Here is a 60,948-nt window from a genome sequence, read left to right as displayed (position 1 = left end):
ACAGAGATCTGTGTTGTTTTTTTGTTTTTGTTTTTGAGACAAAGTTTCACTCTGTCGCCCAGGCTAGAGTGCAGTGGTGCAATCTTGGCTCACTGCAACCTCTACCTCCCGTTTTCAAGTGACTCATGCATCAGCCTCCCAAGTAGCTGGCATTACAGACGTGCACCACCATGCCCAGCTAATTTTTATATTTTTGTAGAGTCGGGGTTTCGTCATGTTGACTAGACTCATCTTAAATTCCTGATCTCAGGTGATCCGCTTGCCTCGGCCTCCCAAAGTGCTGGGATTACAGGCGTGAGCCACCACACCTGGCCATGTGTTTGGTTTTGTTTTTACATAAAGACGGGTCTTGAACTCCTGAGCTCAAGTGATCCTCCTGCCTCAGTTACTGAAGTGCTGGGATTAGACACAAGTGCCATTGTGCTCAGCTCCCATCTCTACTTTTAAATAACAAACATGTATATGTATAACTTTCCTCTTCCTCTCTCTCTCTTCTCTCTCTTTCTTTCTTTCTTTCTTGACAAGGTCTTGCTCTGTCTCCCAGGCTGGAGTGCAGTGGTGCCATCATTGCTCACTGTAGCCTCAACCTCCTGGGCTCAAGTGATCCTCTTGCCTCAGTTTCCCAAGTAGCTGGGACTACAGGCGCACGGCCGACACATCCTAATTTTTGTATTTTTCATAGAGATGAGGTTTTACCATGTTGCTCAGGCTGGTCTCAAACTCCTGGGCTCAAGGGCCTGCCTCGGCCTGAGTGACGAAGGGACTTCGGGGTTTTACCGTGTTGCCCAGGCTGGTCTCAAGCTCCTGCCTCAGGAAATCCGCCCACCTGGGCCTCCCAAAGTGTTAGGATTACAGGCGTGGGCCACCACACCCAGCCACATATACTAAAACATTATACAGAGGTCAGCATGGCCCCTTAGCAAGGATGACATGCAAATTCGTGAAGCTTTCCATATTTTTGTGATTATTATACGTTGCATGACTGTATCAAAATATCTTGTAACACATAAATATATACACTTACTACGTACCCAGAAAAATTAAAAATGAATTTTTTTCTTTTTTGAGACAGAGTCTGGCTCTGTCGCCCAGGCTGGAGTGCAATACCGCAATCCTGGCTCACTGCAACCTCCACCTCCCAGGTTCAAGTGATTCTCCTGCCTCAGCCTCCTGAGTAGCTGGGATTACAGGTGTGCGCCACCACACCTGGCTAAGGTTTTTTTTTTTTTTTTTTTTTTTTTTTTTGAGATGGAGTCTCTCACTCTTGCCCAGGCTAGAGTGCAGTGGCGCCATCTCGGCTCACTGCAAGCTCCACCTCCCGGGTTCACGCCATTCTCCTGCCTCAGCCTCCCGAGTAGCTGGGACTACAGGAGCACCCGCCACCATGCCCGGCTAATTTTTTGTATTTTTAGTAGAGACGGGGTTTCACTGTGTTAGCCAGGATGGTCTTGATCTCCTGACCTTGTGATCCGCCTGCCTTGGCCTCCCAAAGTGTTGGGATTACAGGCGTGAGCCACCGCGCCTAGCAATTTTTGTATTTTTATAATAGAGACAGGGTTTCATCATGTTGCCCAGGCTGGTCTCGAACTCCTGACCTCAGGTGATCTGCCTACTTCAGCCTCTCAAAGTGTTGAGATTACAGGCAGAGACACCACGCCCGGCCCTTGGAATTCTTTGTCATTAGCTTCTGTAATTGTCCTCTTTCATAGTCCAATGTAAGCTCCAGGATGGCTGGGGTTTGTTTTGTGTACCTCTGTATCCCCAGCCACTAAGTGCAGTGCCTGACACTGTGGATGAAGTCAACAGTGGTTGAAAGAATCAAAGGCAGCTCAGAAACTGCATCAAGTGAGGGAAGAGGGAGGTTTCTGACTTGAGTGCTGATGACACAGAGATGGAAACCTTGGGGGAAGTGGGGCATCAGATCTCGAAGATGACTTAATTTGGGATATCTGAGGTGCTTGGGGAGAGATCTAGGAGAGGTGGGATAGGCATGTCTAGAAAATATTTAACTCTACTGGGCACGGTGGCTCAGCCTGTAATCCCGGCATTTTGGGAGGCTGAGGCAGGCGGATCACCTGAGGTCAGGAGTTCGAGACGAGGCTGGCCAACATTTAGTGTGACCCCTGTCTCTACTAAAAATACAAAAAATTAGCCAGGCATGGTGGTGCATGCCTGTAATCCCAGCTACTTACTTGCAAGGCTGAGACAGGAGAATCGCTTGAATCCGGGAGGCGCAGGTTGCAGTGACCTGAGATTGTGCCATTGCACTCCAGCCTGGACAACAGAGCAAGACTCTGTCTTAAAAAAGAGAGAGAGAGAGAGAAAGAAAATATTTCACTGAGAGTCACTCTGAAATGCCTATAGGGGCCAGAGAGGTAGCCTGAATCGTGACTGTGGTCTACTCCAAGACAACAGAGTGGAGGGGACAGTGGCAATCTGGTGAGATTATGCCCTATTTCAAAGGAAACCCTTGGGGGTAATTACGCAGGTCTAGTGACCACAGATTTTTGGATTTTTCAAGAGAAGCTGAAAACAAGAACTTCCATGTGAAATCTTGTCTGCAAGCCAACTTTCACCTTCTGGTCACCTGTTTCTGATTTCTGTGGGAGCAATCTAGACTTGAGCCTTCCCTAGACGTCCTGGATATGTGTGGTGGTGGCAGGGAATGTTGGCTGCATCTTTCCTAAGGCAACAGGTACATTTATGGGCCAGGCACAGTGGCTCATGCCTGTAATTCCAGTGCTTTCAGAAGTTGAGGCAGGAGGATTGCTTGGGACCAGGAATTTGAGACCAGCTTGGACAACAAGACAAGAACCCTGTCTCTACAAAAATTTAAAACTAGCCAAATGTGGTGGCACAGGCTTGTAGTTCCAGCTACTCAGGAGGCTGAGGCAAGAGGATCACTTGGGAATAGGAGTTCGAGGCTGAAGTGATCTGTGATTGATTGCACCACTGTACTCTAGCCGGGGCAACAGACCAGCTGTTGTTTTGCTCAAAAGCAAAACAAGTCTGGGTGTGGTGGCTCACACCTGTAATCCCAGGACTTTGGGAGGCCGAGGGGGTAGATGGCTTGAGTCCAGGAGTTTGAGACCAGCCTGGGCAACATGGCAAAATCCTGTTTCTACAAAAAATACAAAAATTAGCTGGGCATGGTGGTGCATGCCTATAGTCCCAGCTACTCAGGAGGCTGAGGCGGGAGGACTGCTTGAGCCCAGGAGGTGGAGGTTGCAGTGAGCTGAAATCATACTACCACACTCTAGCCTGGGTGACAGAGTGAGACCCTGTCTCAAAAAAGAAAAAAAGCAGGCATACTTAGAATAAGGCCACTCAGTTAATTCTATAGGAGCTCAGGTAGGCACCAGCCCTGGCAGCCCAGTTTAGTAGTGACTTGCTTTTTTTTTTTTTTAGACAGAGTCTCGCCCTGTCACCCAGGCTGGAGTGCAGTGGCACGATCTCAGCTCACTGCAACCTCCACCTCCCGGATTCAAGTGATTCTCCCGCCTCAGCCTCCTGAGTAGCTGGGACTACAGGAGTCAGCCACCATGCCCAGCTTTTTGTGTTCTGTAGTAGAGACGGGGTTTCACCATGTTGACCAGGCTGATCTTGAACTCCTGACCTCAGGGATGTACCCATCTTGGCTTCCCAAAGTTCTGGGATTACAGGCGTGAACCACCACGCCTGGCCTTCGTGTTTGTGTCACATTTTGTTAATTCTCACATTATCTCAAACTTTTCCATTATTGTATCTGTTATAGTGATCTGTGATCTTTGATGTTACTATTGTAATTGCTTTGGGGTGCCACAAACAGTGCCCATGTAAGAGGGCGAACTCAATCAATAAATGTGCGTTAACTGTTCTCTCTCTCTGCTTGGGCCTCCCTCTTCCCAGAGACAATATTCAAACTAGGCCAATTAATAACACCCTACAATGGCCTCTAAGTGTTCAAGTGAAAGGAAGAGGCAATCGAGGCAAAATTCCTTGTTGTCAAGAAACTGGCGTCATCCCAGCCTTCAGCGACCACCACCTCAGTCAGTTAGCAGCCATCACCAATGAGGCAAGACCTTCCACCAGCAAAAAGACTACGACTTGCAAAAGCTCAGATGACTCTTAGCATTTCAAAAATTAAGGGATGTACCCTGTTTTCATAGACATAACACTATTGCTCACTTAGACTGCAGTATTGTGGAACAGTAACTTTTTTTTTTTTTTTTTTTGGAAACAGAGTCTCACTCTGTCGCCCAGGCTGGAGTGCAGTGGCGTTCTCAGCTCACCGCAATCTCCACCTCCTGGGTTCAAGCAATTCTCCTGCTTCAGCCCCGAGTAGCTGGGACCACAGGCGCACACTATCATGCTTGGCTAATTTTTGTATTTTTAGTGGAGACGGGGTTTCACCATGTTGGCCAGGATGGTCTACGATCTTCTGACCTCGTGATCCATCCGCCTCAGCCTCCCAAAGTGCTGGGATTACAGGGGTGAGCCACCACGCCCAGCCAGAACCATAACATTTATATGCACCAGGAAATGAAAAAATTCATGTGCCTCGCTTTGTTGCAGTGACCTGTAGTAGCTAGAAAAATAACTGGAGGAATTTCCCCGACAATTAACAGTGGTTGCCAGGTGCGGTGGCTCACGCCTGTAATCCCAGCACTTTGTGAGGCCGAGGCAGGCAGATCACCTGAGGTTGGGAGTTCGAGACCAGACGGACCAACATAGAGAAACCCCCGTCTCTATTAAAAAAAAAAAAAAAAAAAACAAAATTAGCCAGGCGTGGTGGCGCATGCCTGTAATCCCAGCTACTCGGGAGGCTGAGGCAGGAGAATTGCTTGAACCCGGGAGGCAGAGGTTGCAGTGAGCCGAGATCGCGCCATTGCACTCCAGCCTGGGCAACAAGAGTGAAACTCCGTCTCAAAAAAACAAAACAAAACAAAACAAAAACTGGTTATCCTCAAGAGGTGGGATGATGGGGCACTTTCCTTCCGTGTTCTGTATTTGTGTGTTTGAATGGTTTTATAATGACTGTATTACTCAACAAAAAACAGAAAAATTTTAAATTATAGATCTTTTTAAACATACTCTGCCTGTGCAGACATGTGTGGGAACACATAAAAAAGACCTGAAGAATATACACCTAATGATTTACAGCGGTTACCTGGGGGAAGGGGATGGGGCTTGGGAAGGCTGGCAGGTGAAGGAGAAATTTAATGTTTTGCTCAGTGTCTTGCTGGGTTGCTGGAATCCTACATACTATGTATTCCTGGGTTATAGAAAAACAATGTGAAAAACTTCAGTGCCCAACCCTCGAACCCATCCCTCCAGAAGTGGCAGACCAACTCGCCCAGTGGATGGCAGGGAGGAAAACCTTGGTGGGATATGGACAGTACTGTCCTCATCCCTCCCTTACCCCAGGACCCACACACCCTACCCTGGTCCAACCCACCCCACACACACTCAAAGAGAAGCCGGGGGTCTCATTGTAACACTCATTTTTATATAAATATTCGCAAGTCATGTTACAGAATAAGCCCCACCGGGGAAAAAAGTCAACGTTAGGGTTTTGTTAGATTGACCCCTGCCTTCTAGGTTGGGCCCCAGCCTGGAGGCGCCTGCTGCTTTGGGAAGGCTGGGGTTGCTGCCGTGAGGCTGCCGAAGAAGCTGCCTGTGTCGCCCACCCCTGGGCCGACCCCCTTCTTTGGTGTGTGGTACATGGTGACCTTCTCTGGCCACCCTTAGCCTGGGGCAGGGTTTTGGAGAACAGGGTTCAGGGAAGCAGGGCCCAGGAGTCCTGGGGGCACTTGGAAATGGGGTGAGGGGGACTGAGCCATTAAGAGGTGGTGGAGTCTGAGATTTAGAGGCTGAGCCTTTGGGGGTGGGGGCAGAGTGAACGGGAACATGTTGGGGGAACCGGGGCTGTCAGCCAAGCAGGAAGCTTCTGCCCTTCCCTCCAGCCCAGGTCCCCAGGTCCCGCCCCCTGTTGGTCATCTCCTGCTGGCCCCACCTTCCCAGGGAGAAGCCTGACTGTCCCTTCCCAGCTCTTCCTCCTGTAGTCCCCTTCCCCCACAGAGAGGCCAGAGGCTAGGAACACAGCACCAGTCTGAGGGTTTAATTAACCAGGAAGGGGACTGTTGGGAGGGGCACCCCTGTAAAAATGTACAAAAGGTCTTGGGGCTATGTGAAAGGGGTGATAAATATGTACATGGAACCCCCCTTCCTTGAGCCCCTCCTCCCCCAGCCCTCGGAGGGCATGAGGACTTGGGTGGTAGGTGAAGGGGAGGGGGCACTTTGGCCTCTGGCTTAGTGAGCCCTTGGGGAGGCAGGCCCAGGGCCTAGAGGCCCTCAGAGGGGCAAAGGTGTACCTCAGTAGGCCCCATGGCCCCCAAGATGAGCCACACTCCCATGCACACGCCCCTCTCCCTCTCTAGAGGCTGTGAGCTCTGCTCTCCCAGTGACCCTATACTCCATGTGATGCTTGGTCTCATGGGGGTTGAGGCTTCTGTTCCCAGGTTCCATGACCTCAGAGGTGGCTGGTGAGGTTATGACCTTTGCCCTCCAGCCCTGGCTTAAAACCTCAGCCCTAGGACCTGGTTAAAGGAAGGGGAGATGGAGCTTTGCCCCGACCCCCCCACCTTCCCCTCACCTGTCAGCCCGAGCTGGGCCAGGACCCCTAGGTGGGGAACTGGGCCGGGGGGCGGGCACAAGCGGAGGTGGTGCCCCCAAAAGGGCTCCCGGTGGGGTCTTGCTGAGAAGGTGAGGGGTTCCCGGGGCCGCAGCAGGTGGTGGTGGAGGAGCCAAGCGGCTGTAGAGCAAGGGGTGAGCAGGTTCCAGACCGTAGAGGCGGGCAGCGGCCACGGCCCCGGGTCCAGTTAGCTCCTCACCCGCCTCATAGAAGCGGGGTGGCCTTGCCAGGCGTGGGGGTGCTGCCAACCAGGTTGGCTCCAGGAAGCCAGCACAGCGATCTGGTGGGCTAGGGCCCAGAAACGGGGGCGGCCGGGGCCTCTCAAACAGCAGGTGAAGGCCCTGGGGCCCAGTGGCTGCTGCGGCGGCGGCAGCAGCAGCAGCGGCAGCAGCAGCAGCAGCGGCGGCGGCAGCCTCCTCCTTCCGCTCTTCCTTTACCCGCACGGATTCCTTGGTTGGCCGAGGCCCCTCCTCACCAGCCCGGGCCTTGGGAGTAGCAGGAGAAACTCGGAGCTGGGGCCGTGAGAAGGGGAGGTCCCTGGAGGGCAGGTGTGGGCAGAGAATGAAGTTCTCCAGGGACAGCAGGGGCTGAGAGTGGGGCAGAGGTGGGGTGGGCGGGAAGCACACCTGTCCTTCTCCTCCTTGGTGATGGAGGGCTCCCTCCGCTCCACAGGCCGCTCCTTGTCTGAGCCTGGAGTCCGGGCGGCCTCAGGGGGCCGGACCCAGGCAGGAAAGGTCAGAGGACTGCGGTGCAGGCGGCCCCATGGGTCCGGTGGGGAGGCGAAGGCTGGTGGGGCCCCTGGGCTTTCTTTCTGGGCAAAGACGGCGCCGGAGTCTGGGCAGAGGGTGAAGCAGAGAGTGACAGGGGCCAGGAGTGGGAGGCCCCGTTCAGGCCTCCTCCCAGACCCCCGCCTGAGCTCTCACCCCGTGGCCGCAGCGCCCCCACCCCACCGCACCCGCACTCACTGAATGTGGGGCTGCCCAGGCCTCCAAAGGCCCCGTTGGAGAGGGCAGCCAAAGAGGCGAAGCTTGTGGGACGCCCAAAGGGATCTGTAGGAGGAAACGGGGGTGGTCAGAGCACTGGGCAGCCGGTGCTGAGCAGGCACCAGGCCTGGCTGGGCAGAGGCAGGACCGGCGCCTGGAATCCTCAGCTGCCTGCTTTCAGCAGCCATGTGCTGAGCACTTCCTTGGGCCAGGAAGGTGTTGAGCTTTGACAAGCACCCTGTCGGTTAACCTCACAAAAAGCCCAAGAGGTGGTTAGGATCATGCCCACTTGAAGATGATGAAACAGGCTCAGAGAGGTGAAATGACTTGCCAGTGGTCATCTAGCCAGGGAGCGGTACCAACCCAGGGCTTCCTTGACATGAAGTCACGCTCTTCTCCCCAACTCCCCAACACCAGCCGCCCGGACCCATCACAGCAGATCTCCGCTCCGCAGCAAGCCTGAAGACCTTGTTGGCTTCCCCCCACCTGACATGCAGGGCACTTCCCGACCTGACCCTAACTTCATGCATGCGTCACACAGCCAGACAAAACAACTAACCTATCCCGCCACTGGAATGTCACCATGTCCCCAGCCAGGAACACCTTTCTCCAAGCCACCAGGCTGAACTCCTCCTTGTCCACCCAAACCCAGGTGAAACCTCCCCAAGAAGCCTGCCAAGATCCTAGGAGTCAGTGGCCATGCTCTCCCCTGGGCCAGCATGGCCTCCCCACCTTCCCCTTCTAGGTGGCATACTGCCCCTGCCACTGGCTACTGGGAGACAGGGCTCCAGCTGGCAGAGACTGAAGTAGCCCTGCCTTTCCCTACTCATTTTACAGATGAGGAAATCAAGGCTCAGAGAGGGTAGAGTAACCTGCCCAAGGTCACTAAGCAAGTGGAACCAGGTCTATCCTGCATTCCAGCTGCCTGCTGGGTCTGATTTCCATCTCCTGGAAGTCAGGGACAAAGCCTGGGTTGCCCAACACGCCCTTGGCTCTTACCAATGTGGGTGCTGGGGCTCAGGAAGGGTCCGTGGGCCCCGGGAGCTGCCGTGAAAGGGTTGGCTGCAGCGTGGACGGCACCTGGGGCAGAGAGGTGGGAGATTCTGATGAGGCTGAGTGGGCACAAGCTGGGCCTCAGGCTATAGACAGGGAACCTCAGGCCCGAGGGGGCTGGCCAGACTCACCAGTCGCAGTGAAGAGGGAGGCCGGGTGGGAGAGCTCCTGCCCAGGGGGCAGGGCCCCATAGGGCCCCGGAAGGCAGGGCAGGAGGTCGTTCCGAAAGTCAAGCTTGTGGGAGTCACCCTGTGTGGGACACAGGGAGAGGGGCAGTACATGAGGAGCCGGTCTGGTCTCCCTCTTGTTCTCTCACCCGTGGTTCCCCTCCAAAGGCTGGCTGGCACCCAGATGGGGCCTGGATGCCTATCTTCTGCCTCTCTCGGAGCCTTCTCTGAGCAGCCCCCTAATGAGCCAGAGAACTAAGGTGCCAGCCATAGAACTGTTCAGCAGTGATGGCGGACAGGAGACAATGTTTCTGGCCAAGATTCTGCTGAGCTCTGTTGAGAGCCAATGCCCAGAGCTCAGTCCTCCCCTGACTCTGAGACCCACTCTCCCCAGCCCTCCGGCCCCAGTACCTTCATTTTCTCCTGGTGTCTCAGGATCATGTAAGCCACACGCACGTGCATGGCACACCACTTCCCTGGTTTCTGCCGCCCCAGAAGGATGACCAAAGGGAAAGGGAAGGAAAGAACGTTCACTCATCATCCACTCCAAGCCTGGCTCTGGGCCCAGCCTCGCCACAAAATATCCCTACTCATCATTCCTACAACCAAGGGATGACTAGGTTCATTTTACAGCCTAGGAAACTGAGGCTCAGAGAGATCAACTGCCTTGCCCAAGGTCCCATGGCCAGTTCCATCCGAGCCCAGGTCTGCAACTTGAAAGCCCTCACTCTCTGCTGTTCCACATCTGGCTGCCTCCATGTTCTGGGCTTCTCACTTATTCCCAAGCAAAACCCCCCTTAGCCAAACACGCTAACACCAGCCCCCAGCCTCATGCAGCCTGAGGTCCTCACACAACTCACCCTCAAAGGTGGCCGGAAATGGTCGGGGATCTGGGGATGGCAAAGGAGAGATGGGAGGCGACTCAGACCCGAGTCCTGGGCCAGGCGCCTCGCATCTCCACAGCATCCACTCACCCCCAACATGCCTGAGACACTAGGACTCCCTCAAACCCTTCCTGCTCAGGCCCAAACTCCTTTCCCCATCTCTCCCAGTCTAGGCATCTCTCCTCCAGCACAAGGTTTCTGAACCAAGCCCCAGGGAGGTGCCCTGCTGGAAGGCTGCGGGTGGTGAGGGGGCAGGCAGGACAGGTTTCTCAGAGAAGCTATCCTATTACCAACTTTAGAGTATAGCGGTCTGTTTAAGATTTCTTTAGGAAAAATGCCTTTGAAGGAAGTTGGAAAACCTCTGGCCTAGTCTTCCCTGTAGGAAACTGGTCCTGTGCGTTTCACAATGTTCCCGCAGCCCTGGGGTCTACGCTGCCGCAAGTGCTAAGGGGAGGGAGGCTCTGGCTCTCCTCACTTCACCAAGGGGCAGCTTATCTTTTGTTTTCCGAACAGGGCTTCCTGGTATGATGTCATTTGGAAAAAAAGTGTTTTGTAACTTTATTAAAAAGTTTGAAAACCACTACAAAAATCACTGTGCTAATCATCTTATTCCTGGGACAAGCTCATGAAACTCTCATTCCTCATGCCTGGGAAAGCCAGCTATTTACAGAAATTCCCTCTATTAGACACCCAGGAACACCCGATTGTGAATTCAAGGGAGGAATCAGCAGTTCACTCTCCTCAAGTCAGTTCTGTTCTCCCCGCAACACACCTTCCAGCTCCCCCAGGACCTGCCCTGGCCCCCTCACCTGTGTCCCCTTCTGGGAGAGCCCGCTCGGCACCGGCCCCAGTCGTGGTGGCAGCTCAGGGTTCGTGCTCTGGGAAAGGGGAGTGGAGGGATCAGACAGGAGAGCTGGCACCAAGCACAAAGGGGTCCAGAACCAAGCTGGGACACTGGGCAGGGAGGGATCATGGCTTTGGAGAAAACTGGGTGCAGCAGGGCAGGGCAGGAGGATAGGCAGGACTTTGGGGAATGGGAGGAGGGTGCTCGGACCCAGCGTGTCTGGGTTTGTCAAGATGGTAGGCGGTGGTGGTGTCTGGATTGGGAGCTCACCTTGGGCTGGAAGGCCCCCTGCAGGGAGCCAAAGGAGACAGCCGGCGGGAGGCCTGGAGGCAGCCCGGGCACTGCGGGAGGGAAGGCCGTGTACGGCTGTGGAGAGAAGGGGGACTAGTCCAGGTGGGGGTGGAGGCGCAGCCCAAGTCCAGCCTGCCCGTCAGTCCACGGGCCTCCACCCTAAAGCCCCCCAGGGAGCTGTCCCAGGCTCAAGGCTCTTGCTTTTGTGCTGAAGACTGGACCCCAGCAGTCAGGGTCACACGCATGGACGCAACCACGCCCACACCACACACCCCACACGCACACACACACACACTCACATTATGTCGGAAAAGGCCTTCCATCTTTCCTGGATATTTCTCAAACTAGGGAAGAGAAGGGAAGAGTAAGCTGCCAGCCAGGGACCCGGGCCTTCCCCCGGAAGCCATGCCCTCCCCTGAGGCCTCCGAGCCTCATCGCCAGCCCAATGAGGAGCTCACCATGTGGGGGCCGTGGGGTGGCAGCAGGCCCGGGGGATAAGGGGTGAAGTGCTGGTGGGTGTGCTGGTGGGTGTGCTGGTGCTGGTGGTTGTGCTGGTGGAACTGGAAGGCCAGGGGCCGGGCCGAGCCCCCTGTCCCCACCACCTCAGGGCCACCCTGGGCATTCAGGTAGCGAGAGTTCAGGTCCTGGCCGATCAGGTCCTGCTCTGTGGGAGGGGACGGGAGAAGGCTTTAATGCTGTCGCCACATCAGCCTCCTTAGGCCCAGGTGACTGCCTTCCCTCTGGCCTCGAGCCACTCCCTCCTCAAGCCCTGCTGTCTGCTGAGGCCCAGGTGCCCCAAAGCCAACTGGGCCCGAGCCTGGGGTGATGGCCCCCCACCCCCCGGCCAGGACCCCAAACTCACCAGAAAGGGCGTTAGCGGCTGAGGCCCCAGGGTGCCCTGGCACCTGCAGCAGGGGTGGGGGTGGGGGCAGGGTGGGGCCAGGGGAGAACAAGGAGGGGTGGTGGGGTGGTGGGGGGGGCCGCAGCCCGGGAGGGGGAAAGCTGTGGGTGGACAAAGGCAGGGGCAGTGAGGGCGTCGGGGGCCGGTGGGTGAGCTGCGCGGACGAGGAGGAGGCAGATGAGGAGGAGGAGGACGAAGAGGATGATGAGGGGGGAGGCTGAGCCACGGGAGGGGCCGGGGCCTTGGGGGGCGGCCGTGAAGAGCTGGGGAGAGAAGTGGGGAGATGAGTGAGGGGTTGGGAGGTGCCAGCTCTGACGGGAGGGGGTCAGAAGCCTGGGTGATATCGTGACCCTGGTTCTCCAACACGGGAGGTGGCAGAACCCGGCCCCAGGACTGCCCCCCACAAGGGAATCCGTTCTCAGACTGAGGTGCCTCCCACACCCAGCAACCCCCACTTCTCCCTAAGTCTCTGCATCCACACAGCTGCCTCTGCCATCTCTGGCCAGATGACTTTCCCTTTCTGACTCAACCACAGCACAGAACAGATCATTCATGTTGACGCTTAATTAGAACAAGCCACCTGGGGTCCCACCCTACAACAGTGGAAGCAGCACCACACTGGCCTGGCCTGGGAGTCAGGAGACCTGAATTCTAGGCCCATCTTGCCATGAATGCCCGGGGTGACCTTGAGCAAGTCACTGCCCCTCTCTGAGCCTTAGTTTTCTCAATAATAACAATGACAATGACGGTGACAAAAGAGAGCATCAATAGTAAGTGTCAATAGTTCTTACCCTGTGGCGAGCACCTGCTGTAGGCCAAGTGCTGGCACCTGCTTTAAAAGCTAATCCAAGTCTCCAACACTCCACGCCACCTTCCCCACTGCTGCCCAGCAGAGTAACCGTCTGAACTGCATTAATGGCTTCTTTTAAGAACTCAACTCAATTTCCTTTTTTTTTTTTTTAACTTAGCCTCCCCCTAAGCAATCGCGTGTGAAATCAAGGGGCCGAGGCATGACACTCAGCTTTCTAAAGCTCACAAAAGCTAACTCAGGACTATTTTTTAAAGTGTACTCACGTAAGACCTGAAATCATCCCATATATCACTGATGCTGAATGTACACACTTTGGGAAACACTGCATTCACTCGTAGTTAATCCTCATAACAGCTTTAAGATGAAAGTACTATGATTATTCCATTTGACAAAAAGAGGAAATCAAGGCTCAGAGGGGTTAAGTGACTTGTCAAAAATCACACAGCCAGGAAGCGTCAGAGCAAGAATTTAAATCTGGGTCTGACACCAAAGCCAGCGCTCTTAACCATCATGTCAGCATTTCCCAAAGTATGTTCCAAAGAACACTATTCCGAGCAGACTTGCCTGCCTGAAAAAGCCTTCTCACCAGCAAATACAACTGGGAAACAGCACAGCCTGGATTCCCCTGCACGGGAATGTGTAACGGACTAAATAAGTCCTGCAGTCATCTCTTTCCATTTGTTTTCCTCAAACTTTTCAGCCTCAGAATCCTTCTTTAAGTCATACCCCACAGGTACCATCCTGTGTCTCCGCCACCAAATTGACCAGGCCCTTCCGGACCGCATCAACCCCCTAGACCACTCACCTGCCAGTGCTGAGGTCCAGGCTGCTGCCATATGGAGAAGTGCGGAGGCCGAAGGGTGAGACCCGAAGCTGCAGCTGGGGCTGGGGTGGGGGTGGCAGACTGGGAGTGGCCGGCAGGGGTGCAGGGGGTGAGACAGGAGGCCGAGGGACCGGTGGAGGCGGTGGTTCCTTTGGGGGGAAAGGCACTAGCAGCGGGTCGGGCCCCGGGGGCTGTTCTTGGCTCCGCTCCAGGCCCGACACTTTAGGGACCACGGAGAGTTTTGCTTCACAGTTCCCATTGAAGGCGCCGTGGGGGCCCGAGGCTGTGGGGCAGGATGGCAGACATGCTCAGTTGAAGCTCATGCTCACCCCACTGCCCTCCCGTGCCTCCAGCCCCAGACCTTGGGACCAACCTTTGCTGGTTGAGACAGTAAAGGATGGGTCGAGGTCATCATCGGAGACCTGGGGAAGAAGGGCAAGGGATAGAGTTAGGTTGTGGGTGGGCCAGGCCTCCATCCAGGAAGGCCAAATAGCCTCTGGAGGCTGCTAGGAACTGGTGGTAGTGGCAAGTCTGTTCCTTCAGTTTAGCTGAGATCCATCAAAGACTGGGCTCTAGGGGGTTGAGCTTGGAGAAAAAGCAGAGTGGAGCAGCTGACCCCAAGAATCCGATAGGCCAGGAGGACTAAATGGAGGCAGCGTTGAAGCAGCAGAGAAGCAGGCAAACCAAACCAAAACGTCCGAGGTCACTAGCTGCTGGCCCACAGGCCTCCCTGGCTTACAGATTTATTTGGTCCACCAGCGTTGGTAAAAGTTTTAAACCAACTGCAGATATTTAAGAATCCGGAGATTCCTCATTAAAACTCAGGCTTGCAGATTGCCTCAAGAATGGGCCCCCTGTTCTCGTAGCAACAATCAGCCTAGACAGATAGAGATGGATGAAGGAAATGGACAAGAACCCTCTGGTTCACCACAGTCCTATCCAGCCAACTTTTGAAACAAAAACAAGACACACATCAGGGAGTGCAAATTGACTTACTTACATGGGCCCAATGGGTAGAGCATTAACTTCTAGGACATACTATCTCACAACAAGCAAATCGCCTCTAAGAATAAACTCAAATACACCTTTATGGGCTGAGTCCCTACACTGACTATAATGATTTAGCGTCCTCACTACTCTATCTGTGGTCTCTGCTCAGACCTGAATCTAGATCTTCATTCTAAGATGGGCAGAAGGCCCATCTCAGTGCCACAGCCACTCTGGGTTTCCGTGGAGAACCAGAAGTAGCTCAAGGGCTTTGGAAAGGATAGTATGCCAAAGCACGGACCGTCCATTCCTTGGTCAGCTAACCCTAGTCACCAAAAGAAAAAATGACGCCATTTACCCTCGCAATCCACCCCCGTTCCTCCCAAAAACCTAATCCTGACTCAACCTAAGCCATGTTTCTCACTCAAGGGAAGGCTGTCTGCTGCACGTAGAAGGTCTTTATGCTGCAGTCCCTTTTACAAGCAGTGACACTGCCCACCCAAGCTCTAGCCCCACTCACCCTCTCGTCCAGATCACTTTCCGCGTCACACTGGGGAGAAGGAAAGACAGAGGTGTCACGAGAGGGAAGAGGCCCAGGGTGGAGCGGGGAGGGGCCAGGACAGGTGGATAGCACTTACTATGTATCCAGCTTCCAGAGAGTGACGGGAGGACGCCTGAGGAAGACCAGAGTCCAGAGGTGAGGGAGGCGGCTGCTGAGGCGGCTGGGAAAGTCACAGCTCCCAGCAGGGCGCTCACGGGCCTCCAGGATCTACTCTCAGCCTCTCCTCCCAGCTGCTTCTCCCGCCACTGCCCACCCGGGTCCCAGTGCTCTCACCATTCCCTAAATACGCCAGGTCCTCACGTCTTCGTGCTCTTGCTCAAAACAACTTTTCCCCGTGTCTTTTCTTAGCAAACTTCTGACTATACTTCAGGACCTGACTAAGACATCCTAGGGGGCTTTCCCCAACCACAACTCTCCTCCCATCCCCCAGGCAGCACAAGCGGCTTCCTCATGTGGGTTTCTGTAGCATCTCTCCCCATCTTTGTCTTCTGTAGCTTCTCAAATTAAGGTCTAGGTGTTTGCTTGCTATTTCTTTGCTGCTGGACTGCCACCACCTCGAGGAAGGGCAGGGACCACAATTAATTTATGACCCAACTAAGTTCCTTTGACGCCTCTCTGAATTACCAAAACGTTAGAAGTAGACACAAAATCAGGCAAAACTAGGTGCACCTGACTGTAGACAGGCCTTCGTCAGACCCAGATGAGTGAGAGCTCAAATTTACCCTACTTGCCTCTTTGCCCTTAGAGACTGGGGTCTCTGTTTACAAGGGGCAGTGGCGTTGCTGATGAAAAACGGGGCTGCGGGAAATACATTCTGCCTAAAGAGTTTTAAAGGACAAGCTCACCTCTTTTCTTCTCCGCTTATTGGGCCATTTTCGGGCCCGATCCCCAGGGGGCCGGCCAGGCTCTCGATCAGAGCTGTCCCCTGGCTCCCCGGTGGCCCCACTGGAGCCCCCCCTCTTCCGCTTCCCAGAATGCTTCAGCCGATGTTCCAGTCGCTCTGGGGGCTGAAGAGATGCATCCTTCTGTGGAGGAGGAGGTGGGGCTGAGGTGGATGGAAAAGGGCAAGCTCCCGATCCCTCTAGGGGTGACCAGGCTGCCGAAGTACCCCTCGGGCCGGGAAACCGGGTCCCCAGAGACGAGCTCTATCTCCTCCCACCCCAGGGCGGGGCAGAGGCCTGGCCAGAGGAGCCGGTTGCTCTGGTTTGGGGTGCCAGCATTCCCCCTTCAACTTCACCCACTAGGGGCACTGCACCCTCCTTGCTGCCCCTCGGAAACCCCCAAAGCCCCCCAGCCCCAGTAGGCCCCACCTGCAAGGCCTCGAGGGTGGCGAAGCTAGCGATGGCGAAGCCATCGATCAAGTCCTCCTCCTCCTCTTCCTCCTCCTCAGGCTCCTCCTCGGCTTCCCCGTCGTCTGCGCCCCCCTCCTCCTCCTCCTCCTCCTCTTCCTCCCCGCGGCTGCCCGAGCCGGCAGGCCGCTTCCGAGCTCGGGGTCGCGGGGGTCGAGGTCTCGGACGGGGCCGCCGGCGTCTCGGGCCCCCAGGCCGCTCTCCAGACGAAGCTGACGACCAAGGCCTGGCGGGCGGCGGCGGCGACGACGAGGACGAGGAGCCGCGCGGGGCGGCCAACAGGGCCCGGGGCGCGTCGCCGCCTGGACCTCGGCGGCGCCGCTGCTCCCGGTCTCGGTCTCGGCGCGAGCAGCGCCGCCGTCGGCGCTCCCCCTCTGCTGCCCAGCCCGGGCCCGGGGCCGCGGCCGCTGCCGTCTCCATGGCGACCGCCCTCAGCGCCGCATCCGGAGGCGGCGGGGCCCGAAGCGGCCTGTCCGCAGGCCCGGGGTCGCAGGCGCGGCGCTGGCGGCTGCACAGGGACGAGAGGGCCACGGCTTCCCCTTTAAAGCCGGATCTGCTGGCCCCGAGCTTGCCCCAAGGCCACGGCCCGGGGAGCCGGCGCCGCCCCCGGGGCGACAAGCCCGAGGGCCCCCCTTGCGGGCTCGGCGGGGCCGCGACGGCGAAAACGGGGCGGCCGTCCCTTTAAGGCGAGGCCCCAAGTTGTCCAGCTCCCGGCCCCTTTAAGACGACCCGACAGCGTCCGGCGGCCTAGTGCGGTGACCGCCCCCTGCCAGGGGTCGAGGCAAGTCTCCCCGAGGAAGAGGAAGGGCCACCCCTTTAAAAGGGGCCGAAAGCTCGCCCCGAAACGCAGACCGCCCCTTTAAAAGTGTCTCAAGTCCTCCGGCTCAAAGAGGCCACCCCTTTAAGGAGTCCACGGTCCTTCTAACAGCAAACCGTCCCTTTAAGGGCTCGGAGTTAATTTGTAGTCCTCCACAAGCGGCCACTTCCCCTTTAAGTTGAATTTAAAAGACTTCTTGTGTGTGGGAGAGGAGGACGTAAAGAAAAACCCCACTCCCCCAGTTCTCCCAACGGCACAGTTCTCAATTTGTCAGCGTCTGTTCGGCGGCTTCCCCTTTAAGGCTGGCGTTGGAGTCCGCCAAGTTCAGTGGCCACCCCTTTAAGGAGATTTAAAGGGGCCTCCTCCAGGCCCAGCTCCTCCAGCCTCCGCCTCCGGTCGCCATGAAAGGCGCGAGGCGGGGCGGGGCCGCGAGGCCAGCCCTCCAAAGCCCCGGATGTGAGGCAACGGTGACGGGTACAGCTCCTCTGTCCGCCGACATAAAAGTCTCTTCCTCCTTTCCTCCGTCTCTGTCCGACTTGGGCCTTAGGGGATCCGGAACGGCCGATGGGCAGCGGGGGAGCTCCAGCGCAAACTCCTGTTGTCTCCTTTGGAGTCTTAAGGCGCTTCTCCGCCAGGACTTCCCTGCCCCTCCTCCCTCTTCCTCCTCAGCCTACGCCTCCTTCCTCTCTCGGCCTCCTCCCACTCTCCGCCCCCTTCCCCTCACCCCCCCCCACGAGCGCAGTCGCTGATAGGCTGGGAGGGCTACGTCAAGACGAGGGGCGGAGCCAAACCCGAGGGAGTGGGTGCATGTAACCGCCTTCAAATCTTGGATTGGGTTACGTCAGATTGGCTCCGCCCTTCCCCCAGTCTTGTGACTCGACTGGTTAGAAGTAGGTGTTTGGGGCGGTTCCCGCAGGGCCCCGCCTCTTCCTGCTGTTTGTTTATTGGCCGGTCTCCTGATGGCGTCGAGGCGAGGGGCGGAGACGCGGGGCCTGAGGCGTTGGGGGCGGTTGGCCGCTGGGGGGCGCGCGGCTGCGAGAGCTTCCATTCTACAGCCAGTTAGGTCATCGCCTCCTTTCCGCCGCTCAGCGCGGCCCACAGACAGCCTGGCGTCTCGCGCACGCGCGTGGCGGCGCTGCCGTCAGGCTGGCTGCTTGCGGGTCGTTCCGCGGCCCGGGGTGGCCCGAGCGGCCGCGTGTTATGCCTGCGCCGGCCGCACTAACTGGCAGCCGCGTCCCTTCCAGGCGCGGCTGCTGGCAGCGGTCCCAAGTGCTAGCAATTCGAAAATGCCTTGCACCTGCATGAGCGCTTCTCCGCGTTTGTGACTGCGTTTGGTAATAATTCCACGAGGGAGATGCTGTCAGACCCATTTTACTGGGACGGAAAGGAATGCGCGCACAGACGGGCTGGTAGTCTCCTAGCCACGTCTATGTCAGCCACTGCCCTGTGATGCCTCTCAGTTATGAAAGATGCACCCCACTGCTCAATGTGACTGGCTTAAAAAAAAAAAAGAGAAAGCCATTTCTGGCCTTCGGTTGCCCGGGTTACCGTTTTAAAAGTGGACAGCGTGCTGAGATGCCTGCTTTGCTTTCTCGTCCATAAAATGACTAATTCCCTGTCGCAGGGACATGTGCAGGTCAAGCGCCTATGACAGTCGTCGTGAGTGCTTCATTATGGCCCATTACTCTTAGCTCTTTGTTTTGTTTTGCTTTTTTGGGGGGACAGAGTCTGGCTGTGTCCCCTAAGCTGGAGTGCAGTGGTGCGATCTCAGCTCATTACAACCTCTGCCTCTCGGGTTCAAGTAATTCTCCTGGCTCAGCCTCCTGAGTAGCTGGGATTACAGGTACACACCAAGACACCCAGCTAATTTTTGTATTTTTAGTGGAGACGGGGTTTCACCATGTTGGCCAAGCTGGTCTCGAACTCCTAGCCTCCTGTGATCCACCTGCCTCGGCCTCCCAAAGTGCTGGGATTACAGGCGTGAGCCACCGCACCTGGCCTAGCCGTAGCTCTTGAATCCAGCAGCAGGTCCTGGCCTGCATGTTAGCAGGAATTCAGGGCCATCTTGATCTTCAAGGCCTTGACCCACTATAGGCCTTTCAGTCTCCTTGATATAAATGAATTGGGAGAACCCAGACCAGGGTCTAGGGTCACAGTATCATCTGGCACTGATTCAGAAGTGTCCCTCCACACAGGAGAATCCTCTAATCAAGAGAGTATCTCTAGGCCGGGCATGGTGGCTCATGCCTGTAATCCCAGCACTTAGGGAGGCCAAAGCAGGCAGATCACCTGAGGTCAGAAGTTCAAGACCAGCCTGGCCAACATGGTGAAGCCCAGTTTCTACTAAAAATCCAAAAATTAGCGGGTGTGGTGGTGCACGCCTATAGTCCCAGATACTTGGGAAGCTGAGGCAGGAGAATCGCTTGAATACGGGAGACAGAGGTTGCAGTGAGCCAAGATCGTGCCATTGTACTCCAGCCTGAGTGACATGAGTGGAACTATCTATCTATCTATCTATCTATCTATCTATCTATCTATCTATCTCAAGTGACCACTTCACCCCCTCCCTGTACTCTGTACCCAACCCCTGTCACCATCTCTGGCACCAGCCCCAGTTCCCAGACCTTTAGGGGTCAATGTAGAAACATCGGCCAAATCAATCTTAAACTCAGCTAGAGAGACAAAAGAATCAGAAACATATCGAAAACTTTACTAGAAATATATAGAAAAAAAAAATAACTGCCTGGGAGGTTTCCCGTCCCTTCAGGATGGATAACCAGCAGATGGGGCACCTAGGTCCAGTGGGGCTGCTCCCGATCTACTGTTTCTTCCTCCAGGAGCAAGGCATCTAGCTCCTCCAGCCGCTGCTGGAGCAGAGGGCCCACATCAGGGCTGGGGGCCACATTGGGAGGAACAGTCCTGCCCCCTGCAGCCCGGACCCCACGGGACGGCCTTCGTGATCGAGGAAGGCTGCTGTCCCGAAATTCCACAGCCCGCCGGAGCTTCCTTGAGCTGGTGAAAATCAGAGTCCCATTGCGCTCCCGGGGTTCCTCGAAGATGGTCTCAAAGGTCCTGGACAAGGCAGGGAGAGGAGCTGGTTATCAGGGTGCCCCACAGCTCCAGATTTCCCTCTGCCACCCTCTAGCCTTCCAAGTGTCTCACCTCCTGGTTGTGGGTGATTGGTAATTCTTGTTGGTGTAAATTTCTTCCAAGCTGAACTCCTTCTTGTTCAACCTGTGAGCAAAGAGCAGAGGCCACTGAGAAACCTTGGGCCAGTGGGGCCTGAAGGGACAGGTAAGGCCTGGTCTGTATTTCAGTTTCTCGGACATGTCAGGGCCAGGAGTGCTACATAAGGCAGACAGGCAATTTTGAGTACAAACCATCCCCACACCGAATTGAATCCTCCAGGCTGGACTGTGCTCCCTGAGGGGAGACAAAGCTATACTTCAGGGGACATAAGCCTGCATCTGTTTGGCCAAGACAGCTCAATGCCCAGTGAGCCCCTCACCTGATTGGTCGAGGCAGTCCCATTGGTGTAAGGTTTAGCTGAGGACGGGCTGGTGTTCTGCGTATTCTAAATCGAGAAACCTTTCCCATGGTCTGCAAAAATGGGGCAGAGGGTGAAAGGGTGACATGGGCTCAGGCCCCCACTAGTCTCTTCTACCCGATCTGAATGCCTACCTTGGTCTCAGGGTCTGAAAGCACCTGGTCCTTTGAGGCTCTTGGCTCCTTCCCTTTGGTTGAACCCAACCTGCCAAGAAGGTCAAGGCTCAGGGACAAACAGGATTCACTGCATTATCCCCCGTCTCCTGCCCACTGGATACTCAGGGAAGCAGGCTTGGACCAGGCTGCGGCCAGGCTTCAAGGGGGTTTTTTGAGAGCACTACCTGGGTTCTGCTGGTTCGGAGAAGGAGGAAGTGGATGCCGTGGACGAGCAAGATGTGGCGAGAGAAGGGGAGGCTCCCACTCCTCCGAGAGGGAAGACCTCTTTCCGGAGACAGGGCCGAGGGGGTGGCGGGGCTCGGGCCATTTCCCCACCACCCACAGTGTGCCGCCGCGGCCGTGGCCGGCTTGGTTGGGGTGGAGCAGGTGGCCAGGTGCAGGTACCTGGGCCAGGGGGCCTCAGATCAGGGCAGGAGTAGCTTCGGCCCAGAGAGGGCTTAGGGAGAGGTGCTGGGGTATTGTGGTCCTGAGTCCGCCACTGGCGGATTGGGGGCCGGGGGCTGACAGACGCAGTGCCCTCAGCAGCCCCAGACTGCTCGGCCTCTGAGATGGCGATCTTCAACTCCAGCTTCATTGGGGGGGACGGGGGTGGGGGCTGTGGGGTTTTGTTGGGCGTGAGGAAGATGTCAGCAAAGCTCTCCAGCTTGGAGCGGACGGAACGGAAGAGCGGGGCCAAGCCCCAGGGACTGAGGCGGGGGCGTAAAAGGCTGGACGGTGGTGGGGTGGATGGGAGCTCCAGAGCAGGATCTGGGGCTGAGGAAAGGAGAGGGTCACAGGTGGATATTCCTTGGCTGCAGTGTCTCAGCCCCTCCCCACATGCTCCACTTTGTGCACAGGGGAATTAGCCCACCCTTAAAACACTAAGTTCTGCATTTAAGAATTGAACTTCAAGCCTCTGACATTGATATCCCATCTTCATATACCAAGCCCTGCCCTGGGAGGTGGTTTAAGCCCTATCCCCACCTCTGTACCTGACACTTCCAAGCTCAACTAGGATGTCCCAGACCCCCAAGTCTCATCCGATCTCTACCCAAGTCCTTACCTGGTGGTGGGCTCTCCAGAGGATCTGCAGGCAGAGCAGATGGCTGGAATGGGGGTTCTAGGTCCCCGGGTGGAGGCGTTGGCTGGCGAACTATCCTCGTGGGCTCAGCTCTGGGGTGAAGGGAAGGTAAAGGCTAGGGGAACTTCCAGGTATCCCACCTGAGCCAGCAACTCCCCTATCCCTTAAGGCTTCTTCTGTTTTTTTTTTTTTTTTTTTGAGACAGAGCCTTGCTCTGTGGCCCAGGCTGGAGTGCAGGGGCACAATCTCAGCTCACTGCAGCCTTGAACTCCCGGGCTCAGGCAGTCCTCCCACCTCAGCCTCCCAAGTGGCTAGAACTACATGCATGGACCACCACATCCAACTAATTTAAAACAATATCTTGTCTGAGCGTGGTGGCTCTCGCCGGTAATCCCAGCACTTTGGGAGGCCGAGGCGGGTGGATCACCTGAGGTCAGGAGTTCAAGAGCCTGGCCAACATGGTGAAACCTCTTCTCTACTAAAAATACAAAAATTAGCCAGGCATGGTGGCAGATGCCTGTAATCCCAGCTACTTGGGAGGCTGAGGCAGGAGAATCACTTGAACCCAGGATGCAGAGGTTGCAGTGAGCCGAGATCACACCATTGCACTCCAGCCTGAGCGACAGAGCAAAAACTCCGTCTCAAAAACAAACAAATAACACAACGTTTTGTAGAGATATGGTCACAGTGATGTGGTTGCCCAGGCTGGCCTCAAACTCCTGGGCTCAAGCAATACTCCTGCCTTGGCCTCCTAAAGTGCTGGCATTAGGCATGAGCGTGCCCTGCCCCTTAAGGCTTTTTAAGATGCCACAAGGAAGGATTGGATCAATCAGTCCCGATGCCCCTAGCTCTGGCTACCTGGATGATGGCTGTTGCCTGGATCCTTTGATAATCCCTACTCCAGCCCTCTCACCTTTGTGCTGGGATGATGAAGTTGGGGGTCTCATCAATGAAGCCCTGGATAAAAATAGGGGATGTTTGTGGGGAGGCAGGGAAGCCTCCTTAGTGCCCCACATCCTGACTCTTTCAGTTCCCGGATACCTGCTTGGGTTCACGCCAAAGATGTTTTTATATAGTCTTTGCTCAGGCAGTGTCTGCCACCTAAAATGCCATCCTCCTCACCCCAAGAAAAACCCACCTAAGACTCAGGCCTCCTACCCTTCTTCTATCCCTGCTGGAACCCAGCAGAACCCTTGACATCCGTACCCTCAGTTCCCATACCTCAGCTGGGGGTCTAGGACTGGCGATGTCTTCTAGCATCACCACCAGGGTGGGCTGGGGGGCCCGGTCCACCTTTTGTGAAGGGCCCTCCTCTGGGCCAGGGGTTGTCCTTGATCGCCGCCTCAGGGTGGAAGAGGTCCGGTGGATGCGGCTCAAGGGCTCGCGACACAAACACAGAGGGTCGGGAGGCCTAGCAAGGGAACAGCAAGATTAAAATGGCTCAGCTGGGCCCTCGGCTTGCCCCCATCCTGCCATGCTCACCTGGCCTGCAAGGACCACCCGGCCTGCAGGGGTGGCGAGGCAGGCGGCTGCCTGTGGACAGGATCCTGATGGTAGCTGTGGTGCCGTGGGATGGAGGTCTCCTTTGAGGGCACCACGGGGACCTGGAAGAGAAAGAGGTGTCAAGAGCAAGGTGATAGAATGAAGCTGGACAGGACAAGGTCTCCCTGTGCCTAACAGTGCCCTGAGCCACAAACATAACAGAGATTGGGGCTAGAATTCACTTGGATCCGAAGAGATGAAGTGGACTGAATTAGGGGCCAGATATTAAGAGTCCTAAACTGCAGGTGTGTGGGACCTGGGTCATCTCATCCACGCTGTTTAGAGAAATGAAAAAGACAGGGTGAGCTAGGGTGAGTCACTGCCTTTTTTGGGCCACAGTTTTTCTTATCTGTGCAGTGGAGTCAAAGACCTCAGCCTGCTTCCTAAGGAGGCTGGGCTGGGAAGGAAGCAGAAGAGTTTCGGCCCGGCGCTGTGGCTCACGCCTGTAATCCCAATACTTTGGGAGGCAGAGATGGGAAGATCGCTTGATGCCAGTTTGAGACCAGCTTGTGCAACATAGCAAGACCCTGTCTCTAAAAAAAAAAAAAAAAAAACAGATAGAAAAAAAAAAAAAAAGCAGAAGAGTTTCTCAGAGTTACAGGGATGTGGTTCCAGCCCAAAATCTTTGGTGGGGGGAATGGGCATTGCGCAATTCTAGGTTGGAGTAAGTGGGAGCCAAGCAGGACTCTAGCATGAGGGAGGCTGCCTGAGGGCTCAGTACAATGATGGATTTGGACTTAAGTTATCCTCAGTAGGGATCTGGCCCGAGTTTGGTAGTGAGGAATGTCATGGGGGAATAGAGGGTCTCTTGGTTCAGGGGACTCACCATGTGAACAGCCATGACATCTTCTAGCACCACGGCCAGGACCCGCCGAGAGGCCTTTTCCAGGGGAGAAGGGGCCCCCGGGAGCTGCAGCCTCGGCCGTTTCGGGCTCCTGGCTCCCCATAATGCTCGAGTCAGAGGCTGGCGGCACAGACGCGGCTGGCCAGGCGGGCTGGAGGATGAAAGAAGCAGAGGACGGTCGCCCGAACCTGTCGCTGGGTCTGTAGTTTCCCGGCACGGTCGCCAGGATCCCCATCTCCCGGGGTCAAGACAGGCGGGCCGGGTGCGCTCTCACCTGGAGTCCCCGGGCAAGTCCATGGGAGACGCAGCGGCTCCGGGGGGTCCCTGGGGAATCCCAGGCTGCGGCCTGGGGTAAGGGGGGAGCGGGGGAGCGGGGGGTGAGGGCTGGCCCCTTCCCTGGGGCTCCGCCCTTCATGGTCCGCCCGCAGCTCCCCGTAGCCCAGCGGCCGCAGCCCTGGGGCGCGAAAGGGCGCCCCCGGCCGGTCGCCCGGAGCGGGTGTCCTCCCGCTGCCACCGCCTCGATCAGCGGATCACTCGCGCCCTGCCTGGCACCTGCCGCCAGAACCCAGAATGCAGCGGCCCCAGTTCTCCCGCGGCCCGAGCCTCCCGAGGCCTTTGTCCCTGCAGATTATGCCCCGAGATCCCCCGGGATCCACGGGGATCCCGGTCCTGGGAGGCTATTTCCGCTGGATCCCTCTGCGATCCTCCTCCTCTCCCAGCGAGTGGCCGAGGACTCCAAAGCAATACTCCACACATCGACGACCCTCCATCCCACCAGATCCCCTAGACTGGATCCCTGAGGAAAGAATCCTACAGCGCGGTTCCACCAATCAGACGCCGGGCGAGGCTTCTCCTTCCCCTGTAAGCTTCAGCGCCGCAAAGCTCCGCTCAGACAGGGGCGGCCCGAGCTGGAGCATCTCCGAACTCAGCGTAGATCCCCAGGGATCCACTGTCAAGCAGATACCCACTTCACTCCAATCCCGGGAGGTCCCGCCCACAGACGCCCCCTCCCTCCTCGCGTCCCCGCCCAGCGGTCTCCCCCGGCCCGGGACCAGATGGTTCAGAAGTTTCCCTCCCCGCCCCCACTCCCGCCCTCTCTCCAGCCACTCCTTGCCCTCCCCCAAGCGCTGCTCACCGCCGCCTCCCGTGGATCCCGGGTCTTCCGCAGCTCCCACCTCCGGCTCCTTTAAAACCAAGCTTACCCAACGCTGCCCAACCGCGGATGGCCTTCTTCTCGGAGCCTCTGGACACCGCCCAATCGCCGGTCCCCGTCTTCCGGGGTGGTGAGAAACTAAGTGAAGCCACCTGGCGGCCATCATCCCTAGGGGCAGGAAGCCAAACTGAGTGGCGCCGCCATGATGGTTGAGGGCAGATGTCTTAGTCCTCGTTGAACCGTGGTGGACCGGGTGGCGTCATCTTTTGAGGGCCATATACAATGCCAGGTTTCTTGAGATGTTGAGACAACCGATTGAAGCTAGAGTGCCGCCACGTTTTTTAAGGGCATCTTCCGGTTCTTTCGTTCTTAGGCCAATAAACGTCGACTGAGTGCTAACGATATGTGAAATTCCCAATTTCCTAGAGTGGCCTCGTTTGAGGAAGGTTCCGGCATCTTCCTGGGTTCATTAATTGGGTTCCCACGGCCCAGGGTCCGAGTTTAGGAGGGGGTGGCGGAGGCCCTGAGTCCGAACACCCGGGATCAAAGACGGGCTGGTGCGGCCTGTGGCTTGGTTGCTGGCGCCTTGTCCTGGAGAGATGGGGCCGAGCTGAAGTGGGGAGGAGACTGGGGGCGCTGAGCTTGACTTCCTCTGAGTGTTGCCTACCTACTTCTTCCTGGAGAAGTGGGGGTGCCCGCTATCCGCGCAGAGGTCTATAGGACAGGGGCATCTTTGCAGGAAGCCAAGAATATACCTTGGTTTGCTCGTGGGGCCCGGCTCTCAGGAACCACTCTCTCAAGTGGGGCCTGCATGATGGGGGAGGTGTAAATAGTCCTGAGGAGTAAGGGATCAGGGTGGGACGCTGCTGCTTGGAGGAGCTGCGTCATGGACCCTTTACCGGGAGCTGGGCTATTGGTGGGGAGGAAGTGGGCATGTAGTGGCTTCTTGCAGCACTATGAAGGTGCCCTGACCGCTTAACCAAAGCCCATGTCTGCACTAGTTCTCCTTCCCCAGATTCCCTGGTCCAAACCAGTCCTTCTTTTCTTTTTTAATTTTTTTTTTTTTTTTAATTTGAGGCAGGATCTCGCTATGTTGCCCAGGCTGATCTTGAACACCTGGGCTCAAGTAGTCCTCCCGTCTCAGCGTCCCAAAGTGCTGGGATTACAGGCGTGAGCGCCCAGCACCAGTCGTTATTTTGTTTTCTTAACAGAACGAGAGACCCTGAAGCCTAGAATCCTGGGTCCGAGATAAGGAGCAGAGGTGCTTCCTGGTTTACGTGTCATAATTCTTTCTCAGGGGATTGAGTGATGAAAGTGATAAAACAGGGCCGGGTGTGGTGGCTCACACCTGTTATCCCAGCGCTTTGGGAGGCAGAAGATAGCGGATCACTTGAGGCCAGGAGTTCAAGACCAGCCTGGCCAACATTGGCAAGACCCCATCTCTAAAAAAAAAAAAATACAAAAAAATGAGCCGAGCATGGTGGCGCACGCCTGTAGTCCCAGCTACTCAGGAGGCTCAGGTGGGAGGCTCTCTTGAGCCTGGGAGGTCGCAGCTGCAGTGAGCTATGATCACACCACTGCACTGTAGCCTGGGCGACAGAGACCCTGTCTCAAAACAGACAAACAAACAAGGGATGATATGGAAAGAGCATAATCGGGAAGAGCTTATGTGGGAAATGGAGGCTCCCCAGCTCCGTCTCTAAGGACTCATGCAGGGGGACGTTCTTCCAGGACTACAGCATCTCTGTAACAGGAGGTCCGCTGGGTCCTCTGGAAACCCGTTCAGACTTCTGGTGGGAGCAGGCCGCCGTGGTTCTTCCACGTAGAGGTGTTCTCTCTCCCTCTGGATTAGGACTGGCAGTATGGGTGCCTGAGGAGGTACAGTGATGTTTCATCCAGCTGTGAGTGCTTGGAGATTCTTCCAACCTTGCCAAATTAAGAGCTAAACCCCACAGGTGCTTTTCAGGCCCCAGGGCAGGAAAAACCTTCAAAAGCAGAGCAGGCCTAACCTGAGTTTTTAGGTATTTTTTGTTTGTTTGTTTTTTGTTTTTGAGACGCTCTGTCGCCCAGGCTGGAGTGCAGTGGCGCCATCTCAGCTCACTGCAACCTCCACCTCCTGGGTTCAAGTGATTCTCGTGCCTTAGCCTCCCAAGTATCTGGGACGACAGGTGCTCACCACCACGGCCGGCTAGTTTTTTGTATTTTTAGTAGAGATGGGGTTTCGCCATGTTGGCCAAGCTGGTCTCAAACTCCTGGCCTCAAGTGATCCGCCTGCCTCGGCCTCCCAAAGTGCTGGGATTATAGGCATGAGCCACCACACCCGGCCCTAATCTGAGTTTTGATTCTCCAGGTCTCTTGAAGTCAATGACACCAAGGGTAAAAGATGTAGTCCAAAGAAAAGTCCTGGACCTGAGTATTTGGTAGGAAGAGCCCACCCGTGTGACACTAACTTGGGGTGCTAGAGTTCATCAAATGGAAGTCTAAGGTAGACTGTGGCAGTCTTGGCCCTTAGCCCAGGCCAGCAAATGTGAGCCCTCATGATCTTGCGGTCTTACCTCTGCTCTTTTTGTGACTTCCCATTTCAACAACTTTACTTTGCCCACTGCCTTACACAGGTGGTGGACACACTGGGGTGTACCCCAGTGTATGCTGATGCATTAGCAAGAGGGCCCCACACAGCCTCCAGTGGGGCTGCTGGTGTGGCTGTGGGTGCACTTCAGTGTGTCATTATTCAGAAACTCAGGGTCCGTTTAGACTCTGTGTGGCCCATCTTTCTTTTTTCTTTTCTTAGACAAGGTCTTGGTCTGTCACCCAGGCTGGAGTGCAGTGGTGTGATCATGGCTCACTGTAGCCTTGGCCTCCTGGGCTCGAGTGATCCTCCCACCTCAGCCTTCCGAGTAGCTGGGATCACAGGTGTGCACTGCCACACTCAGCTAATTTTTTTATTTTTATTTTTTTGAGACGGAGTCTTGCTGTGTCACCCAGGCTGGAGTGCAGTGGCACGATCTCACTCGCTGCAACCTCTGCCTCCCAGGTTCAAACGATTCTCCTGCCTCAGCTTCCTGAGTAGCTGGGATTACAGGCATGCACCACCATGCCCAGCTAATTTTTGTATTTTTAGTAGAGACAGGGTTTTGTCATGTTGGCCAGCCTGGTATCAAACCCCTGACCTCAGGGGATCTGCCCGCCTTGGCCTCCCAAAATTCTGGGATTACAGGTGTGAGCCACTGTGCTCCGCCAGTGATATAATTTTTTTTAAAATTTTTAGTATAGACAAGGTCTTGTTATGTTGCCCAGGCTGGTCTCAAACTCCTGGGCTCAAGAGATCCTCCTGCCTCAGCATCCCAAAGTACTGGGATCACAGGCATGAGCCACCATGCCTGCCTCCCTGAGAGTTTAGAGTTAATATCACTGCATTTATATCCCTATGTGCAAGATTATCACTGGGTCTGCTGCTTTCCTCAACTTGAGTCCCTCTCCACCCTGAAGTACTTGGTTCAACTAAGTTTCAGCACATTCCTGCCAGTTTAACTCTCCTGATGAGGAGCTTTCTAGACTTCCCCCAGGGGCTCCTCTACTTTGGCCAGCTACCTCAGCTCAGGTTGCTTTTTTTTTTTTTTTTTTTTTTTGAGACAGAATCTTGTTCTGTCATCCAGGCTGGAGGACAGTGGCTCAATCTCGGATCACTGCAACCTCTGCCTCCAAAATTCAAGCGATTCTCATGCATCAGCCTCCCAAATAGCTGGGACTATAGGCACATGCCTCCACACCTGGCTACTTTTTTGTTTTTTGTTTTTTTTTGAGACAGAGTCTTGCTCTGTTGCCCAGGCTGGAGTGCAGTGGCACGATCTCGGCTCACTGCAAGCTGCGCGTCCCGGGTTCATGCCATTCTCCTGCCTCAGCCTCCCGAGTAGCTGGGACTACAGGCGCCCGCCACCATGCCCAGCTAATTTTTTGTATTTTTAGTAGAGACGGGGTTTCACTGTGTTAGCCAGGATGGTCTCGATCTCCTGACCTTGTGATCCGCCCACCTCAGCTTCCCCAAGTGCTGGGATTACAGGCGTGAGCCACCGCGCCCGGCCTGGACCCTTTAAATATATATATATTTAAATTTTTTTACCAGCCAGCATCATGCTAAGTTTTGTCAATAGATGTCTGGAGAGACATTGCAGGAAGAAAGAGTTTTGCTTCCCGGTTCAGCAAACCCTCCTGGGAGGCTCCTGAAGCACAAGTGGGTTCCCAGCTCCCTGCCTCTGCAGGGCAGGGTGGCCAGCAGAACCCCAGGGTCAGCAGCTCCCCCAGGTGCCCTCTGGATGGTTTTGCAGTGGAGTCCCTCTGCGGAGACACCTGCCCATGAACAGCTTTCCCTGGCACCCAAGAGAGTGGATTTCCAGCAAGTTCCACCAGACTGGCACTCCAGCAACTACTGTACTTCAGCGACTTCTGTACTTCTGTGCCCTCTCCAAAAACTTGTGGATCTCAGGAAGGAAGGAGGCCTCTTTCTTTCCTTCCTTTCTTTCTTTCTTTTTTCTTTCTTTCTTTCCTTCCCTCCCTCCCTCCTTCCTTCCTTCCCTTTCCTTCCTTCCTTTCTTTCTCTCTCTTTCTTTCTCTCTCTCTCTCTTTCCTTCCTTCCTTCTCTCTCTCTCTTTCTTTCTTTCGACAGGGTCTCACTCTGTCACCCAGACTGGAGTGTGGTGGCTCACCACAACCTCCATCTCCCAGGCTCAAGCGATTCTGCCTCAGCCTCCCAAGTAGCCGGGATTATGGGCACGTGCCACCACGCCTGTCTAATTTTTGTATTTTTAGTATAGTTGGGGTTTCACCATGTTGACTAGGCTTGTCTCAAACTCCTGACCTCAAATGATCCACCCGCTATGGCCTCCCAAAGTGCTGGGGTTACAGGCATGAGCCACCGCGCCTGGCCAGAAGGAGGCTTTTTCTTGTATGCTCTGTCTCCGCCTAAGAGGAGTTGTGGCTGCTCCTTGTATTAGGTTGGTGCAAAAATAATTGTGGTTTTTGTCATTAAAAGTAATGGCAAAACCGCGATTACTTTTGCACCAACCTAATATCTGCTTTTCTTGCATTTTTTTTTCTTAGAATTCTGTTTACTTCTTATTATCTGTAGTGGGCAGAATTTTGTCTCCCCACCTCCCCCCACCCCACCAAAGATATTTTCAAATCTTGAACCTTTCACTTCCTCTGAATGTGACCTTATTTTGTTGTTGTTGTTGTTGCTGTTGTTGTTTGACACAGGATCTTGCTCTGTTACCCAGGCTGCAGTGCAGTGGCTGGATCTTGGCTCACTGCAGCCCCAACCCCCTGGGTTCAAGCAGTCCTCCTGCCTCAGCCTCCTGAGTAGCTGGGACCACAGTCACATACCTCCACACCCTACTAATTTTTATTTTTATTTATTTATTTTTTTTTGAGATGGAATCTCGCTCTGTCGCCAGGCTGGAGTGCAATGGCGCGATCTCGCCTCACTGCAACCTCCACCTGCAGGGTTCAAGTGATTCTCCTGCCTCAGCCTCCCAAGTAGCTGGGACTACAGGCATGTACCACCATGCCCAGCTAATTTTTGTATTTTTAGTACAGACGGGGTTTCACCATGTTGGCCAGGATGGTCTCAATCTCTTGACCTCGTGATCCACCTGCCTTGGCCTCCCAAAGTAATTTTTAATTTTTTTTAGTATAGACGAGGTCTCACTATGTGGCCCAGGCTGGTCTTGAACTCCTGAGCTCAAGCAATGCTCCTGCCTTGGCCTCCCAAAGTGCTGGGATTACAGGAATGATCCACCACGCCCAGCCATGACCTTATTAGGAAATAGAGTCTGCAGATGTAATCAAGATCATACTGGATTAGGATGGGCCGTAATATAATGACTGGTGTCCTTGCAGGAAGAGGGAAATTTGGACACAGACACGTAGAAAGGAGACTGTTATGTGAAGACAGGCACAGACGTACAGTGGGAGAATGACATGTAGCAATGGAGGCAGGAATTGGAGTGTGGCATCTGCAAGCCAAGGAATGCCAAAGATTGTCGGCAGCCACCAAAAGCTTGGAAAAGGCAAGGAAGGATTCTTGCCAGGCGGGGTGGCTCACTCCTGTCGTCCCAGCACTCTGGGAGGCTGAGGCGGGAGGATTGCTTGAAGCAAAGAGTTTGAGACCAGCCTGGGCAACAAAGCGAGACCTCACCTCTACAAAAAAATAAAATAAATTAGCGGGGCATGGTGGTGCATGCCTGTAGTCCCAGCACTTTGGGAGGCAGAGGTGGGAGAATCGCTTGAGCTCAGAAGTTTGAGGCTGCAGTGAGCTATGACTGTACCATTGCATTCCAGTCTGGGAGATGGGGTGAAATTGAGCTCTCCTGAATGAATCTATGGTAATTTGTTATGTCAGTTTTAGAAAAATAATACACAATCTAATCATTTCTCTAATCCTGTTATTGTTATATTATTATTATTTTTTTGAGATGAAGTCTCACTCTGTCACTCAGGCTGGAGTGCAGTGGCACGATCTCAGCTCACTGCAACCTCTGCCTCCCGGGTTCAAGAGATTCTCCTGCCTCAGGCTTCCGAGTAGCTGGGACTACAGGTGCCTGCCGCCATACCCGGCTAATTTTTTGTATTTTTAGTAGAAACAGGTTTTCACCATGTTAGCCAGGATGGTCTCGATCTCCTGAACTCGTGATCTGCCCGCGTCAGCCTCCCAGAGTGCTTGGATTACAGGCATGAGCCACTGCACCTGGCTATTGTTGATTTTTTAAAAATATTAAACCTTTCCTTGTTCAAATTACCATGTGGTTTCTCCGTCTTGATTTGACCCAGACTTAATCATCACCAACAAATGTAGGTACGAGTGTTTCAGCATTAAATAAAATGGAATATCTGAATTTTGAAAGTCCCCACTTGCAATTACTGTGCAGATATTTTAGAGGATGGGCCATTTGCAGGAGAGGTGTAAAGTCTGCATTGAAGACATAATCCTTAAAGTCGTTTTGAATGCTGCTGTCACACCTGAAAAAAAAAAATGAGCACAGATGGTGCCTCTGAGGACAGATGGCTCAGATGAAGTGGAGGAAGCTGGGCTGGGCAGCTGCCAGCTTGTCTAAAGGTGATTCCTGGCATCCTATACTTTCATGTGGAGGCCAGATCTAGGCAACATTCAGAAAGCGAGTCCAGCCGGGGATGGTGGCCTGCACCCAGAGTCCCAGCTACTCCAGAGGCTGAGGCAGGAGGATCACTTGAGCCCGGTAGGTCAAGGCTGCAATGAGCTGTTTATGGAGCCACTGAACTCCAGCCTGGGCAGCAGAGCGAGACCCTGTCTCTAAAAAAAAAATAAAAAATTTCCAGATAGAGGTGTCTAGAAATCAATACTCACGGCTAGAGTGGCAATGCTGGGGCATTGAGGTCTAAGAGACAGAAAACAGATTCACACCACTGTGACCTTTCCTCTAGAGAAAGAGGAAGGCCTAAACACGGGACAGTCAGGGTTTTTGGGGGAGCAGGAAGGCTCTAAATATGGGCTGAGGTGTCTATTTATTTGTTCAGTACATTTGTTGAACTCCAGCTGTGAGCCAGACACAAAAACACTATGGTGAACAAGACAGTGAGAGTCCTTGTCTTTAGAGACAATGAAATAGACCAACACAATGAGATAAATGCTCAACTTATATACAGGTTCCCAAAAGGGCACATTGCAGAGCTACAGGAGAATGCTTCCCAGAGAAGGTGATGAACAATGTGACTTTAAGGAAAGGAGTTGGGAAGGAAGACTGTGCATCAGTCATCACCGCACGTGCAGAGATCCAGGGGCAGAAATTGAGGAGAATGTAGATAATTTGGTTGTCAGCCCATCAGAGCTAACACATGTCTTTTTTTTTCTTGAGACAGAGTCTGGCTCGGTCACCCAGGCTGGGTGCATTGGCGTGATCATAGCTCACTGTAGCCTTGACCTCCCAGGCTCAAGTGATCCTGCCACCTCAGCCTCCCAAGTAGCTAACACCACAGGCACATGCCACCACACCCGGGTAATTAAGAAACAATTTTTGGGCTGGGTGCAGTGGCTTATGCCTGTAATGCCAACACTTTTGGGAGGCTGAGGTGGGCAGATCATTTGAGGTCAGGAGTTCGAGACCAGCCTGGCCAACATGGCAAAACCCTGTCTCTAACAAAAATACAAAAAATTAGCCCAGTGTGGTGGCTTGAGCCTGTAATCCTAGCTACTTGGGAGGCTGAGGCAGGAGAATGCTTGAACCCGGGAGGCGGAGGTTGCAGTGAGCTGAGATCATGCCACTGCACTCCAGCCTGCCCGAAAGAGCAAGACTCTGTCTTAAAAAAAAAAAAAAAAAGAAAAATTTTTATAGAGATAAGGGTGTTCTCGCTATGTTGCCCAGGCTGGTCTTGAACTCCTGGGCTCAAGTGATCCTCCTGCCTCAGCCTCCCAAAGCTCTGGGATTACAGGTGTGAGCCACTGGGCCTGGCCACACATGTCTAAACAAAAAAGTTTTTTTTGTTTGTTTGTTTGGTTTTTTCTTTTTTGAGACAGAGTCTCGCTCTGTCACCAGGCTGGAGTGCAGTGGCACAATCTCGGCTCACTGCAACCTCTGCCTCCTGGATTCAAACAATTCCCCTGCCTCAGCCTTCCGAGTAGCTGGGACTATAGGCACATGCCACCATGCCCAGCTAATTTTTTGTATTTTAGTAGAGACGGGGTTTCACCGTGTTGGCCAGGCTGGTCTCAATCTCCTGACCTCGTGATCCGCCCACCTCGGCCTCCCAAACTGCTGGGATTACAGGCATGAGCCACTGTGCCCGGCCAAAAAAAAAAAATGTTTTGAACACTCCTTTTACTCTGATGCAATAAATGAATAGATAAATAAAACATCTATAATACTACTTTTAAAAGTCAATATAGGCTGGACACATTGGCTGATGCCTGTAATCCCAGCACTTTGGAAGGCCAAGGCAAGCAGATCACCTGAAGTTGGGAGTTTGGGACCAGCCTGGCCAACATGGCAAAACTGCGTCTCTACTAAAAACACAAAAAATTAGCTGGGCATGGTGATGTGCACCCGTAATCCCAGCTACTCAGGAGGCTAAGGTGTGAGAATTGCTTGAACCGGGGAGGCAGAGGTTGCAGGGGGCTGAGATCGTGCTGCTGCACTCCAGCCTAGACTCCGCTCAAAAATAAATAAATAAATAAATAAATAAATAGTACAGGCCGGGTGCTGTGGCTCACGTCTGTAATCCCAGCACTTTGGGAGGCCGAGATGGCTGGATCACCTGAGGTTGGGAGTTTGAGACCAGCCTGACCAACATGGAGAAACCCCGTCTCTACTAAAAGTACAAAATTAGCCGGGTGTGGTGGCACATTCTTGTAATCCCAGCTACTCGGGAGGCTGAGGCAGGAGAATCACTTGAACCCGGAAGGCAGAAGCTGCAGTGAGCCGAGATTGCACCATTGCACTCTAGCCTGAGCAATAAGACCGGAACGCCATCTCAAAAAATAAATAAATAAGTAAATAAAAATAAAATAAAAAATAAATGTTACAACTACACGGTGGGCATGGTGGCTCACAACTGTAACCCCAGCTACTTGGGGGGCTGTGGTGGGAGGATTGTTTGAAGCTAGGAGTTCAAGACTCCCATCTCTACCAGAAAATAAAGAAAGAAAAATAAATTGAACTAGTGGTTACTCTTGTGGTAGGGTAGTAATTAGGAAGGACATGAGGAGCCTTTAGGATGCTACAGATGTTTTGTTTTGCTTTGTAGAGACGGTCTCTGCTGGAGAGAAGTAGAGTAAAGAAAAAAAAAAAGGGAGGGAGGGTCTTGCTCAGTTGCCCAGGCTTGAGTGCAGTGTTGTGATCATGGCTCACTGCAACCTTGAACTCCTGAGCTCAAGCAATCCTCCCACCTCAGCCTCCTAAGTAGCTGGGACTACAGGTGTGAACCCCCATGCCCAGCTAAATATATATATATTTTTTGTTTGTTTGTTTTGTTTTTGTAGAGAGGGGGTCTCACTCTGTTGTCCAGGCTCCTCTTGAACTCCTGGCCTCACCCAATCCTCCCCAGCCTCAGCTCCCAAAGCGCTGGGATTGTAGTCATGAGCCACCACACCCAGCCAATGTTTTGGTTTCTTGATATGGGTACTGGTTTCTTGATATGGGTGTGTTTACTTTGTGACAATGCATTGAGCCTACACTTAGGATTTGTGCACTTTTCTGTATTACATAATTCTTTTAAAAAATTTTTAAATACAGCTGGGAGCAGTGGCTCACGCCTGTAATCCCAGCATTTTGGGAGGCTGAGGCAGGCAGACTGCTTGAATTCAGGAGTTTGAGATCAGCCTGGGCAATGTGGCATAACCCTGTCTCTAAAAAAAAAAAAAAAAATTAGCCAGGAATGGTGGTGTGAGCCTGTAGTCCCAGCTACTCCAGAGGCTGAGGTGGGAGGATGGCTTAAGCCCAGGAGGTAGAGGTTGCAGTGAGCTGAGATGCCATAACTGCAATCCAGCCTGGGCAACAGAGCCAGAACCTGTCTCAAAATATATACATATTTTTTTTTGGCTAGGTGCGGTGGTTCATGCCTGTAATCCCAGCACTTTGGGAGGCCGAGGCAAGTGGATCACGAGGTCAGGAGTTCAAGACCAGCCTGGCCAATATGGTGAAACTCCATCTCTACTGAAAATTCAAAAATTAGCCGGGCACAGTGGTGCATGCCTGTAGTCCCAGCTACTCAGGAGGCTGAGGGAGGAGAATCTCTTGAACCTGGAGGCGGAGGTTGCAGTGAGCTGAGATTGCACCATTGCACTCCAGCCTAGGCAACAGAGCAAGACTACGTCTCAAAAAAATAAAAATTTAAGTAATGTATATGTCAGTATGTAATGCTTGGATAGGGCTTTGCTAGGAGATTTGGTGAAGTTGTCATATTGAAGTTGTCATATGCTTGTACCTCATAGGATTTCTATGAATATGACAGCCACAAATTCAGAGTGTCACAGGTGAGTGGTGTTGGCGATTCAGATTCCAAAAGTGTGGCCACCTGTGTCATGATTTTGCAAAATGACAATTCTTGGTAATATTCCAGACAAAACAAAATACAATCTTTGCTCAATTTATACATGTCTGCCTTCCCAGAAAAGTCAGGATTAAAACCATGCATATATGTTCGTGTTTATATAAAAAATGAATTTAGATTCTCTACTCAGTTATTAACCTGTTCTCATGTACATGGATGGCCATGGGGCATTCTGAAAATGATGGTGGACGACGGACAGTTTTTCACTGAGTGAGACTGTCTGGCACTGTGTAGGACACAACTGATCCCCATGGGTTAACCCATTAATGCCAGAGGTCCACCATCACTCACTGCGACCAAAACACCCCCTCCTAAAAATTCACAAAACAACCCCTAAGGGGTGGCACTGCCCCTGAGGAGAGCCACTGCTTTCAGGCCACGGAATTAGAGCACAAGCTTCAGCATCTGAGGAGGGATCTGCACGGATTGGGAGGTGAAAGGATTATTCAGGACTCAGGGAAGCTCAGCTTAATTGGAAGAAAAAGGTAGTGGGGAAAAAATGGGGACTGCTTAGCTTTGCAATACTTGACTCCATAAAGATTTGATATAAATGAACAAGTGAGCCAATGAGTGAATGAGTGCTACAGGAAATAAGAAACTATTCACATTTTAAATTAAATTTAAAAAATTTTTTTTGAGACAGAGTCTCGATCTGTCGCCCAGGCTGGAATGAAATGTCATGATCTTGGCTCACCACAACCTCCACCTCCTGGGTTCAAGCGATTCTCCTGCCTCAGCCTCCCAAGTAGCTAGGATTACAGGTGCACACCACCATGCCCAGCTAATTTTTGTATTTTTAGTAGAGACAGGTTTCATCATGTTGGCCAGGCTGGTCTTGAAATCCTGACCTCAAGTGATCCACCCGCCTCGCCTCCCAAAGTGCTGGGATTATAGGCATGACCACCGCGTCCAGCCCTAATTTTTATTTTAAGAGACAGGGTCTTGCTCTGTTGCTCAGGGTGGAGTGCAACGGTGCAGGCATGGCTCACTGCAGCCTCCAGCTACTGGGCTCAAGCGATCCTCCCGCCTCAGCCTCCTGAGTAGTTGGGACTACAGGCACGCACCGCCACGCTCAGCTAAGTTTTTATGTTTTCATTTTTTGTAGAGACAGGGTCTTGTTTTGTTACCCAGGTTATCTTGATCTCTTGGACCCCAGCAGTCCTACCACTTCGGCCTCCCAAAGTGCTGGTATTACAGGCATGAGCACCTGACTCTGTTTTCTTGTTTTATTTATTTATTTATTTTTGAGACAGGGTGTCACTCTGTTGCCTAGGCTGGAGAGCAGGGGCACAATCTCACCTCATTGCAACCTCTGCCTCCCAGGCTCAAGGGATCCTCCCACCTCCACCTCCCAAGTAACTGGGACTACAGGCGCACACCACCATGCTAGGACAATTTTTTTTTTTTTTTGAGATGGAGTCTTGCTCTGTCGCCCAGGCTGGAGTGCAGTGGTGCAATCTTGGCTCACTGCAACCTCTGTTTCCTGGGTTCAACCAATTCTCCTACCTCAGCCTCCCGAGTAGCTGGGATTACAGGCACCTGCCACCACACCCTGATAATTTTTGCTTTTCTTTTTTTTTGAGATGGAATCTCACTCTGTTGCCCAGGCTGGAGTGCAGTGGCATGATCTTGGCTCATTTCAACCTCTGCCTCCCAGGTTCAAACAATTCTCTGCCTCAGCCTCCCAAGTAGCTGGGATTACAGGTAGCTGCCACCACACCCAGCTAATTTTTGTATTTTTAGTAGAGACGGGGTTTCACCATATTGGTCAGGCTGGTCTTGAACTCCTGACCTCATGATCCACCCGCCTTGGCCTCCCAAAGTGCTGGGATTACAGGCATAAGCCACCGCGCCCGGCCGCTAGGACAATTATTTATTTATTTTTGTTGTTGTTGTTGAAACAGAGTCTTGCTCTGTCGCCCAGGCTGGAGTGCAGTGGTGTGATCTCGGCTCACTGCACCCTCTGCCTCCTGGGTTCCAGCAATTCTCCTGCCTCAGCCTCCTAGGTAGCTGGGATTACAGGCGCCTGTCACCACATCTGGCTAATTTTTGTATTATTTTATTTTATTTTATTTTATTCTGTAGAGACGGGGTTTCGCCATGTTGGCCAGGCTGCTCTCAAACTCCTGTCCTCAGGTGATCCTCCCGCCTCAGCCTCCCAAAGTGCTGGGACTACCAGCGTGAGCCACTGCGCCGGGCCATTGTTGTTGTTGTTGTTGTTGAGACAGAGTTTTGCTCTCGTCATCCAGGCTGGAGTGCAATAGTGCCATCTCAACTCACTGCAACCTCCGCCTCCCAGGTTCAAGTGATTCTCCTGCCTCGGCCTCCCCAGTAGCTGGGATTGCAGGCACCCACGACCATGCCCGGCTAATTTTTGTATTTTTAGTAGAGATGGGGTTTCACCATGTTGGCCAGGCTGGTCTCGAACTCCTGACCTCAGGTGATCTGCCTTCCTTGGCCTCTCAAAGTGCTGGGATTACAGGCGTGAGCCACTGTGCCTGGCCTCAGAATGAACATTTTTAAATAAAATAACTGATTTATCCTAATCTACCAGTACATAAGGGACTCTCAGGACTGGCAGGGAAAAGCCATGAAAAGGAGAGACTCAGATAACGCCCATGTTTTGGGACATTAGGTCCAAAACATATTGCTAGTAACAGGAGGGAAGTCTAATTGAAGAGTCAATGAAAGTTTCTAGGAAAAATAAACTCGTAACCCAACAATCATGTGAAAATATTTAGCAGCCATTTAGATGTGTCGGCCTAGAAGGAGGTTACTCAACCTCAGAGCAATTAATATTTTGGACCAGATAATTCCTGTGAAGAGCTGTCCTGTGCATTGTAGGATGTAGTATTAATAGCAGCATCCCTAGCCTCTACCCACTAGATGTCAGTAGCACTTACGTCTCCTCCCTGTCTTTCTGCCCATTTGTGACAAACAAAAATGTCTCCAGACATTGCCAAATGCCCTTTAGGGGCAATCACCCCTAGTTGGGAATCACTGGCCTACAGAATATTGAAACCAAGGCAAAGAGGGTGGAGGCTTGAACCTTGGGGAAATATATTTTATTTATTTATTTATTTTTTTTTTTTTTTGAGATGGAGTTTCACTCTTTTTGCCCAGGCTGGAATGCAATGCCGCGATCTTGGCTCACTGCAACCTCCACCTGCTGGGTTCAAGTGATTCTCCTGCCTCAGCCTCCTGAGTAGCTGGTATTACAGGCGGGTGCCACCACGCCCGGCTAATTTTTTTTTTTTTTTTCAGATTTTCGCTCTTGTTGTCCAGGCTGGAGTGCGATGGCACGATCTCAGCTCACTGCAACCTCTGCCTCCCCAGTTTAAGCGATTCTCCTGCCTCAGCCTCCTGAGTAGCTGGGATTACAGGCACCTGCCACCATGCCCAGCTAATTATTTGTATTTAGTAGAGAAGGGGCTTTACCATTTTGGCTAGGCTGGTCTCCAACTCCTGACCTCAGGTGATCCTCCCACCTTAGCCTCCCAAAGTGCTGGATTACGGACATGAGCCATGGCGCCTGGCCAGAAATGTTTTTTTTTTTTTTTTTTTGAGACTGAGTCTCACTCTATCACCCAGGCTGGAGTGCAGTGGTGCTATCTCAGCTTGCTGCAACCTCTGTCTCCGGGGCTCAAGCTATTCTCGTGCCTCAGCCGCCTGAGTAGCTGGAATTACAGGTTCACACAACCACTCCCAGCTAATTTTTGTATTTTTAGTACAGATGGGGTTTCATCATGTTGGCCAAGCTGGTCTTGAAGTCCTCACCTCAAGTGATCGGCCCACCTCGGACTCCCAACGTGCTGGGATTACAGGCGTGAGCCACCGCACCTGGCCAGAAATGTACTTTTAAAATGAAGGGTGGCCAGGTGCGGTGGCTCACGCTTGTAATCCCAACACTTTAGGAGGCTGAGGTATGAAGATTGCTTGAAACAGGAGTTCGAGACCAGACTGGGCAACACAGGGAAGCCCTGTTTCTGGGATTTCAGGCACGAGTCACCACGTAGGGCCTTCATCTAATTATTACCTCTGTATATTTTCCATGGTTTCCCATTTTTTACCTCTTTCATTACTATTGCATTTGTTTAGATTCTATCATCCTTGAAGGTCCAGCTGCAATAGCAGCCCCACCCATGCATCGAAGCCTTCTGAGGTCTTTCGTTCTTCTGAGTTCTAGGGCATCTTTTAATGTCCCTTCTGCCTCCAATTGTGCCACCTCCAGCCTGGCCAACATGGCAAAACGCCGTCTCTGCTAAAAATACAAAAATTAGCCGGGTGTGGTGGCACATGCCTGTAATCCCAGCTGCTCAGGAGGCTGAGGCAGGAGAATTGCTTTAGCTCTGGGAGGCGGAGGCTGTAGTAAGCCGAAATAGTGCCACTGCACTCTAGCCTGGACGACAGAGACTCTGTCTCTAAATAAATAAATAAATAAGCAGGGCGCAGTGGCTCACACCTGTACTCCCAGCAATTTGGGAGGCTGAGGTGGGTGGATCACCTGAAGTCAGGAATTCGAGACTAGCCCGGCCAACATGGTGAAACCCCGTCTCTACTAAAAATACAAAAATTAGCCAAGCATGGTAGTGCGCGCCTGTAATCCCAGCTACACGGGAAGCTGAAGCAGGAGAATCGCTTGAACCCGGGAGGCAGAGGTTGCAGTGAGCTGAAATTGCACCATTGCACTCCAGTCTAGGCAACAAGAGCGAGACTCCATCTCAAAACAAACGAACAAAAAAAACAAACAAAATGCTGCTGACCTCAGAAGACTGGATGGAGAAATTTTTTTTTTTTTTTTTTTGAGTCAGAGTTTTATTCTTGTTGCCCAGGCTGGAGAATAATGGTGCGATCTCAGCTCACTGCAACCTCTGCCTCCCGGGTTCAAGCGATTCTCCTGCCTCAGCCTCCCGAGTAAGTGGGATTACAGGCATGCGCCACCACGCCCGGCTAATTTTGTATTTTTAGTAGAGACGGGGTTTCACAATATTGGTCGGGCTGGTCTTGAACTCCTCACCTCAGGTGATCCGCCCGCCTCGGCCTCCCAGAGTGCTGGGATTACAGGTGTGAGCCACCGTGCCCTGCCTGGATGGGGATAGTTTTGTAAACTATAGAGTGAACCCAATTTTTGGTAAAGTTACAAAGAATTTTCACACATTTTGAAAGTTTTATGGAGCTAGAATGCACATATCACAAATATACCTATTTGAAGTGTACAATTCAATTTTTGTGCTAGCATCAAAATTTTAGTGCACTTTCATGATCACAAAAAGAAACTGCATATTCATTAGCATTCACTCCCCATTCCCCCTCGTCCTTCTTTTCCCTGGGCCATAGCGTCTGGCCAATTAAACAGATTTTTGTGCTAGCGTGGCCACAATCAGTACTAGCACATTTTCATCACCCCGGAAAGAAACTCTGTATTTATTAGCATTCACTCCCCTTTCCCCGAGTCCTTCTATAGATTTGTGTATTCTGGATATTTCATATTTTATAAAAACACCTTCACACATTTTTACTTGACTTCCAGGAGGATTTTTCTTTTCTTCTTTTTTTTTTTTTCTTTTTTTTTGAGACAGAATTTCGCTCTTGTTGCCCAGGTTGGAGTGCAATGGCGCGGTCTCGGCTCACCACAACCTCTGCCTCCCGGGTTCAAGCGATTCTCCTGTCTCAGCCTCCAGAGTAGCTGGGATTACAGGCATGCGCCACTACGCCCGGCTAATTTTCTGTTTTAGTAGAGACGGGGTTTCTCCATGTTGGTCAGGTTGGTCTCGAACTCCCTACATCAGGTGATCCGTTCAAAGTGCTGGGATTACAGGCGTGAGCCACCGTGCCCGGCCCAGGAGGATTTTTCTTTGTAAGAATCATCTGTGGGGGTCCATCCCTCCTATTTTACAGGAGAAAACAGACGGTTATCTAGGCTTTGTGAATGCCAAGTTCGCACGCGGCTTTCGGACTCCGTGGCTACACTGTCTGGCCGGGATTTCGCGATTTCGAGGGGGGATGCTCGGCCTCCTCCCACTAGCGTGGTTGGGGCCTCGGCCAGGGCCGCGTTCCGCGGGGGCGAGCCCCAGGGTTCTGCCACCGCACCGTTGACCTAGAATGCACGTGGGGACAGCCAAAGGTCCAGTCTCCAGTCTCGGAACCCGCGGGCCCCTGAACACGTCTGCCTGCTTGGTCTTCTTTGAACCCAAGTCCCACCGCCCACCAGGATCCTAACGACGGCGGCCTCGGGAACTCCCACGCACGCGCCGTTCAAACGTCTCCGCCCTCCGCGGCCCAATCAACGCGCACCTTGTTTGGACGTTCGACCGGAAGCGTCCTATCAGCGAGCGCGATCCTAGAGACTGACCAGGACCCGCGACGCCCGTTTGGGTGGGCAGTGCCAGTGCGCTGAAGGGCAAGCCGCAGGGGAAGCCTGTGCCTTATATGGTAAGGTTAGCTTGACTAAGGGAGCGAAGGGCGTCACAATGCTTTTGGAAACAGGTGGTGAGGCTGGCATCGCCATGTTTTCTAAGGGACTTTCTCAGGATCAGATCCAAAAATGAGTGGTCCTTTAGGGGCTTTTTTTTTTTTTTTTTTGTTTTTGAGACGTTGTCTCGCTCTGTCACCCAGGCTGGAGTGCAGTGGCGCGATCTCGGCTCACTGCAACTTCCGCCTCTCGGGTTCAAGCAATTCTCCTGCCTCAGCCTCCAGAGTAACTGCGATTACAGGCGCCGGCCACCACGCCAGGCTAATTTTTGTATTTTAAGTAGAGACGGGGTTTCACCATGTTGTCCAGGCTGGTCTTCAACCTCTAACTTCAAGTGATCCGCCAACCTCAGCCTCCCAAAGGGGCTTTTAAATGTAAGGGCCGCGCAGGGGCTCCGAGTGGGCATGAAAGGTTGGGAGGGGCCCTAGCCATTGCCTTTTTTGTTATTGTTAAGGCTGACTTTTTTTTTTTTTTTTTTTTTTTTTTTGAGGCTGTTGCCCGTTCTAGAATGCAGCGGCGTGATCTTGGCTCACTGCAGCCTCGACTTCCCTGGCTCAAGTGATCCTCCCACCTCAGCCTCCCGAGTTGCTGGTACCACAGGTGCCACCACCGCGCCCGCCTAATTTTTTTTCTTTATATATTTTTTTTTGTAGTGACGGGGTTTCGAACTCCGGGACTCAACGGAGCCTCCCATCTCAGCCTCTGGGTGAGATTATAGGCGTTAACCGTGACTCTCTACCCAGTGTTAAAAAACTCAAACACTCCAGGCGCAGCAGCTCACGCCTGTAATCCCAGCACTTTGGGAGGCCAAGGCAGGTGGATCACCTGAAGTCGGGAGTTCGAGACCAGCCTGGCCAACATGGCGAAATCCCGTCTCTACTAAAAATAACAAAAATTAGCAGGGCGTGGTGGCGGGCGCCTGTAATACCAGCGATTCGGGAGGCTGAGGCAGGAGAATCGCATGAACTCAGGAGGCGGAAGTTGCAGCTAGCCAACATCACGCCATTGCACTCCAGCTGGGGCAACAAGAGTGAAACTCTGTCTCAAAAAAACAAAAACAAATAAAACATTGCTGGGTGCGGTGGCTCACGCCTGTAATCCCAGCACTTTGGGAGGCCAAGGCGGGCGGATCACTTGAGGTCAGGAGTTTGAAACCAGCCTGGCCAACATGGTGAAACCTTTTCTCTACTAAAAATACAAAAAAATTAGCCCAGCGTGGCAATGGATGCCTGTAATCCCAGGTACTTGGGAGGCTGAGACAGGAGAATCCCTTGAACTCGGGAGGTGGAGGTTGCAGTGAGCCGAAATCATGCCATTGCACTCCAGCCTGGGCGACAGAGCAAGACTTTGTCTCAAAAAAAAAAAAACCAAACATTTAAAAAATAAAAAACCAAACAAGGCCGGGCACGGTGGCTCATGCCTCTAATCCCAGCACTTTGGGAGGCGCAGGCAGGCAGATCACTTGAGGCCAGGAGTTGGAGACCAGCCTGGCCAACATGGTGAAACCCTGTTTCTACTAAAAATACAAAAATTAGCCAGGCATGGTGGTGGGAACCTCTAATCCCACAGGCTGTGGCAGAAGAATCGCTTGAACCTGGGAGGTGGAAGTTGCAGTGAACCAAGATTGCGCCACTGCACTCCAGCCTAGGCGACGGAGCGAGACTCCATCTCAAAAAACAAAACAAGACAAAACAAAAATGAAAAAAAAAATTAGCTGGGCATGGTGGCAGGCACCTGTGGTCCTAGCTCCTCAGGAGGCTGAGGTGGGAGGATCTCTTGAGCCCAGGAGTTTGAGGCTGTAGTGAGCTGTGATTGCACCACTGCACCCCAGCCTGAGTGACACAGTGAGACCCCGTGTCCATACACAACAAAAGCAAAAGAGGAATACAAAAATAGCTATATATTTTTAGTGTTTGCATTTAAGAAACTGATGCTTTTAACACACTAATACATTACAATATAATTATTATACTCATTGTTATAAGAGAAAAATAATACATAAGGCAAGGTAATGAGGCCTAGTTCCTAATGAGGGTTTTCTTCCAATTCAATGTCTCTGGGTCCAGAATACTTGCTTGAGGCTAAAATAAAGGTTTAAATTTTAGAGTTTTGACTGAGTGTGTTGGCTCGGGCCTGTAATCCTTGCACTTTGGGGAGCCAAGGTAGGAGAATGGCTGGAGCCCAGGAATTTGAGGTTACAGAGAGCTATGTCATGCCATTGCACTTCAGCCTGGGCAACAGAGTGAAACCCTGGCTCTTAAGAAGGAAAAAAGTTCGATAAGTATCCCCAACTTCCTAGTTGAGGACCTGTGAGTTGTTTCCCTTTTCCACCAGGGACTTCCTCTGGGTCTCCTACACCTGCTCTGCCTAATTTCTTCTCCCTCAGGATCTAAGAGGTCCAAACCACCTTTTTAATTTTTTTTAATTTTGTATATCAATGGGTTTCTAAAAGTAACACAACTGGCCAGGCACAGTGGCTCATGCCTGTAATCTCAGCACTTTGGGAGGCCGAGATGGGCAGATCACCTGATGTCAGGAGTTCGAGACCAGCCTGAACAACATAGCGAAACCCCATCTCTACTAAAAATACAAAAATTAGCTGGGCGTGTTGGCATGTACCTGTAGTCCCAGCTACTCAGGAGGCTGAGATAGGAGAATCACTTGAAGCTGGGAAGCGGAGGTTGCAGTGAGCCGAGATCCCGCCACTGCACTCCAGCCTGGGCGACAGAGTGAGATTCTGTCTCTAAATAAATAAATAAATAAATGTAACACAACTAAAATCTTTTCTTCACTGACCCCTTTCCCTGTGAATGATACAGAGAGAGAGGGCTGCAACGTACAGGTAGGGAGGGAAGCTACATTTTGTTTAGCATATAACTGAACTCAGGTCTTGTACCACATTCTTTTTAAAGAGGGTCCCTTTAATTATCACACTTAATCTTCGTGACAGCCCTAAGAGGGAGAAATTATTATCCGTGGAAATTAAAGCAGAAAGGCTAAGTCTCTTGCCAGTGAGGAGCAGAGGTTAAATTTGCTTTGTAAATGGGAATTCTCAAGGAAACATAAGCTCTTTGGAAAGGGGCCCAAAGATGACTTTTAAGTGTTTGAAGCTTTAGGTACATTGCTTTTGGTTGGAGTGGGAGAGTTGTGAAGGTCAGTCCACGCCTGGAATCCCTCCAAGGTGAAAATCAGTGTTTCCTGTGCCAGTCATTTAAAAAGATTAGAATGGGCCGGGCACGGTGGCTCATGCCTGTAATCCCAGGGATTGGGAGGCTGAGGCAGGAGGATCACTTGAGCCGCGAAGTTCGAGACCAGCCTGGGCAACATGATGAAACCAGGTCCCTACAAAAAATGCAATAATTAGCCGGGCATGGTGGTGCATGCCTGTAGTCTTAGCTCCTTGGTAGGCTGAGGTGGGAGGATCACTTGAGCCTAGGAAGTCGAGGCTGCAGTGAACTGTGATTGCACCACTACACTGCAGCCTAGTGATGGAGTGAGACCCTGTATCTGTCTCTGTCTCTCTCTCTCTCACACACACATGCACGCACGCACACACACACACAGTAGCACGAGTTGGGATCTCAGTTCTTTTATCCAGATTGAGGGTGATATCTTCTAGAAGTCTAAATGAATCAGCCTGAGAGAGTGATGGAAATGGGAGATACCCTAGTAGCCAAGGAATGGAACACTGAAGCCGACTGTACTTCTGTTGATGGCTGTTGTGATATCTCGATTCTTCTTGGTTTAAAAGAATTTAGACAAGAGACACAACAAAAAAAGTGTAGCATATAGTAATTTATTGCAAAAGAAAAAATATTTTGTAAGTTAGATGCCACAGCCTGGGCAACCCGTTTCTACTAAGAATAGAAAAATTAGCTGTGCGTGGTGGCACACACCTGTAGTCCCAGATACTCGGGAGGCTGAGGTGGGAGGATTGCTTGAGCCCGGGATGCGGAGGTTGTAGTGAGGCGAGATCGCATCTCTGCACTCCAGCCTGGGTGACAGAGCAAGACTCTGTCTCAAAGGAAAAAAAAAAGTTATTTGCAGAATAGACAGGACATTCTGAGAGTGTGAGGATTCGGGGCGGGCTGCTGTTAAGGATGAGACAGCAAAGACTGACACTAGGAAGAGTCCCTTTATGGGAGTCTTACACGATTATTCACAAGGGGATGGGAAGAGGTGTCACTAGTAAGCTTGTTTTGGGTGGTCCTCTGGGTGCACATGCGCAGTAGCTGTACATGCTTGTTCATACCTCGTCATTCAGCATCTTAAATCTCCACCCAGGGGTGTATTTTTACTATGATAATGAGGAAAGGATCAGTTTGAGGATGGGTAAAATGAAAATGTGTATGCTCTCTAGAAGGGACAGTCCCTACTGAAGATAGCTTTGCTTGAATGAGCTCAATTACAATGCGAATGCTGAGGCTTATTATGTTGGTTACCACAGCTGCTGGATCCCGAGAACATGATCATCAACCTTCAAGTCTTCTCCAAGAACGTATACTGTAGTGTGTCTCACTGCTTAGAGATAGCAGAACATACTAGGAAGCAGCCTTCCTGTTGGCCAAGCTCTGTCTCCCTCAGATAACCCTTTGGAAATAACTGCCTACCACAGACCCCATACTTTACACAGGTAATGCATTTAAATCTCACATGACATTTCTGTGAAATAGGTAGCATGATCCCAGCTTCACAGATGAACCCCCCACTTGCTTACTTCCAACAGCTGCCGCCAGGTGGAGCCACGGTTCAAAGGAGGTTCTCCTGATTCCAAGGCCTGACCTCTTCCCTCTGAACTACGAATGAACCTATTTGCATTTCCTGTGCCTCATAGCCTGTAAAGGGGGTGAATTATGGAATGAGGGTCCGCTGTACGCCACTAGGAGTAAAAAGACAATCTGTTCCTTTGGGTAGAGGAGAAGCACCGAGGAAAGAGGAAAGCAAAGACAATCGTTTTCTTTTTTCTTTCTTTTTTTTTATTGAGACGGAGTTTCCCTCTGTCGCCCAGGCTGGAGTGCAGTGGCCCGATTTCGGCTCACTGCAACCTCCACCTCCCAGGTTCAAGCGATTCTCCTGCCTCAGTCTTCCGAGTAGCTGGGACTACAGGTGCGCACCACCACGCCCAGCTAATTATTTTTTTCGAGACAGAGTCTCGCTCTCTCTCCCAGGCTGGAGTGCAGTAGCGGGATCTCGGTTCACTGCAAGCTCCACCTCCCGGGTTCACGCCATTCTCCTGCCTCAGCCTCCCGAGTAGCTGGGACTATAGGCGCCCGCCACCACGTCCGGCTAATTTTTTGTATTTTTGGTAGAGACGGGGTTTCACCATGTTAGCCAGGATGGTCTCGATCTCCAGACCTCGTGCTCCGCCCATCTTGGCCTCCCAAAGTGATGGGATTATAGGCATGAGCCACCGTGCCTGGCTGAGACTCTACTTTCAGTTCTTTTGCCTAGTACCTGGAATTGCCGGATTATATCGTAATTCTGTGTTTCTGCTTTTACTTTTTTGAGAAACTACCATATTGTTTTCCACAACAGCCGCACCATTTTTGCTTTCCCATCAACAGTGCACAAGAGTTTCAGTTTCTCCACATTATCATCAGCACTTACTTTCTGAATGTTAATAGTTCTTTTTTTTTTTTTTTTAAGACGGAGTCTTGCTCTGTCACCCAGGCTGGAGTGCAGTGGTGTGATCTCGGCTCACTGCAACCTCCACCTCCCAGGTTCAAGCAATTCTCCTAACTCAGCCTCCTGAGTAGCTGGGATTACAGGCGCCGGCCACCACGCCCGGCTAATTTTTGTATTTTTAGTAGAGACGGGGTTTCACCATGTTGGCCAGGCCAGGCCAGTCTCAAACTCCTGACCTTGTGATCCGCCTGCCTCGGCCTCCCAAAGTGTTGGAATTACAGGCATGAGCCACCGTACCTGCCCTGATGTTTCTAATGGTTGCCATTATAATGAGGGTGAGGAAAGTATATATTTTTGAATATTGACCACAGCCTCACCCTAATCATCCCTGCTGAAAACAATTGCTTTATTAATTTGTTTGTTTTATTTGAGAGACAGGGTCTCCCTTAGTTGCCCAGGCTGGAATGCAGTGGCACAGTCATAGCCCATTGTAGCCTCAAACCTTTGGGCTCAAGTGATCCCTCTCAGCCTCCTGAGTAGCTGAGAATACAGGCGCACGCCACCATGCCCTATTGCTTTATTTTTTATATTTTTGAGATGGAGTCTTGCTCTGTCGCTCAGGCTGGAGTGCAGTGGTGCGATCTTGGCTCACTGCAACCTCTGCCTCCTGGGTTCAAGTGATTCTCCTGCCTCAGCCTCCTGAGTAGCTGAGATTACAGGCACACACCACCATGACTGGCTAATTTTTATATTTTTAGTAGAAATGGTGTTTCACCATGTTAGTCAGGCTGGTCTCAAACTCCTGACCTCGTGATCTGCCCACCTTGGCCTCCCAAAGTGCTGGGATTACAGGCGTGAGCTACCATGCCTGGCCTATCATATTCCCTTCTACACAGGCATAAGCAATCTGACAAATGATATCTCTGTTTGTTGCACACACGATCATCCTGTATTTGAATGTGTTGTATTTATTTTTATCCTTTATCACCAAGTATTTCCGAGCATAGTAATGTGGTTTTACCCTCTTGTTGTCTTCTAAATTTCACTTGGTATCTCTTAAAGTAGCCCTTATTCTTTTTTTCCTTCTTTCTTTCTTTCTTTTTTTTTTTTTTTCTGAGACACGCAAGCTGGAGTGGGCATGGAAGTGCAGTGGCACCATCTCGGCTCACATCTCCGTGTGAGCCACCGTGCCTGGTCTTTTTTTTTTTTTTTTTTTTTTGAGACAAAGTCTCGCTCTGTCACCCAGGCTGGAGTGCAGTGGTGCGATCTCAGCTCACTGCAACTTCCATCTCCTGGGTTCAAGGGATTCTCCTGCCTCAACCTCCCAAGTAGCTGGGATTATAGGCACCCGCCACCATGCCGGGCTGATTTTTTTTTTTTTTTTTTTTTTTGAGACGGAGTCTCACTGTATACCCCAGGCTGGTGTGCAGTGGCGTGATCTCCGCTCACTACAAGCTCCGCCTCCTGGGTTCACGCCATTCTCCTGCCTCAGCCTCCTGAGTAGCTGGGACTACAGGCGCCCACCACCACACCTGGCTATTTTAAAAAATATTTTTAGTAGAGACAGGGTTTCACCATGTTAGCCAGGATGGTCTTGATCTCCTGAACTCGTGATCCGCCTGCCTCAGCCTCCCAAAGTGCTGGGATTACAGGCGTGAGCCACTACGCCCGGCTGTCGGGCTGATTTTTATATTTTTAGTAGAGACAGGGTTTCACCAGGTTGGTCTCCAATTCCAGGGCTCCAGTAAGTTGAGCTGCCATGCCCAGACCACCTTATAATTCTTAGTTCCAATTATCTTGTCTCTGCAAAACAAGAATAAGAAAGAACAGGAGGAAGAAATGATGGCCAAAAGCGAAACAAGAAAAAAAGAGAATTAAAAAATAAACTTAAAAAAATGCAAAGGAAAAAATAGAAACAACAACCAAACAAACAAATAATAAATAAATGGGGGTCAATGGCCGGGCGCGGTGGCTCATGCCTGTAATCTCAGCACTTTGGGAGGCCGAGACGGGCGGATCACGAGGTCAGGAGATCGAGTCCATCCTGGCTAGCATGGTGAAACCCCGTCTCTACTAAAAATACAAAAAATTAGCTGGACGTGGTGGCGGGCGCTAATAGTAGTCCCAGTAGCTAGTAGTCCCAGCTACTGGGGAGGCTGAGGCAGGAGAATGGCGTGAACCCGGGAGGCGGAGCTTGCAGTGAGCCGAGATCGCGCCACTGCCCTCCAGCCTGGGCGACAGAGCGAGACTCCATCTCAAAAAAAAGAAATGGGGGTCAAGAAACTGAATGTGGCCTGTGTGAGGAAGTGGTCAGTATGTCACAGGTGGCGGGACCCCTGGAGAAGCCAAAGGCCCTATCTGCAGGGCCTGTGGCCAGACATGGCCTGGGGGCTCCTCAACCATGGGGTGACAGTGCACTCAGGCTCCAGTGGCTTTGGCTCCCTCCTCTTCCTGGGCAGCCCCTCCAAATCCACTTGCTGGAGCAGCCCTTCCCTGTAACTGCTCAAAGCAAAGGTCTGCTCCTCAAAGCAAGGGTCTGCTCCAGCATCCGCTCATTCATCTGTAGAGACGAGACACCCTGCTGCTGCCCCCAGAGTGTCCACTGCATTCGAACAAGTGGGGCTCTGGCCACCCACAGGCACACACATGAGGGAGAAGCCGTAGGCATGTCTTGACCGTGGGCAGCTCTTTGCCTCCACCTCACTGTTGGTCTGATACCAGGAAATCCACTCTGGTGACCGTCCCCATGTTTGTGTGTTGGAAGCCAAAAGAATGAGGGTTGTGACCAACTCAGTATACCACTGGAGGCTATATGAGCAAACAGCAAACTGTTCTCATGAATGCGGGATGTCGGCAAGCTGACAACTGCATCTGCCGCCAGAAGGATTGCTGAGGATGGTCATGCCGCAGGTGAAGTGTTCCTTGTGGTTATCTATAGGAACATCTGGAGCCTGTTGTATAAAGAAAGCAATTATGTGAGCCTGTGATAAATCAAGCAGCTGATCAACTGTTGCCTCTTCCTCCCTGTTGATTCTACCTAATAAATACGAAGGGCTGTAGAAGCTCAGGGCCCTTATTCCCTAGAAGCAAGGAGCCCCCTGACCCCTTCCTTAAAACAGATCCTTTTGTCTTTGTCTTCATTTCTGCGTTTATCCTCCTTCGTTCAGTCCCAAACCAACAGCCACAAGTGGTGCCCGATCAGGGACGTGAAGGAAGAAGGTCTGCTGGAGCAGAGAAACTGAAACTGACCAGACGAACGAGAAACCCCGGGACAAATCTGCTGGCAGAGGATATAAGGTCAGTGCCCTAAAGAGATACTGGGAGTGGGAAGTTTGTGAATCAGGGTAACATGGGGCAGAATTTTTCAACTGAGGAGCAACATTATGTGCAGTTGCTTAAAGTTTTACTTAAACAATCTGGTGCTCAGGTTAGTTCTCAAACACTAAGCTGCTGCAGGAGGTTGTTATGCATAACCCATGGTTTCCACAGACAGGCACTCTCGATGCGGAAAATTGGGACAGTGTAGGGGAAGGATTAAAACAGGCTTATCAAAAAGGTCTTAAAGTTGATCCTTCTGTTTTGACTTTATTCCATACTGTCCTCCTGCCATTGTCTCCTTCTTATTCTGCCGGATAGCAGGAGCCATGTTCTGAATCTCAAATTTCAAAAGAATCTTTTGTCCCACCCACAGCGCCCATTGAAATAATAAACAGGAGAGGAAGGATGAAAATTGGCCTGTACCGCCTCCTCCAGTAGCGGAAACATCTGTACTGTCTCCTTCAGTAACAGAAATAGAGACCCCAATACAAAGAATTCTACACTCTGCTGCCATAGCTGGAGAGCCCTTCGAACCTTGTGCTTTTCCTATTTCTATAGGGCTGGATCCAAATAATCCACAGCAGTTTATTCATGAACACACCCCACTAGAGTTTAAGTTGTTGAAGGAATTAAAAGCTCATGTACTGAATAATGGAGTTTAGAGCCCATTTACTTTAGGATTGCTAGAATCTTTATTTGGAGCTATGCGCCTTCCACCCTTTGATGTAAAGCATTTGGCCCGCACTTGTTTGTCTGCTAGTTCATACCTGACATGGAATTTAAATTGGCAAGAACTGTGTGCAGACCAGGCTAGACAGAATAGTGCTGCTGGACACAGGGACATTACAGAGGATATGCTGTTGGGTAATTGCCCTTATTCAGACCTGGAACATCAAATGGCACTCCCAGAAGCTGCTTATCAGCAGTGTGCACTGGCCGCTAAACGCACGTTGGCCACAATTCCAGAGAAAGGGGGTCCCAATACAATTTTTTTCATGTGCCATGCAAGGGTTGCAGGAGCCCTCTGCACATTTTCTTGCATGATTACTAGAGGAGTGAGGTGTCAGATTCCTCATACCGTGGCTGCAGAGATGCTAACTTTAACTTTAGCTTTTGAGAATGCAAACGCGGATTGTAAACGTGCGCTGGCTCCTGTGAGATGTACAAAAAACAGGACATTTTCTCAAAGCCTGTCAAGATGTGGGAACTGAGCTTCATCGCTCTACAATGTTAGCTCAAGCAACAGCTAATTTAGTAGTAGCCAAATCTAGAAAGGGCCAAAGGTCAAACTCTAAAAGGGGAAAATGTTATAATCGTGGAAAAATCAGACGTTTCAAAAAGGAATGCCGTCATACCTCTGGGCAGAAGGGATCTTATAATGCATTACCCCACCCCCAACAGAAAAAAACGCCAGGACTTTGCCCTCATTGCAATAAAGGAAATCATTGGGCTAATCAATGCCATTCACAATTTCATCAGAATGGCACTGCCCACATTGGGAAATGAGAAGGGGGCCTGGACCCAGGCCCCTCAAGCAATGAGGGTGTTCCCCATCTAGGCCACAACCCCGCTTCAGGGGTGGATCTCCAGAGGCACATTGATTCCCTCTCCCCAGGAACACCTGGAAGCGCAGGAATAGATCTCCCAGTCGGAGAACGGGTTACGTTAGTCAGAGGAGACAAAAACCACTAAAATTCCCACTGGCATTTGGGGTCCTTGGCCAACAGGATATATGGGATTAATTTTGGGTAGAAGCCGTCTCAACTTACAGGGCATTACTATAGTGCCAGGAATTGATTCTGATCATGAAGGAGAAATTCAAGTAGTGGTAATGTCACAAGATCTGTGGGTTTTTGAACCAGGAGAATATACAACTACTGCTTATTCCCTGCAAATTACACCCTTCTCCACATAAGGAGAAATGAGGGAATCAAGGATTTGGGAGTACAACTAGGAGGGAAATTTACCCCAAACGATAGCTTCTAATCAACCCACCTGTACAGTGCAAATTAAAGGAAAAAAGTTCTATGAGCTTATGGATATGGGAGCTGACGTATCAGTAATATCTAAAAACAATTGGCCCCCATCCTGGCCCCTGCAATTAACTTCTACATCCTTAGTGGGAGTAGGAAAAGTTCAAAGTGTTCAACAGAGTGTTGAGATTTTACCCGTCTCAGACCAGATGGACAGTCGTGTACTTTTCAACCTTATGTTGCAAATATAGCTGTTAACCTATGGGGCCAAGATTTACTTACAGCATGGGATATGAGACTTACAGCATGGGATATGAGACTTACAAATGAAACTATTGACAATCCAGGATTTAAAATGTTAAAGAAAATGGGATATCAGAATGGAAAAGGCTTAGGAAAGTCCCTACAGGAAAACCCTGATCCTATATCAATAACTGGACAAACAGAAAAGGGCTAGGTCGTCAGGATTTCTGACAGGGGGCATTAATATTTCTCCTCCACCCACTGCTTTGCCGCTAGAGTGGCTGACTGACAAACCTGTATGGGTGGATCAACGGCCCCTATCACAGGAGAAACTAACTCAACTCCATCAGCTAGTAAAAGAGCAGTTGGATGCAGGACATATTGAAGAGTCAGCCCCTGGAATTCATCAGTATTTGTAATTCCAAAAAAGTTAGGAAAATGGCAACTGTTTCATGATTTGAGAGCTATTAATGCACAGATTAAACCACTGGGTGCATTACAGCAAGGTCTGCCATCCCCGGCAGTCATTCCAAGAGACTGGCCTCTTGTAGTATAGATCTTAAAGACTGCTTTTTGTTGTTGTTGTTGTTCTTATACTATTACATGAGCAGGATAGGCCTTGATTTGCCTTCTCTGTGCCTTCTGTTAATCAAAAAGAGCCTGTCTCTCATTATCAATGGAAAGTTTTACCCCAAGGCATGCTCAACAGTCCTATGTTATGTCAGCATTTTGCAGGACAGGCATTAAAGGAGCCTTGGAATATGTTTCCCACTGCCTACATCATTCATTATATGGATGATATTCTTTTGGCTGCTTCTACAGATCAAATTTTACATCAGTTATTCAGATAAATAAAATGGGCTTTGACTAAATGGAATCTCAAAGTAGCTCCAGAAAAGGTGCAAACAACCTCCCCATACCAGTACTTAGGCACTACTGTTACTGAAAGAAGTGTTTGGCCTCAAAAAGTAGCTCTCCGTAAGGACAGATTACAAATTCTGAACGATTTCCAACAATTATTGGGGGATATTAACTGGCTGTGCCCAATGCTAGGTATTGCTACTTATTAACTCAAACAGCTTTATCAGACCCTCCAAGGAGATTCTTCATTAAGCTCGCCTCTGCAACTTACTAAGGAGGCAGAAGCTGAGTTACAGCTTGTAGAGCAGGTGCTTCAGCAACGACATGCCTCCCGGCTACAGCCACAAAAGCCTTTGCTTCTGTTTATTCTTCCTACCCTCCATTCTCCAACAAGACCTTTAGGCCAATTCATAGACAAATCTGTAGTAGTATTAGAATGGCTTTTTAAAAAATCTAGTCAGACAGTGAAATCTTTGCAAGTTTATCTTTAATTACTCAACTTATAACAATAGGTAGGCAGAGATCAAAAATGCTTATGGGATATGATCCAGAAAAAATTATTGTTCCCTTAGATTCCCAACAACAGGCAGCAGCATGGGAAATGTTGACTGCATGGCAAATTGCTCTCACAGATTTTGTAGAAATAATAGTTAACCATTATCTATCAGACAAAATTTTGCAATTTGATAAAGCTCACCCTTTTATCCTTCCTGTGATTACTCATCACAAGCCTATTCCAGGCGGACAGACTTATTTCACTGATGGCTCTTCCAAAGGCCAAGCAGCTGTTTATGGACCTAAGCATACTCAAACAATAAAGACCTCTGGAGTTTCAGCTCAGTGCTCAGAACTAATGGCAGTTATTCAGGTTTCACAGCTCACCGCTTCATCTCCTATTAACATTGTCTGTGATTCAGCCTATGTTGTGAATGTAGCCAGTCGCATTGAAACTGCCACTATTAAAAGCACCCTAGAACCAGAGCTGTTTAACTTATTTCTAAGACTTCAACAAGCCATTTTCTCTCGTGCTGTTCCTTTTGATATTTCTCATATCCACTCTCACACACAACTCCCTAGACCACTATCTCTAGGTAATGATAGAGCAGATAAAATGATAAGTTCTGCATTTCAACAAGCCCTAGTTTCTCATGCATTATTGCATCAAAACACCTCTGCCCTTACTCGTATGTTTCATCTGCTTCGCAGCCAGGCTCAAGCTATTGTGCAAGCCTGCCCTACTTGCCAGCATGTCCCTGGTGTTGCACCCATGGAAGGATGCAACCCATGAGGCTTGGCTCCAAATGAAATCTGGCAGATGGATGTTACACATATAGCAGCCTTTGGCACACTCAGCTATGTTCATGTGACTATAGACACCTACTCTCATATGTTACATGCCACATGTCAAACAGGGGAAACAGCTGTCCATGTCCGATGACATTGTGATTATTCGCCCATATGGGGGTTCCTAAACAATTAAAAACTGACAATGGATCTGCTTATGTTAGTCATGCTTTTCAAAATTTTTATAGTTATGGGCAATCACTCATAAAACAGGAATTCCTCATAACCCTCGAGGACAAGGAATCATAGAGCAGGCACATCAAACATTACAATGTATGTTGAAACAAAAAAAAGGGGGAATAGGAGACCAATTAACCACTTGAAACAAAATTACATTTAGCCTTATTTACTTTAAATTTTTTGACTCCTGGTACAGATAGTAAGACTCTGGCAGAATGACATTGGCAAATGTTAGAGGGAAAGAGGAAAGTTTATCCAAAGGTATTATGGAAATCCCTGGAAGAAGGACAATGGAAAGGCCCAGTAGATTTACTGACGTGGGGACGAGGATATGCTTGTGTTTTTTTTTGTTGTTGTTGTTGTTGGTTTTTTTTTTTGGGGGGGGACAGAGTCTCGCTCTGTCACCCAGGCTGGAGTGCAGTGGCGTGATCTTAGCTCACTGCAAGCTCTGCCTCCCGGGTTCATGCCATTCTCCTGCCTCAGCCTCTCCGAGTAGCTGGGACTATAGGCGCCCGCCACAATGCCAGGCTAATTTTTTGTATTTTTAGTAGAGACGGGGTTTCACTGTGGTCTCGATCTCCTGACCTTGTGATCTGCCCACCTTGGCCTCCCAAAGTGCTGGGATTACAAGCGTGAGCCACCGCACCCAGCCTATGCTTGTGTTCTTACAGGAGATGGACAAACCACGTGGGTGCCCTCTAGGTGTGTGCGACCATGGAATGGGGGACTGGAGGGATCTGTGGATCCCAACCATGCGTCCGGTTCCCCCGGTATGAGCCATGAGCCAGTGGAATCTGAATGCGAAGACGGAACGAGGGCCAACTGGAGTCACAATGACATCAACCCCCATAACATGGGGACCGATCAAGAAAACCACACAGGAAGCTGAAAAACTGCTGGAGCGCCAGGGTCAGGCAAAAACCCCTGACTCCATGTTTATGGCCACGCTAGCTGTAATATCCTGTGAGGTATGTTTTCCCTGTGCAGAGGCAAAAACATATTGGGCATATGTTCCTAACCCACTGGTAGGGTGACCATACTCTGGAGTGACACTCCTCCTGAGATATATCATGATCAAGGAGCATAGGTACCAGGACCCCTAATCCCCCCTGACACAGAGCAATTAGACTCTCAGAACAATGGTATCAATTATACCACTCCATTGGAGGAACTTCCTTTATGCATCACCCAGGATACCTCACTCAACTGCAGTTGCCTTGCAATTCAATCCCAAGCATGGCTGAGTTATCATGGAAATATTATGTACCTATTAGGCCTTAGCTCTATTAATATCACTGGTGTGGTTACTAATCACTCCCGACCCCATCACCCAAATTGTATTGATTGTACAGAATGGGCTCCCTTTGATAATTCTCACCCCCCTCCTTGGGCCCACTGTCTTGGCCCCTTAGCTAGACAACAGTCCATGTTAATGGGAGACATTATTGACTGGGGTCCCCGTGGTCATTTAGATGGGAGAGATGAGAATCAGACCTCATGGCATAAACTTCACTAGCACTGGTGGCAAAACTTTAACATCTCTTCACTACATTGCACTGGGATTCAATCCCAATCTGTCATGTAACTTGCTTGGCACGGAATGGGCTTTAGCCCACCTTTGCCTCAATGGCATTATCAAGGAAAGAGAGGTCCAATTCAGGAGTCGATATGGAAGGCAGCACTCGCATTTATGAATGGCAGCATTTGGGTTGGGACACTATCCAATAATAGTGCTCAACACAGTTTTAATGTTACCTTTATAGAAAATATTACCACCCAATTCACAATTTGTGTTTTTTTGTTTGTTTTTTGTTTGTTTTTTTTTTTGAGATGGAGTCTTGTACTGTCGCCCAGGCTGGAGTGCAGTGGTGCGATCTCAGCTCACTGCAAGCTCCGCCTCCCGGGTTCACGCCATTCTCTTGCCTCAGCCTCCTGAGTAGCTGGGACTACAGGCTCCCGCCACCACACCCGGCTAATCTTTTTGTATTTTTAGTAGAGACGGGATTTCACCCTGTTAGCCAGGATGATCTCGATCTCCTGAACTCGTGATCTGCCCGTCTTGGCCTCCCAAAGTGCTGGGATTACAGGCGTGAGCCACCGCGCCCGGCCTACAATTTGTGTTTTTAAGCCCTATGTCTTTCTAGTAGCAAAAAAGGACCAACTCCAGGTAAACGATGCCCAGTTGACTTGTGATTCCTGTCAGCTGTATAATTGCCTTAATCATAGCACAATACAAACACACAGCATATCCACCCTAATAATTCTAGGTCACATTCCCGGATTATGGATTCCTGTAAATCTGTCCAAGCCTTGGGCCCCTGCTTTGCATTTTGTAAAACTCCTTATTACTCAGCTTACTCATCGTGCTCGTAGAGCCTTAGGCATGATAATTTTTGCTATAGTCTCCTTAGTTACATTAATAACCTCTGTTGTGGTGTCCTCTGTAGCACTGCATAGCTCCATTTAAACAGCTCAATATGTAGAAAATTGGATGCGTATAGCCGACCAGGCATGGATGCTTCAAAATAAAATTAACACCGAGATACAAACAGAAGTGGCAATGTTAAAGACTACTCTTCTGTGGCTAGGAGAACAAGTACAAAGGTTGCAGTTGCAGCAGCAATTGCATTGTCATTTTAACCATACTCATATTTGTGTAACCAATTTGGAATACAATCAAAGTGAATATCCATGGAACCTTGTAAAGGCCCATTTACAGGGAGCTTTTACATCCAATGTTACTTTTGATATTAATGATTTACAAAGTAAAATCCTTAACTTGAATAAGCAAACTCAAGCATTTCAGCCCTCTTTAAAATATTGGGCAGAATTCCAGCAACTTTTAGAGAGCCTTAACCCTTGGACCTACTTCAAACAGCACCTCAGTGTCTTTTGTGTAATTATCGGAAAAATGTTATGTTTCTGTTTTTTGTTCATAGTCTGTAAAGTCAGCTGGACCACCAGCTGGCAATTGAGAGCTGCACAGCCTGCAATTACCTTTATTCAATTAATGCAAAAACAGAAAGGGGGAGATGTTGGAGGCCGAAAGAATGAGGGTCGTGACCAACTCAGTATACCACTGGAGGCTATATGAGCAAACAGCAAACTGTTCTCATGAATGCAGGATGTTGGCAAGCTGACAACTGCGTCTGCTGCCAGAAGGAATGCTGAGGACAGTCACACACCAGGCGCAGTTGTTCCTTGTGTTATCTATAGGAACATCTGGAACCTGTTGTATAAAGAAAGCAATTATGTGAGCCTGTGCTAAATCAAGCAGCTGACCAATTACTACATCTTCGTCCCTGTTGATTCTACCTAATAAATATGAAGGGCTGTAGAAGCTCAGGGCCCTTATTCCCTAGAAGCAAGGAGCCCCTGACCCTTTCTTTACAACAGATCCTTTTCTTTGTCTTCATTTCTGCGTTCGTCCTCCTTTGTTCACTCCCGAACCGACAGCCACATTTGTGGGTCATGCAGTGTCTAATTCTCCCAGAGAGCTCACCTGGTCCAGCACCAGCTGCCCCCACACAGGGGACGAGCTCTGCCAGGGCTCCGACTGCAGCCACCTCTTCCACCTGAGGAGGGCGTTGTCCATGCACATATGCAGATGTGTGCACAGATGTGGGTGCCAGGTTGCATTCCCCTCCCTTGTGGCTACCACCAGGCACATGCACTTGGGTGAGCACTGCCACCACTGCCTACAGTGTGGCACTCCCCTTGCTGACTGGGAAACTTGCTCCAGCACCAGCTTATCCACACAGGAGAGAAGCCCTACTGGTGCTTTGACTGCGTGTGGCGCATGCACCAAAGAGGCTCCCTTGGCCATTTATAGACACACGCATATAGGTGAGAAGCCTCAGTCCTGCTCAGAGTGTGGCATCTGCTTCTCCTGCTAAAAAAAAGAAAAAAATAAATAAAAGCTTGACTTTTCCCTTTTTAGACGGAGTCTCACTTTGTCCCCTAGGCTGGAGTGCAGTGGTGTGATCTTGGCTCACTGCAACCTCTGCCTCCCGTGTCCAAGTGATTCTCCTGCCTCAGCCTCCCAAGTAGCTGGGATTACAGGCATGCACCACCACTCTCGGCTAATTTTTTGTATTTAGTAGAGACAGGGTTTCACCATTTGGGTCAGGCTGGTCTTGAACTCCTGACCTCAGGCGATCCACCCGCCTCAGCCTCCTGAAGTGCTGGGATGGATTACAGGTGTAAGCCACCACGCCCAGCTGGCCTGACTTTTCTTAACAGATTCATGCAGCCCAGGTTTTTTGTTTGTTTGTTTTTGTTTTGTTTATTTATTTAAACACAGAGTCTCACTCTGTTGACCACGCTGGAGCACATGGTGTAATAATCATAGTTAACTGCAGCCTTGAACTCTTGGGCTCAAGTCATCCT

General features: G+C 51.3%; 2 protein-coding genes, 2 long non-coding RNA genes and 1 other non-coding gene across 9 annotated transcripts; 2 read left to right on the top strand and 3 right to left on the bottom strand.

The window, feature by feature from the left end:
* Nucleotides 1-857: 857 nt before the first annotated feature.
* Nucleotides 858-960, top strand: LOC129016473 (U6 spliceosomal RNA). The gene has a single exon (XR_008494858.1). It is a non-coding gene; the product is annotated as a U6 spliceosomal RNA (small nuclear RNA).
* A 4,506-nt stretch (nucleotides 961-5,466) lies between these two features.
* On the bottom strand, nucleotides 5,467-18,700 carry FBRS (fibrosin). 3 transcript variants are annotated; one of them, XM_054453133.2, is made up of 18 exons: nucleotides 16,290-18,700; nucleotides 15,825-16,004; nucleotides 15,056-15,091; nucleotides 14,938-14,967; nucleotides 13,804-13,852; nucleotides 13,413-13,713; nucleotides 11,758-12,059; nucleotides 11,354-11,559; nucleotides 11,195-11,239; nucleotides 10,875-10,970; nucleotides 10,570-10,638; nucleotides 9,737-9,766; nucleotides 9,288-9,359; nucleotides 8,841-8,958; nucleotides 8,656-8,736; nucleotides 7,639-7,722; nucleotides 7,300-7,507; nucleotides 5,467-7,210 (listed from the first exon to the last, which is right to left on the bottom strand). In XM_054453133.2, the coding sequence occupies exons 1-18, from the start codon at nucleotides 16,746-16,748 to the stop codon at nucleotides 6,631-6,633; spliced, it is 2,946 nt and encodes a 981-aa protein (XP_054309108.1). In that variant the 5' UTR covers nucleotides 16,749-18,700; the 3' UTR covers nucleotides 5,467-6,630. The 3 variants fall into 3 exon arrangements, with proteins under 3 accessions (XP_054309108.1, XP_054309109.1, XP_054309111.1); XM_054453134.2 differs by lacking the exon at nucleotides 14,938-14,967; XM_054453136.2 differs by lacking the exons at nucleotides 14,938-14,967; nucleotides 15,056-15,091.
* A 1,134-nt stretch (nucleotides 18,701-19,834) lies between these two features.
* PRR14 (proline rich 14) lies at nucleotides 19,835-26,324 on the bottom strand. 2 transcript variants are annotated; one of them, XM_054453132.1, is made up of 12 exons: nucleotides 25,450-26,324; nucleotides 24,589-24,660; nucleotides 24,297-24,465; nucleotides 23,411-23,532; nucleotides 23,150-23,339; nucleotides 22,842-22,885; nucleotides 21,911-22,020; nucleotides 21,033-21,621; nucleotides 20,827-20,896; nucleotides 20,654-20,745; nucleotides 20,308-20,379; nucleotides 19,835-20,217 (listed from the first exon to the last, which is right to left on the bottom strand). In XM_054453132.1, the coding sequence occupies exons 2-12, from the start codon at nucleotides 24,609-24,611 to the stop codon at nucleotides 19,938-19,940; spliced, it is 1,761 nt and encodes a 586-aa protein (XP_054309107.1). In that variant the 5' UTR covers nucleotides 24,612-24,660; nucleotides 25,450-26,324; the 3' UTR covers nucleotides 19,835-19,937. The 2 variants fall into 2 exon arrangements, with proteins under 2 accessions (XP_054309107.1, XP_054309105.1); XM_054453130.2 differs by lacking the exon at nucleotides 25,450-26,324 and adding an exon at nucleotides 25,129-25,434.
* Nucleotides 26,325-41,696: 15,372 nt separating this feature from the next.
* On the bottom strand, nucleotides 41,697-42,957 carry LOC134738577 (uncharacterized). The gene is made up of 2 exons (XR_010124388.1): nucleotides 42,838-42,957; nucleotides 41,697-42,430 (listed from the first exon to the last, which is right to left on the bottom strand). It is a non-coding gene; the product is annotated as an uncharacterized LOC134738577 (long non-coding RNA).
* LOC129015725 (uncharacterized) lies at nucleotides 42,871-59,113 on the top strand. 2 transcript variants are annotated; one of them, XR_008494640.2, is made up of 4 exons: nucleotides 42,886-42,975; nucleotides 47,463-47,648; nucleotides 51,808-51,937; nucleotides 57,231-59,113. It is a non-coding gene; the product is annotated as an uncharacterized LOC129015725 (long non-coding RNA). The 2 variants fall into 2 exon arrangements; XR_008494641.2 differs by lacking the exon at nucleotides 47,463-47,648 and having other exon boundaries at nucleotides 42,871-42,975.
* Nucleotides 59,114-60,948: the final 1,835 nt, after the last annotated feature.

The sequence above is a fragment of the Pongo pygmaeus genome, chromosome 18 (assembly GCF_028885625.2).
Source record: "Pongo pygmaeus isolate AG05252 chromosome 18, NHGRI_mPonPyg2-v2.0_pri, whole genome shotgun sequence".
In the NCBI taxonomy this organism is placed as follows: domain Eukaryota; kingdom Metazoa; phylum Chordata; class Mammalia; order Primates; family Hominidae; genus Pongo; species Pongo pygmaeus.
The sequence above is the reverse complement of the archived record's forward strand: the minus strand, read 5'-3'. Positions and strand labels throughout refer to the sequence as shown.

Excerpts from the sequence above, each read along its gene's own strand:
- FBRS (XM_054453133.2), bottom strand. The coding sequence starts at position 16,748 with ATGGAGACGGCAGCGGCCGCGGCCCCGGGCCCGGGCTGGGCAGCAGAG. Across the intron at positions 16,005-16,289 it reads CCACCCTCGAGGCCTTGCAG|AAGGATGCATCTCTTCAGCC; the intron begins GTGGGGCCTACT and ends CCTCCTCCACAG. Across the intron at positions 8,959-9,287 it reads GACACCAGGAGAAAATGAAG|GGTGACTCCCACAAGCTTGA; the intron begins GTACTGGGGCCG and ends TGTCCCACACAG.
- PRR14 (XM_054453132.1), bottom strand. The coding sequence starts at position 24,611 with ATGGACTTGCCCGGGGACTCCAG. Across the intron at positions 22,021-22,841 it reads TTCATCATCCCAGCACAAAG|AGCTGAGCCCACGAGGATAG; the intron begins GTGAGAGGGCTG and ends CCTTCACCCCAG. Across the intron at positions 20,218-20,307 it reads CAATCACCCACAACCAGGAG|GACCTTTGAGACCATCTTCG; the intron begins GTGAGACACTTG and ends TGCCTTGTCCAG.